We start from the raw sequence: 66,777 nt of genomic DNA, 5'->3' as shown, positions 1-66,777 counted from the left end.
TTACTCTCGAGGGAGAAAGAGATACAGAGAAAGTGCATGAGGCCGACTATCACTATTTGGCTAATCTAAGGGAAAGGTTTCTCACCACTGTCTGTTGCACTGATACTCTGTTAACTTTTCTTATTTTTTCAAAATTTCTTTAAGTTACAAAGTTCTAAAAATTCTTTGTAACCGAAGTACTTTGCTACAAACAACCCAGGTGTGAATGTCAGAAAGTCCTGCTTCTGGGCTCCCTCAGGGTCACCGGGGCCGTTGGTGCAGTTCCTCCACCTTCTTCTGCCCTGAACGCCTGCCGGCAACCCACATGCGCGCGCAGCAGTGCCCTCTGGCACCTTGTCTCCCCGCCACCCCACCCCCCTCCTTGGGTCTCCCACTGTGCTGTTCTCTTTCCCAGGAGACGGAGATCTGTGTAGAGGGAGGGGCTGTAGCCCCGGCTCCAGCATCTCCTCCCCGCCCCCCAGGGCACCTGTCGGAGCCCAAGTGACCTCCTGGCTGGTTGACAGGGACTGGAAGGGTCCAAGTGTAAATGCACTCAGATTCCTGGTGTTTGGGACCCCAAACTGTGGCTTCAGCACTGTGCCGGCACACGGGAGCTAGAGGCCAAGCCCGGCGCACCCTGGCAGGGATCGGGGAGGCGAGGAAGTGCAGGGCAGGGCGCAGCGTCCTGGGAAAGACGCGTACAACCTGGGGGCAGGGAGACCGACCACAGGCAGCTTCCTCTTGAACTCAGACCACATACAGCTGCAGTTACTTACCATCTGCGGGCGTGCTCTGGGCCGCACATCCTGCTGGGGACCGCAGAGAAGCACCTCACACACAAGCCCTGGGCGGAGGGTGCCACCGATGGGCCACTCTGCAGGGAAATCCACTGGGCAGGCTGTAGGGAGGTCACTCGTCCCTCCCTAGGGCCCAGGCAGAGAATCAGAGAGTGAAGGGGAGAGGGAACCAGGCACTCGGGGCTGCAGACCAAGGAGATCCCGGGAGACAAAGGCCCAGGCAGGGGACAAGGGCCAGTGCGGTTCCAGGGGCAGCCCCAGGCCATCCTTCTGTTGTTCCACTGGGCCTCTGAGGAGCGGGAGGCCTGCAGCAGACCCCCAGTGGGGCGAACAGGGGAGCCCCTTCAGATGGCTAAGGAAGGACAGCTTGGTGAGGTCCGTGGCCAGTCCCCTCCCTTGATGCACATGGACGGGCTGGGGCAGGGTGCCTTGCCTTTTGCGGAGCTGATCACGTACGTTGTAGGTAAGGTCTGCTTATCTCCCACTCGGGGCTCGTCGGGGCACGGGGCCTGTGTTTAGGAACCCCCCCCCCAGGGCCCCGCGGGGATTCCGCCTCAGCCACCCACCCCCTTGTTCCAGTCACTCTCTCCCCCGTGCAACAGTACTGAGCTCTTGCTGCGAACCACGGTCCTGTTGAGTAATACATATCGGCTGGTGGGGAGTGCTACAAAGCAGGGTGGGCTGGGGAGCAGGGTAAGGGCTTGATCAAGAGAGATGGGGCAGGAGGTGAGCTGTTAGCAGGAGGTCCAAGGCCTCTGAAAACATCAGCTCGCTGTCCCTGTGAGCGATGGCCAGGGCCCAGACCCTGAGTTCTGTCTGGGGAACTGTCTCTCCCTGGAGGTGGTGATAGGAACTGTACGTGAGGCTAAGGGGCCACCCGTCCCCAGCACACAGGACCCACTGAGAACATGAGCAGAGCAGAGGCCACTGGGTGGCCGCAGGGGCAGGGGACCCCAGGGGCAGATGGGTGGCCACAGGCTCTGGGTGGAGAGGCGATGGTGCAAACCCGGGGTCCCCTCACTACACCACCTGCTCCTCTCCCCTCCCCATGCAGAATCTGGCTCCTCCCCTCTTCTCCTGGGGAGCAGGGCCCCCATCAGCCTTCTGAGACTGCTCTCCCTGAACCCACTGATGGGGGACAAATCCCACGGACATTTCTCAACAGCACGGTTTTCCCCTCCCGTTTGAAGTTCTTCTTTCATTTTCTGGGACATCAGCCCTTCGGTGGCCTCTTCTCTCCCCATTAAGGGTTCCTCTTGCCCCTAAAATGTGGGTGTGACCAGGGTTCCGGACTCTGCCCGCTTCTCTCCCTCCAATTGCATCCATCCCTGGGTGCCCGGCCCTCCCTAATCTCTCTGCCGCCCGGGACCCCACACGCCCCGCTGCTTGTTCTCCTGGACGTGCTTCTCACTCGATGCCAGACTCAGTGCCAACACCTTGAATAACGGATTACTTCCCCAATGCCTGCAACCCTGCTTATGGGCCATAGGCCTTTAATAAACCCAAAACTACTGCCCTCTTGAAGACAGGCCCTGCCATTTGGGGGATTATCTACAGATCCCAGCTCCGGCTGGTCCAAAGCCCATCTCTAGAGAACAGTAAGCAGGAAAGACACTGGCGGAGGCTACGGCCCCGGGCAGGCAGGTGGCTATTCGTGAGGACAAGCAGGCTCAGAGACTGCTCCCAGGTGAGGCCCAGCCAGCCTTTAGCAAGGGCCCCTGAAAATGAAGCATTCATGACTACCTGGCAGCCCAGACCCGGACCGACAGCCAGAGGGCGTTCAGATGCCAGGGAAGCCTGAGCTCCCATTCCTGCCGATGGCTACTGCCCAGTCACCTTCACCATCCTCCACCAAGACCACTGCACATTCCCTGAACCATCTCCCGGGCTCCAGCTCTCCTCCTGCCAAAGCCGACGGAAAACAGAGCTAGTCACTTCTCTCCACGAGGTTCAACGTTAAAGGCTGGAAGAACAGAGCCCAAACTCCTGACACAGCTTCCCGGGGCTCCACGAACCCGAGCCAGCGTCCCCATGCCTCCTCCTTCCGTTCACACCTGCCCCGACTCCAGCCTTGGACCGAAGTCACCTGCAGGAGCCAGGCTCTTCTGCCTCGTCAGCCCCACCCATCTCTGAACCCCCTGTCTGCTAACCACAGCCTCTACCTCTGCCACAGAGGAGCCCAAAGACAACCAGCTCCTGATCCCTATGAACCGCTCTCAGGCAAGCACACAAAAGCCTTCCTGCTTGGCGTCCGGTGAAAATGTAATACACAGCTCGAGACCCAAGCCCCCAGTTGCTTACAGCTGCGCACGCCAGGGAAGGTCTGGGGCAAACATGGGGACACACCCCAGAAAGGACTCGGCGATTCTGTTTCTAGCAGTTGATCCCACACATCAGTACTCGTGTGCACATGTCATCTGTACACATGTACATGCTTGTTTGTTTTGTGACAGCAAAAGCCAGGGAACTGACCTAGAGATTCGGCAGCCAGGATGCTTAAGTAAAGGATGGCACATGCCACTCAAGGCAGAACAAGGAGACTCTGTATGAACCGACGAAGAACCACCTTCAAATTCGTTGACGCGATCCTCAAACATTAACTGGATTTCAACCACTTCTACACCGTCCACCCCCAGAGACTGGCATCCCTGCTCCCAGCCTGATCCTCCTTTACATCCATTTTCCAAGAGTGGTCAGGTGCTGGTCAAACAGAGCTACTGAAAGGGGAACACTCTTACTCTGTTGGTGGGAATGCAAGCTGGTGCCGCCACTCTGGAAAACAGTATGGAGGTTCCTCAAAAAGTTAAAAACAGAGCTACCCTATGACCCAGCAACTGCACTACTGGGTATTTATCTGACGGACACAATAGTGATTCGAAGGGGCACCTGCACCCCAATGTTTATAGCAACAATGTCCACAATAGCCAAACTATGGAAAAGAGCCCAGATGTCCATCGACAGATGAATGGAGAAAGAAGACGTGATGTACGTATACAATGGAATTATTAGCTAGCTATTAAAAAGAATGAAATTTTACCATTTGCAACAACATGGATGGAACTAGAAGGTATTTTGCTAAGTAAATTAAGTCAATCAGAGAAAGATAATTAACATATAATCTCACTCATATGTGGAATTTAGGAAACAAAACAGAGGATCATGGGAGACGGGAGGGAAAAATAAAATCAGACAAAAGCAGAGAGGGAGACAAATCATAAGAGGCTCTTAACTCCAGGCAACAAACAGGGCTGCTGGAGGGGAGGGGGTGGGGGAGGGGGTAACTGGGGGATGGGCAGGAAGGAGGGCATGTGATGTAATGAGCACTGGGTGTTATATGCAACTGATGAACCACTGACCTCTACCCCTGAAACTAGTAATACACTGTACGTTAACTACATTGAATTTAAATTAAAAATCTGAAAAAAGCAAAACAAAACAAGCAAAAAAAACCCCTAGTACAGGTCTGCCCAAAGCCTCCCCGCCCTCCCCACTCACCGCCCCCTCCTGCTCCCAACCTTCCACCTGTCTGACCGCATCCCCTTTCTCCGGCCCACCAGCCTCCCTGCTTTCCTTCCACACCCCAAGAACGGTCCCTATTCAGGACGTCTTTCCTGCTGTGCCGGTGGCGAGGCGACCAGCCCCCCACAGCCCCGCACTGCCCTCCCGTCATCTCCTTCCGGCCCTTTATTCACCATCCCTCTCCGGGAGACCCCCTGGACTGTCCTACCTAAAGCACACGAGGGCACGCATGCACACACGCACGGACGTGGTGAGACCCCCCCCTGACCATCCTGAAACGCACGTACACACCCACAGATGCACGCATGCACGCACACACTCATAAGATGCACGCACACACGCATGGACGTGGCGAGACCCCCTTGACCATCCTAAAACACACATATGCACTCAAGCATACATGCACACACACGCGCACAGGATGCACGCACGCACACATGCACGTACACACGCATAGGATGCACACGCACACGTGCACAGATGCACGCATGCACGTACACATGCATGGACACAGTGAGACGCCCTTTGACCATCTTAAACACGCACACACGCACACACACGTGCACTCGAGCACACATGCACACGCATAGGATGCATGCACGCATGCACGTACACACGCATAGGAGGCATGCATGCACGTATACACGCATAGGATGCACGCACTCACGCAGATGCATGCACGCACGTACACATACATGGACGCGGCGAGACGCCCCTTGACCATCCTAAACTCATGCACACACGCGCACGCACACACAAACGCGCACCCAAGCACGCATGCACACGCGCGCACAGGTGCAATAACACGATGGGCACGTGGGTGCTCTCTGTGGAAATCCTTCCACTTTGTGTCTGAAAATTCTCATCAAATGTTGAAAAAACGCCCCCACACCCCTATTCCCCCGCCGTCCCCGCCGTGCACTCGGCGCCCACTCACACACTGTGCCCGTGTGCTGTCTGCACCCCACGCAGCACCTGGACCCTCAGCCCCACAAGGGGGTGGATTTCTGCGTTCTGTGCACTGCCCTACGTCCAGCTGATGAAACTGCCCTATTGCTATAGTAACATCAAACCCTAGTCTCGACGTTGTGCCCTAACCATGCAGACAACCGCGAGGGGAAATTATGGCCGCCCCCGCACCCTCTGTGCTCTCTCCAGAACCTCCTGTGATCTGGAAGTACTTCCAAAATACGTATTAAGGAGAAAGCAGTGCCTACTACACGACCGGTACTCAGTGTTTGATAAATGAGCAGATCCCGTGACTCGGTGAAATGGCTTTATCCTCAGTGATAACGAAGCACCCTCTGTGGGAATGCTGAAGGGAAGGCCGTACATGTCTGCGTGTGCGCGCATGCACCGGGCCCCGCGCGTGCACCCATCCCCACACGCACACCCGTCCCAGAGCGCTCATACCAGTACCCACCCATGCACCTGTCCCAGAGCGCACACCTGTCCCCGCGTGCACATCCCTGTCGCCTCACATGCACCCATCCCAGAGTGCACACCTGCCTCGTGCTCACACCCAGCCCCACGGGCACACCCCCAGCCCCAGGCTTACACCTGTCCCTGCATGCACATCCCCGTCCCCGCACGCACACATCCGCCCCCACGGGCCGCTCCAGGCTGCATTCTGGGGGACTATGGCGGACAAACAGGGACGAGGTCTTGCAGCCAACCTCTGGTTCCTGCTGAGTGCTGAACCACCTGAACGTATTATCTACGCAAAACACAATTTGATCACAAAATTTCTGTCCCAGCCTCTTCCTCGGGGTCAATGTCAACTTTATCCACGTACACTTTCCAGAATTCAGGTGCTTCCCATTTTTGAAAAATCACTATTGTAGGATTCCTACACTTCTGTCCCTCAGCGGTCCTTAAGCTGCAAGTGGCCCTCTGCCCCTGATACACCTCTTGAACTTGAATCAAAATAAAAAGTAAACAAGACATTTCAAGAAGCAAGGAAATTTGAGTATCAGTCTATATGCACTATTACTGAATTACTTTTCTCAGGTTTGATGGTGGTATCCTGATTACATAAAAAAAGTCCTTAATCTCAGGAGATAATATTGAAGAATTCAGAGAAAAAGGGCAGGTCTGCAACTGACTTTTACACGATCCCACGAAGAAAAGAAACATGTACAGATGTGAATGGGCTGATTATGGGCAGAGATGCACGGGCGCATACAAACGCACACGTCTGTACATGACACAGCCACATGGACATGAACACCAACACGGGAGAACGTTTGCAACCGGTGAGCCTACGTGCAGGTCACACTCCTCTTCCAGCCTTTCTGCAGGGGTGGGGTTTCTCAAGATACCAAGTTGGGGGGAAATTTGTTTAAACCCAAGTAAGTTGCCAAAAATGGGCTCCAATGTCACTGAAGGAGCCCATCAGGATACACGCTCCCCTTTCTGCAGTTCCAAGGCATTCGACTCATGTTCACGCCGCAGCAGGCGCATGTCCTACCCGCTCCCGCGCACACGAGGGGCCCAAGGCCGAGGGTCAGTGTGTTTACGGGGACCAGACGCTGGCTGCGACGCGGCCACGGCTCCACGCGGAGGAGAGCGCCGGCGAGCTTCTCAAACTCCCGCAGGGGGAGGATACGGTCACTGGAAGGCCCAGCCCCGACACTGGGCTCACACTTCACGGGGTCAAGGACCAGACTCCTCCGTACCTTTCCTGTTTCTCTACATCCCATCCCGAGCAGCCTGCGCTTTCGGGCCGAGGGAGACTCGTGTGTGTGTGTGTGGCACGTGTGGTATGTGTCTGGTGTGTCTGGTGTGTGTGTGGCGTGTCTTTGTGTGTCTGGCGTGTGTGGTGTGTGTCTGGCGTGTGTGGTGTGTTTGCTGTGTGTCTGGTGTGTGTCTGGCTTGTGTGGTATGTGTGTCTGCTGTGTCTTGGTGTGTTTGCTGTGTGTGTCTGGTGTGTGGAGTGTGGTGTGTGTCTGGCGTGTGTGGTGTGTGTGTGTCCGTCCGTGTCCGTCCACCTTCACTCGCAGGGACACGCCGTGCTGACCCCCCCACGTTCCCACGGCTGGACCCGGACAAGCAGCGCCGCGCCCTCGCTCGCGGTCGTAACCGCCGGGGAGCCCGGCGCGCGGCACACCGGGAGCGCAGAGGGCGAACAGTGGGAACGCCCGGCCCCGCCGGCTGCCGGGGAGGAACCCGGGGGGCGGCGGGGCAGCACGGACAGCCCGGCCGGGGACGCGGTGCTGCAATAGGCGGGAGCGGCAGGTGATATCCCAGAACGTAAGTTTATTGGAAACCAGGAGGGCGGGCGCGAGCAGGAGCACACTAGGAATCAGGCTCCGGGGCCGGCGGTGGCTTCTCGTCATCAGGGGGACAGTCGATGAAGTCAGCCAGCATGGCGGCCGTGTCGTCCTGCTCCTTCGGGGACAAAGAAAAGTGGAAAATGACACACACACGCACACACGGGCCGGGCTAGGGACGGACACACACGCGCGCACGCACACACACGGGCCGGACACACACACACACACGCACACACGGGCCGGGCTAGGGACGGACACACGCACACGCACACGCACGCACACACGCACACACGGGCCGGGCTAGGGACGGACACACGCACACACACGCACACACACACGCACACACGGGCCGGGCTAGGGACGGACACGGCGGCCAGGGCGCGCCCCCCCCCCCCCACCCGGGGCTGCGCCCCCCGCCCGCCCACCTTCTCCTGGAGGGCTGCCGTCTCGGCCTCCGCCTCGGCCGCCGCCTCCTCTGCGGCGGGTGTCTCGGGGGGGGGCGGCGGCACCCCGTCACCCCCACTGTCAGTCCCCTCCTCCAGCAGCGTCGGGGGAGCCGAGGGCGGCTCCTCCACAAGCTCCGGCGGCGGCGGCCCGGCCGGGGGGCTCCCGGCGGCCTCCGGCCCCTCCCCCTGCGAGGGCAGCGCCTCAGGGGCCAGCGTGGGGGCGGCGCGGGCGCCCGGCCCCTCCCCCCCGTCCTCCTCCTCCTCCTCGTCCTCGTCGTCGTCCTCGTCGTCCTCGTCGTCGTCGTCGTCCTCGTCGGCCGCCGGCTCCTCCACCTCCAACAGCAGCCCGGGCTCGGCCTCCGGCGCCGGCCGCACCCCCGGGGACGAGGCAGGGGGCGGAGCCGGGGCGGGGCTTGGCGGCGCAGGGCCCCCCGCTTCCGCCGGCCCCCCCGCCGGGCCGAAGTCGGCCTCGTCCAGCTCCTCCAGCTCGTCGTCGTCGTCCTCGTCGTCCTCGTCGTCGTCCTCCAGCTCCCCCTCCTCCTCCTCCTCCTCGAACTCCTCCTCGAACTCCTCCTCCTCCTCCTCCTCAAAGTACTCCTCCTCCTCCTCCTCCTCCTCAAAGTCCTCTTCCTCCTCCTCCTCCTCCTCCTCCTCCTCGTCGCTGCTGTTGATGTTAATGACCGTCAGGTCTTCCTCCAGGGAGGGGGGCCCCCCGCCCCCAGGAGTCCCTTCAGGGACCAGCTGGGGGGGCGGCAGCGCCACGGGGCCCGGCGCGGGCGGGGGCGGCGGGGGCGGGAGAGGCCCCGGGGCCGCGGGAAGCTCCTCGGGCTCCTCCTTAGCGGGCACAGGAGGGGAGGCCGCGGGGGGCCCGGCTGGAGCCGCCGGCGGGGGTGTGGCGCCCGAGGGGGGCGCGGGCGGCAGCGGTGGCAGCCCCTCGGGCACGATCACCACGCTGTCGTCTGAGTCGCTTTCCAAGGAGATCTCCACGTCGGACGCCTCCTCCTTATCGTAGTGGACGAAGGCCGGCCTGGGCACTCTGCCCCCAAAAGTCTCATCCGGGGGCAGAGCGGGCGGAGGGCTGCCGCCCGGGGCGAGCACGGGATCCTCATTTGAGCCGGCCCGGTGGTTCTCAGGGCCGGGGAGGAGCCGGGGGGGTACGGACACCAGGCCCGGGACAGACAAGCCTAAGTGGTTGGCTGCGGCTGGAGGTCCGGGCCGCGCCGGGGGCGGAGGGCCCGCCGGGGGATGGAAGGGGGGAGCCCTGAACGGAGACGGGGCCTCAGGAGGGGGGACGGGGGCAGGCGTGGGGCAGGTGGGGCCGGTGGGCTGCAGGGGAGGAACCCGGGGGTGGGTCAGGGCAGCACAGACCACCAGCGCTTCCGAGCAGAAGGACGACACCTGGGGAAGAGGCGAAGGGTGGCCATGAGCCTCAGGCGCCGGGGCGGGGGGGGGGGGGGGCCCGGCTCCCCCCGAGGGGGGGGCGCGGCCCCAGGGGGCAGCTACCTCGAGGCTGTCCTCGCGCTGGCCGAGGGAGAAGGCCTGCAGGGCGCAGGCGAGCGGGGGCGGGCAGCGGGGGGACGGCGCCAGCAGCAGGGCCAGCAGCAGGCGGTACAGCTCCTGGCGGCAACGGGAGCTGGTGTACGGGGAGCTGCCCAGGGTCTCGCCCCGCTGCAGCCCCATGACCAGGGGCACGACCAGGTCGTGCAGTCTCTGCAAAGAACAGGGGGCACACTTGGAGGCAGCGCGAGGACCCCCGCCCCTCCTGCAGGGCCGGCCCCCCCCTCCCCCAGGGCTGAACGCCCCCGCTCTGGGGGCGGCCCCCATGCAGAGCTCCACTGACCCTGTGAGTCTCCTCCTTGATGAGAGGCCCGCACATGAGGACTGTCCGGCTGAGGCCTGCGGGAGGAGGCGGCGTCTCAGGGGCGTGCTGGCGGCAGCAGGGAGCACGCAGCCCACGCGGGGCGTCCGCCGCCACCTCCAGGCTCCTGCAGCCCGGCCGCGTGCGACGAGTGAGGAGACGCGCTGCCCACGTGCGCCCACGGATCCGGGGACGGAAGCACGCGAGCCCCGAGGGGGAGGCCCCGAGCGCCTCGTGGGGAGAGTGGAAGCCCCACGGCGCAGGCCCCCGCGGGAGCCGCAAGGGAACACGGCACGCAGAGCCGCAGGCGGAGCTGAACGGGAGCCTGCAGGGCTAGCGGGAGGGCCCGGAGCCCCATCTGGGGCGGGGCCCCTACCCGTGCCCCCCGCCCCCGGCCGCCCGGGCTGCAGGGTGCGGCCCCTCCCACCTCTCCCACCTCTCCCACCTCTCAGCGCGGCCGCGCACACGTCACTGTTGGCGTTGCTGTCCCCCTTCCGGTGGCTGGGCGGGGCCATGGCCTCCCCCAGATCCAGCTTCAGCTTCTTGGGAGCGCTGGGCTTCCCGGTCTGCAGCCCCCCGTCCGGGCTCCCCCGCGGGCTGCGCAGCTAGGGGAGGGGGGAGACCTGGGTCACCGGGGCCCGGCCGGCACAGAGGCGGACGGCAGCGGGAGACGGCGTCTGGTGAGCAGGCTCGCTCCAGCAGGGGCGCAGACGAGAGTCCCCCGCCAGGGGCAGGCGCCCCACTCACCTTCAGAGCATCCGCCGGCGGGGAGATGTCACTGAGCAGGTGGGAGAGCAGGGCCTCCCCCGAGGCGCCCCCCTGCAGCACTCCTGCCGAGGCCCCACACACCTGCACCCACAGCTCCAGCACTGCGTACACCTTGGTCCGCACGGTGCTGCGGGGGAAGGGGGGCAGAGAGCAGCCCGTGAGGGGGGCGCCGCAGGCGGGGTTCTCCTGGGAGCCCCCACCCACCCTCTCCAGTCTGTGCCCTTCCCTCCACGGTCACCTGTAAGGCCTCTCCTGGCCTGGAGAGAGGGTATCCCGACCCAGGTTCCAGGCATTGAGGACCTGGGGAAGCAGGCGGCTGATCAGGCCCCCAAAGCGCAAGAGGCGGCCTCCACACCTGGGGGTGAAGACAGAACAGTGACCTCCGTTCCCGGCACACCCTCGTCCCTTCACTACACCCTGTCCCCTCCCGCTCACGCGAGGATGAGTGCGGAGAGCAGGTCCAGGGCGTCCAGGTGGATGGAGGGGAGAAGTAGCAGCCGCAGGGGACCGTCTCCAAGCAAGCTCTGCAGGAAGATACGGCAGGAGTAAGGGGGCAGCGGGGGGAGAAAGGGAAATACGGAGAGAGACCCGTGCACACGCAGGAAGGAACCTGCCTCCATGCCCGGCTGGCCCAACCAGACAGACCCCGTCTCTACAACAGACCCGCGAGAGGGTGACGGGGAGCACGGCTGAACCTCTCAACGGTGCTGCCCCAGCGGAGCCCCGCGTTCACCCTCCCCGGGGGAGGCATCTGCTGGACGGGTTCCGAAGACCGCGAGTGCGCCCCGGCGGGCACGTGTGTGGGGACAAGCACAGGGAGTGGCAGCATCCGGACGAGGGACGGGGCTGGCCGAACAGCCTCGGGGAGGACACTGCTGTGGGAGCACCGCCCCCCCCCCACGCTGCTCTCTCTCCGCCCGGGGCCCGAGGACGGGCTGCAAACAGCCCCAGCTCCACTCACGATGTTCTTCGCGCTGATGCTGAGCGTTCGGCAGATGACGTCCAGGATTTCCTGCACAGGGACGGACACGGGAGCCCCAAACTCAGAGCTAAAGAGGGGGAGAGCAGAGAGATCCTCAGCGCGGGCTCCTCAACGTGACTCCACCCCCCCACCCCCTTCCCGATGGGGACGACACCCCGAGCTCAGCCCCCACCCCCCGTGCCCTTCGGCACTCGCTCGCACACCTGAGCATGAGCCCCAGGCAGCGGGCCAGTCCGCAGAAGCGCTGTCGGAGCCGGAGGAGGGCGTGCGCGTCCCCGTCCTCCGAGGGCGTGAGCAGCACCTCCACCCCGGGGCCCTCATACTGCACAGGGGCTGCACGGAAACACAAGGACGTCGCACTCCCAGGCCCTTGGTCCGCCCCCTTCCTCCTCCCTTGTGGAAGGGGACACAGGCTGCTGGGACATCCGCTGCCCGGCCGCCGGGGCCCCCCGCCCCCCCCATGCCGCCCGCCCCTACCGGTCTCTGCGCCCTCGCACAGGGCCCCCAGCAGGCTGTGCAGGGAGGCCAGCACCCTTCCCACCGCACCGCCCGCCCCTACCTCCCACGCTGCCCACCCCTACCTGTCTCTGCGCCCTCATACAAGGCCCCCAGCAGGCTGTGCAGGGAGGCCAGCAGGCTACGCAGCTCCTGCTGCCAGCTCTCCGTGTGCTTCAGGCCCTGGGAGAAGCCAGCGCCCAGCGACGGCAGCCGGGAGTAACACTCACAGGCCAGCTGCGGGAGGAAGGTCAAGAGCAGTCAGACGGGACTCCGGCCCAGCCCCAGAGCACCCCAACCCCCACACGCCAAGAAAGAGCTCAGAAGGGAACAGAAAGGACATCGAGGCAGCAAACCACAGACGGGAGCTGGAGGCAGAAGTCACGCCATGTGGATCGTGTGCAGGGAACGGGAGGGAAGAGGGAATGCAGTCCAACCGCGGGAACAGAGAGAAAAGCCGAAGCCAACAGAAGCTCCAGCTCAGATCCCCAGGCTCACCACCTCCCTCTCTTCCCTTTACCTGCTGGAGCTGAGGGCTCAGGGCATCCACCCGGGACAGGAAAAACGAGGCCAGCTTGCCCTGGGTCAGAGGAAACAGGAAGAGGCTGGTAATTCGGTTCCGAGGGCCAGAGACGCACACCCCCGTCCACTGCCGGGAGCAGAACGCAAGCCCAGGCTTCCTCCCTCCTGCAGACACGGGAGGCACGGCGCCGGACATCAGCCCCCGTCAGCAGCCCACTGCCCCGTTCGGCCCCAAAGACACAGCGGGGGGGGGGGGGGGGGGCGGTGTCTGCAAAGTGACAGCCCCCTCTGTGCAGCTGCAACGAGACAAAGGTCCGAGCCAGGAAGCAAGGCCCCAGGCAGGGGTTCGAGGGCAGGGCCAGGTCAGCACAGGTCAGAGCAGCCTGTCCACGGGCGAACACCCGCCCAGCCGGCCACGGGAGAGCCACAGCTACCTGGGGCTAGAGTCAGAGGGGCCTGCGAACGGGGCCGGGAAGAAAGATTTTTACCGCCTCACCACCCTCAAAGTTAACTACAAACGGGGACAGAGAACCCCGGCAGCACCGGCAGCATCGCTGCCTGCCTCCAGGAGAAACCGCGCATTTTCACTCGTCATGATCAGCAGGCGTCTTGAAACATCAGTCATGGGCGTCACCGACTTGAAAGGTCTACGATCTCGTCATCTGGCATGTTAACAACGAAACCCACGCTGCTCTATCGGTCGTTTAAAATACACGTTTCTATCAGAATCCGCTTCCCTTGCGATTCCGTGAGCTTTGGGAATTTAAAAGCATCTCTGGGAAGGAGTCCGTGGCCCGAACAAGGGCAAGAAGGGCCGAAGCGGACACAGAGAAGGAGTGAGACAGGACCCCAGCTCCAGGGGGGAGTGAGAAGGCGTCAGGAGGCCCCGAGAAGCGAGCAAGGGGCGCAAGAGCGGCCAGCGCCGGCAGACAGGCCCGGCAGGGCTGAGAAGAAGGGCATCCACACAGTCGGATCCGAGGGGAGACCACCGCCAGGAGCACACAGAGGCCGTGGACCCCAGGCTGGGGAGGACGGACCCCGTGGGGACGGGGGTGCCTCGTGCACAAGAGTGAACTTTCGGAGGGGCCGTCGGCTGAGGCATCAAGCACATGGAGCGACTTCTGGGACGGAGGCCAAGCTTCCCAGCCTCCCCCCACCTGCCCCGGGGAGGGAACCGCGTGAGGTTTCCCACATCACACTTCGGGACTCAGTGACCACCGGGCAAGCGCTGTTCTCGCTGATCCCGGGGCAGAAGGCCTAGAACCGCTCCCCGTGGGACCTGGAGGGCACTCTCCCCACCACGCGGGAGGGTCCGGAACACTGCAAACCAAGAACAGCAACCGCCCCTACGTCTCCTGATTCCCCTGCTTCCCCAAGGACGACGTTTCCTAGAGAGCAGCCGGAGGCCCGACTAGAGCGGCCCTGCGCTCTCAGCCCACTCCTGCTCACGGTCCCCCCCCCACCCCCAGACTGCGGCGCAGAGCGGGCTGAGGCCCACGGAAGGCTGTGTGTCCATGAGCACAATAAAGCTCGGCTCGCGGACACGGCCCTGGCGACCCACGAGACGCACCCAAGCAAGGGCTCACGCGGGACATCCCACCTGAAGAGCGAGCACCCGCGCGCACACAGCCCCACGGCATGTCCCACGTGTCCCACCCCACAGAACCACTCGTCACCTTGGCGAGGAGAGCGAGCGCCCCTGCGGGACTGACTGAACAGCCTCGGAACACCGAAGGGGCAGCATCCTGGACCGGGAGACCACCGCTACCCTGGGAGCTTCCAGGGACGAGCCAGAGGACAGACAGATACTCCAACGGCACGTATCCGCTTCCTCAGTCCCGGCTGCAAGGTCCTCCAAGTACAAACCGCCCGGGAGCCTTGCAGATTCCTGCCCGACATGCTGGCAGCCGACAAAACCAAAACCCTCGGTAGAGGGCCGTTCTCCAGATGACACTCTATTCTTAGCAAAATAAAGGCACATACACGCTCTAACAACATATGAAGTCCTGTTAGCTCTGGAAAGGGCCCTCAAATTTCTGGCCCAAACTTCAGAAACTTACGGATGGATGAATTCTCCACACTCAAAGGGACGATGAAGAGGCACCAGCGCAGGAAACACTGGGCATCCCAGAGTCCCCGACTATTCGAATCCTGACCGGGCAGTGACAGTTTCTCCCTGCATCTCACAGGCGGGGGGCCGGGGGGGTGCAGGCAGACACAAATACACCCACTCGGAGCTGAACCAACGGAGCCCTGCAGTAACACCTCCCTCTTCTGACCAGAGCAGGCTCGGGCACAAAGACCCAGCCTGCATCATCTGAGCAGTTCATTTACAGAGCATTTTAGAAGGAAGGCAGAGTTTACGGAACTCAGTAAAACTTTTGTTAAAAAAAACAAAACAGGGGCGCCTGGGTGGCTCAGTTGGTTAAGCGGCTGCCTTTGGCTCAGGTCATGATCCCAGGGTCCTGGGATCGAGCCCCGCATCGGGCTCCCTGCTCAGCAGAGTCTGCTTCTCCCTCTCCCTGCCACTCTGCCTACTTGTGCGCTCTCTCTCTGTCAAATAAATAAATAAAATCTTAAAAAAAAAAAAAAACCCTTGTACGGGTCATGACGGAGAGAGTTTAGCCGGGAATACGCGTCAATACAGGGAAGAAGTCAGTCAGGAAGGCTTTCTGGAGGAAGTGGCCAGAGCTGTAGGCACCAAGTGAAAGAGGCGGGGAGCAAGACAGGCAGGGCGGAAAGGGGAAGCGGTGCCGGCTTCGGCGGCAGACGCGGGCTCCATTCGTGAGCAATCTCAGGCAGGCTGGTTTATCTGTGAGCATGAAGCGCTAGGAGGTGGCGGAGTCAGGTGGCCGTGCGCTCAGCGGACGGGGGCTCAGAATCCTCCACCACGGGCCTGAGCTAAGACAGCAAGCGAGGATTACACAGCTGAAGAGGACTGTGGGGGAGCACTTACTCTGAGAGACCCACAGGCCCGAGGAAAGTAGGTCATGCAGGCCTTCATTCCCTCCAGCGCGGAGAGCTCACACTGTGGGCAAAACAGAAAGTCAGGCCAAGGCGCAGAGCCCAAAGCCCCCAGCCCCCAGGCGCACGCCACCACCCCTCACGCACCGTCCTCGGCCCTCCCTCTCCTCCCTCCCCTCCCCGCTCCCCCCCTGCTCCCTGCACTCTAACCCGCTGGAGGGTGAGCACTGTGCGGGCCGGGGGGGTGGGGGGCGGGGGGCCAGGGGGGATCTCACCTCCGGCCTGAGGCCCAGCAGGGAGGTGAGGAGGCCGGGGAGGTGGTTCATGGAGATGTCCCGGAAGAGCGTGGGCAGCTGGGCCGCGTAGCGGAGCAGGTCCCTCAGGACAGCCACAGCCAGCTCCATTGTGGGGGGCGGGTCCTGGGACTAAAGGAAACGACACCCGTGCTCCTGAGCTCACCTTCGCAGGCGCCAAGAAGCAGCGGCACGGGAGGCAGCACAGCACAGGGCTTCTGAGAAACCCTCCAGTTACGTCACCGTTGCCCACAAATCCACTAGGGACACGGGGAACCCCAACGTGGCGTGTTTGTCTACAGAAAGGATGTGTGTCTGCACTTTAGTATCACGGGTATCTGGGGCCTTGAAATGTGTTCAGAGAGGAAAGAAACAAAGCCAGGCCTTACAGATCTGACTAACAGGAAGATGTCGAGTGTCAGGTTCCCCCGACTGCACTTCCCTGCTGGGAATGGAGGAGAGCACTTCTCACCGTGAGAACAGCCTCAGCCACAACAAAACCGCCCCGTGTCGCCAAGTGGGCTTCAGCCTGGCTCACACCTACCCTGGACTCGTGGAGAAAGAAACGGTTTGGATTTAGGACTTCCCTGGAAAAATAACACGTACTACAGGAAACAGAGTCGGCACCTGTCTCCCACTAGACCCGAGGCCACAGGTACAACATGAGTAGGAACACTTAGCGAGAAAGTAAGAACGGGAGGGGGAGGGGCGGACTGGGTGCCGGGCATGGAGGAGGGCACGTGATGTGATCAGCACTGGCTGTTACGTGCAACTGATGAACTGCTGAACGCTACAACTGGAACTCACGATGTACCATATGTTGACTAACTGAATTTAAATTAGAAAAATAAAAAATAAATTTAAAAAAATAAGCACGGAGGGCCCTCCAACACTGCCCAGTACCCCCTCTGCATTTCGGTCCAGTTAACCGGCCCCTCCACTCACACCTTCTCCCACCACTGCCACCTTCACAGAAGCCCAGGGACGGGCAGGAGTCCCGGCCAAGCCTGACACCGCCCCCTTCGTTACCACCGTCCCTCCATCCTGTCACCCAGCGCCTGCCCCTGAGAGTCCTCCACAGGCAAGCGCCCCCTCCGTAAACACCCTTCCCGAGCCCCGCCCCCTGTGAGACCCAACATCTGGATTGTCTGGCTTCTCCACTTCCCTTCGTTCTCCCGCCCCCAGTGTCCGAGCTCCGCCCATCTCCTAACCCTTGAGCTGCTAAATCTGAAACAGGAGTCCGTCCTCACCTCGCTCCACCTCTGAGCGGCAGAAACAGATGGGTCGTGCCTCTCCCCTCCATGCACCCACCCCACAGCCCTGCTACCCTGTCTGCAGCGCGTCCTCTCTCAGCTCCTTCTCCCCTACCGGCACATCCGGTCCCCGGAAGAACCCGCGCTGCCACCCCTCCCCTCCGGGCCCGGCCGTCCGGGTGCTCTGAAATCCGGGAGTCATCCTGGACATGCCTGTCCCACCATCGGGACCTGTCCACTTTGCCTCTAACCCTCTCCTGAACTCAATCAACTTCTCATCATTTCTGCAGCCTCCTCTCCAGCCCAAGTTACCAGGACATTTCCCTTCTACGTGGTCTTTCTGCTTCCACTCTGGCTTTCTAGTCCTTTCTCCACACAGCTGCCAAGGTAGTACTTCCAAATGAAAATCTGATCACGTCACCACCATCACCACCACCATCTCCTCCTCACCCCTACTCAAAACGTTCCATGAAGGACGCCTGGGTGGCTCAGTCAGCAAAGCGTCTGCCTCCGGCTCAGGTCGTGATCCCAGGGTCCTGGAATCGAGTCCCGAATTGGGCTCCCTGCTCGGCGGGAAGCCTGCTTCTCCCTCTCCGTCTGCCTGCCCCTCCACCTTCTTGTGCTTTCTCTCTCGCTCGCTAATGAAATAAATAAGATCTTTAAAAAAAAAAAAAAAAGACCCACCTCTCATGAATTCCCAGTGTTCTAGGAATAAATACCAAGCTCCCTAACATGCCCAGGCCACCACGCGTGGCTTGGTCCCTACCTCTCTCCCCCCTACTCCAGTCACGTTTCATCAACCCCACCCAGCCACACCAGCTTGCTTATATTTCTCCACATGGGCCAAACTCCTCTTCTCTCGGGGCTTTTGCACACTTACAAAACGTTCTTAGCCCAACTGGCTCGGAAAAGCCCTCCCTGGACCAGGGGCCCACACTGGTCCAGCCTGGGTCAGAGTCTCTGGTACGTGTTCTCGGGGAGCTGTGCTCTTTACCCCCACGGCACGTGCTGCGGTGCATCACTTCAGCCCGCTGCGCCTTCTGTTTGTAAGTAGGCTCCACGCCCCACCTGGGCTGGAAAATCACCGCCTGAGGTTGAGAGTCGCACACGCTACTGACGGAGCCGGCCAGGCGCCCCAGTGTACGCTTATTCTAGTGAAGTCTCTTCTGCTAGAAAAGGGATCGGCAAACAGTAGGTATAGTCTGTGGGTGCCTATTTTTGTATGGCCCACAAACTAGAAATGAGTTTTACATTTTTAAAGGGCTAGAAAAGAAAAAAAGAAACAAAATGCAACTGAAACCAATTGTAGTTTGCAAAGCCTAAAACATTTCCTATCTGTATCCCGGAGCAGAACACAGAGAACCCTCAAGCCCGAAACTAATGTAACATTCTGTCATCAGCTGCATTTTAACAAAAAAAACCTTCCTAAAGAAAAGTATGGCCAAAGATAGGAAGGAAAACTACCTTCAGATTATTCTACTGAGGGGGAAATAAAAGGAGTCTCATGGTCAGCAGCATGATTTAGAGAATTTCTGAATAGAAAGAATTCTGAGTACACTGAGATGTTTAGCACCTACTTTGTATAACTATCCGAGAAAGTTTTCAGGAGTTTAAAAATTCAGAGGCTGATTAAAACTGAATGAGATCTGAACACTGTCACATACAACTATGTAAATAAAGGACAATAAATTGCAAGAACAATATGGCGGATTAAAATGCTCTGATTGCAGGTGAAAATTAAAACAGAAGAACTACAACAGAGTAACTATGGAACAAAAACATCTTTCACTCCAATACGTGGATTTATGGATTTCTATGATGGGCTACCACATAAGTACTACTTATTTTTTTTCAAAGACTTTATCTATTTGACAGAGAGAGACACAGCGAGAGAGGGAACACAAGCAGGGGGGAGTGGGAGAGGGAGAAGCAGGCTTCCTTGCAGAGCAGGGAGCCCGATGCGGGGCCCGATCCCCGAACCTGGGATCATGACCTGAGCCGAAGGCAGACGCTTAGCTGAGCCACCCAGGCGTCCCATAAGTACGATTTATTGATCTGCTCCAAATACATCCTCTAAAATGTGAACACCAGCTAACTGGAATGAACCATTAGGAGATGGTTTACGGGGTGTATTTTCTGAATAAAATCGTTCTTTAATTTACCATCTGCAAACATTTACTTCACGGGAAGTTCTCCAACCCCCCGTGCTGGACTCCGAGCCCATGCCAGTGGGGTCCGGGGTCACCTGACCACTGCCCCCCAGAGCTTAGCACTCAGCCCCCTGTGCTCAGAATGTGCTTGCTGAAGAGCTATGTGGGGAAATCATCAAAGCATGTAAGAGCAGAAAAAACTGAAAATGTTAAGAGAAAGAAGGGAGCAGGAAAAATATAAATAAGTAAACAAAAATAAAATACCTGGAAAAAGGAACTTTCGAGATGTCACATGTTAGAAAAGCTAGCGAGGAAGTGAAATCAGTCAGTGGTTGCAGTGTGTGAAAGGTCAAATGAATTAAAATTACCCCCTGGATAAAAATATCAAAAAGTTTACAGCCGTGTTTGTATCTGAAGCTCATGCTCTGCTCCCTGCTGTCAGGACGCTGCCTTGGTCCTCAGGACTCAGTGTGTGGGCCGGGGACATGTGCAGGCCGGGGATGTCCGGGCCGGGGACATCTGGCCGGGGCCTGAGGCATGGCGGCGGGGGTGGGGGTAAGAACCTTTACCTGCAGGACCTGCTGAATGCTCCGGAGCCAGGACACGCAGTGCTGCTGGAACATCTCCGTGGGGCTCTCCCCCACCAGCAGGGACAGCAGACACAGGCCCTCAAACCTGACAAGGAAGTAGCCAGTGACAATCCGCAGCGGCTGCCACACTCCTGAGAACGCTGGTCACCGCGCTGGGACACTCACGAGACCAGAGCAGACGCCACCTCCAGACCCTCAGTGCTTTCTAACTCCCGAAATGCCTGGAGGGCTCGGGGTGAGGTGTGGGCAGCAAGGAAGCAAGGACCAGAGCTGATCCCAGGTGGGACAAGCCAGGGGCCAGAACAGGCAGGCACCCCAGGGGGGCCCAGGGAAAGAAGGAAACGCTCCACCCTCTCAACGGAGAAGTCTCTGAGTCCACAGGGTGGTGACAATGGAGGGACAGACAGATGGACAGCCCGCTTCTTAAGGAAACACCCCCTGGAGAAAAAAGAGGCTTAAAGACTCACCGGGTTTTGATGGAACCGAGCCGTGCATTACTGAGACCCACCAACGCCCCAACAGCTGACAGGTTCTGGGGGAGCAAACGGGGAAGCGAGTCAGGATTAGGAAGCTGCTGATGACGGGGGAGCGCTTCTCTGGGCCCTTCCGTGCCCTCACCTACGAAGCCTCTCCTGACGTCATACCCCCTCTGAGGCCCGAGGCCCCATTTTCAGCAGCTGACACACAGAAGCCTGTGCCTCAGGCCTTCCTCCAGGCCCGTCCTGCCTGACCCCTTCTCCCACCTCCCACCCAGCAGGTTAGTGCCCCGCAGAGGACAGCCCAACTCATCCCAGCGACGCGCCTCCCTCAGCTCAGTGTCCCTGGACAGCAGCCAGCGCAGAGCAGACCCCACACACACTTGCTGGGTGGACCTCATCTGCTACCCTCTTCCTTCACCCCCCAAACCTCCCTCGTCCCGTCCCCAGCTCCCTGAAAGCCGTTAGCCAACGCCAGCACAGACCCAGTCAGCCAGAGCCTCCTTCCCTCACATTCCGGGGGCCCTGAGACAGGTTTCCTCCTCAGCCCTCCCCCCGAAAGGCCACGCTCCTCTCGTGGACCCTGGGCCTCCCTAACCGTGCTCATCCCTCATGCTCCCGACAAACACCCTATGCACGGGGTCAGACGAAGGAATCCAGAGCTGGACAAAATAAACAAGGTCGCTCATGTCATGAAGGGTCATGTTTATTCACTTATTCAGTCAGTGTTTATCCAACGTCGACTTCATGGGGGACACTGCTGTAGGTGCTGGGGAGCTTGTATTCTAGGTAGAGGAGGCAGAAAATAAACAAACGACCAAACACGAAACACTGTGTTGGATGCACTAAGTGCTGTGGGGCAGAATAAAGCAGACTCGGGAAGGAGCGGAAGGAGCGAGTGCCTGGCGTAGGGGAGGGAAATCGTGTTTCACGTGGAGCAGGCACAGAAACCCTCTCTAAAGACGCCATTTGAGCAAAGTGAAAGCAAGACGCACTCCCGTCCACACACCCTGCTGATGGGATCGTAAGATGGTGTGGCCACTTTGGAACATTCTGGCAGCTACTCTCCGAAGGTCATACAGCACATGACCCAGCACTTCCACGCCCGGGGACATGCCCAAGAGAACGGAGAGTTCTCACGAGAACTCGCACAAGAAGCTCACAGCATCATCCCCAACAGCCAAAAAGTAGAAACAATCCAAGGGCCCACCAAGTGGCGAATTAACGACAGAATGTGGCGCATCCACAACAGAAGAGTATGTGGCCATTAAAAAAAACAACAAAAAAAATAAGTTCTGAGACACAGATAAACATTAAAAACATGACGCTACGTGAAAGACACCAGACCCAAAAGCCACATGTTGTAGAATTTATTTATATGAAACGGTCGAGGTAGCCACATCCAGAGACAAAAAGTAGAGAGTGGCTGCAGGGAAACGGGCAGTGACCCCCACGGGGCACAGGGCTTCCTTCTGGACGGATGACATGTTCTAAACCCGATCAGGGTGGGTGCATGCCCGGCCGGCACAGGCGGGGAGCACTCGACCCTTGATCTCGGGGCTGTGAGTTCAAGCCCCACGTGGGGTCTAGAGATTACTTAAAAAATAAAATCTGTAAAAGTAATAATAATAAAAATGAATAAATGAAATTGATCACGGTGATGGTTGCACTACTCCGCAAGTAAGCTACAGAAGAGCAAGGAGGCGAACTGCAGCAAGGGAAGAGCGAGCAAGAGGCGGATGTCATCAGAGTGGAAAGTCCCGGGGGCAGGGCAGAGGTCTCAGGGTCGTGCAGGCAATGGGGGATCTGTACTCTGAATAAGATAAAGGCCACGGGGGGGGGGGGCGCGCACAATATTATCTAACCTAAATGTATTTTTTTAATATTTTTTATTTTTTAATTTATTTTTTAGTAAGATTTTATTTATTTGACAGAGAGAGACACAGCAAGAGAGGGACCACAGGCAGGGGGAGTGGGAGAGGGAGAAGCAGGCTCCCCGCCGAGCAGGGAGCCCGATGCGGGGCTCGATCCCAGGACCCTGGGATCATGACCTGAGCCGAAGGCAGACGCTTAACCATCTCAGCCACCCAGGCGCCCCCTAAATGTATTTTTTAAAAATAATCCACAACACTTGAGTCGCTTGCTGGGAGGCAGATGCAGACGGGAGGCGGCTGTGGTGAAGATCCAGGGGAAAAGTGACACCTCTTAACCAGCGCAGTGATGCTGGGGACACGGAGAGTCAAACTCTGGATCTCTTCTGAAGGTAGAACCAACAGGATGGGGTAACAAACCGGACACGGGGGAATCCAGAGAAGAGGCAAAAAGGATTTCAAGATTTTTAGCTTGAGCAACCGGGCAGATGGAGCGGTGGGTTCCTAAAAGGGGGACTCTGCAGGAGGCACAGGCTGTGGGGGAGAATCGGAAGTCCGGGCTCAGATACCAGGAATCTGGGACACCCACCTGACATCAGCTTGGATGTGCCAAACAGGCGCACGGCGGGCAGGGCTGGATGAGGAGCGATCTTGGCTGGAGCGTGAATATGGAACTCTGTCGGCCGCGGACGGGGTCAGCTCACCCAGGGAGAGCGTGAAAGAGAGGAAAGCGGTAGGAGCACAGGGTTCTTGGACAAACACTCAGAGGCCGGAGGGAAGGACGGATGAGAACGGTGACCGGAGAATCAGGACAGTGGCGTCCCAGAAGCTGAGAGAAGTTTCAAGAAAGAAGGAGGGGCCAACTGTAGGAAATGCTGCAGACCCTGGTGGTCGCGGGCGGTGTTCGAGAACTGCCACGTGACCAGGTAAAGGGGTGATTCAGCAAAAGGTTAGGCTGGGAGCCTCAACGGCAGGAGTTCTAGGGGACGGCCACTGTGGGAATGATTCGTTCCATCTTTTACGGATAAAACACGAGAGCGGAAGGTTGACAAGACACAAGACATTGCTATACTCTCCCCACAGGACACTTCTTTCAGAAAGAAAAACCATGACTTCACAGTGAAGAAACCTGGCAAATGCCACCTTAGCCCAGTGATCGAAGACGACACCACCAGGAACTGGACAGAGAACACCGTGTGTGCCACACACACCCCCCCTTCCGCACTATGATGCACCAAAAACAACACCCGGCTGCAGTTTCCTGCCAAAAATACAACCTGCGTCAACCCCCAGGAAACTGCCCTGAGCCCACACTCAGGGACAGCCTAAAAAATAATTTCCTCTAACTCTTCAGAAATGTCATGCTCTGGGGCGCCTGGGTGGCTCAGCTGGTTGGACTGCCTTCGGCTCGGGTCATGATCCCGGGGTCCTGGAATCGAGCCCCGCGTCGGGCTCCTGCTCAGCGGGGAGTCTGCTTCTCCCTCTCCCACTCCCTCTGTTCTTTCTCTCTCTCAAATAAATAAACAAAATGCTGACATTTGGAGCACCCCGGGTGGCTCAGTTGGTTAAGTGATTGACTCTGGGTTTCAGCTCAGGTCATGATCTCAGGGCCATGATGTCATCAGGCTCTGCACTCCCTCTGCACTTCCCTCACCCTCTAAAATACATAAATAAATCTTTAAAAAATAAATAAAATAAGATGTTGACATTTGGGGCATCTGGGTGAAGGGTATACGGGAATTCTTTCAATTATTCTTTCAAATTTTCCTCAAACTTTGTCATTTCAAAGCAATGTTATTGAAAGGAAAAAAAGAAGAAGAATGGGAGAATCGGAGACAGCAAGTACAAATAATTCTTTTGAGGAGTCTTGCCATGAAGAGAAATGGGGCAGGAGACAGCGGGGTTGGGGCTGTGGGGAGAGGGGTGTTTAAAGCAGCTCTGAGCGGTACGCTGAGGAAATCAGAGGGAAGATCTGATGAAGTGGGGGGACAGGGGCTAGATCTCACGCACAAACAGAGGGCTGGCCCGAGACAGGGGCATGGAGCAGCTCACCCCTCGCCGTGGGAGGGAAGGCAGAGCATATGGACACAGATGCAGTGAGGCCGGCAGATAACCCATGGGACTGCCCATCCGACTGCCTCTACCTTCTCGGTGAAACGGGAAGCAAGTCATCAACTAAGAGGGAGGGTGCAGAGAAGGAGTGAGAAGTTGTCTAGGAAAGCAGAAATGTGGCAGGATTGCTGGGCAACACCAGGGTCCACTGGAGGTGATGATGGCCGCGCATGCTAAGTGAGACCAGTCCGCAAGGACATCGGTTCTTCTGCCGCCACAGTAAATTCACCACAGCCGTGGTACTGCCAGGCAAGTACAACCAAGGGAGAGGGACAGACCAGGGATTATAATGGAATTTAAACTGGGTAAGAAGGGGAGAGAGAACATGACAGATAATAAACAGGTTAATTTTCAAATGCTGATAAATGCTAGCAAGAAAACAGAATAGGACAGTGTGGCAGAAAATGCCCAGGACGGGACAGACTGGAATGGTCAGGAAAGACTCCTGTGAACAGGAGCACAGAGGCGGAGACTTAAGTTTGAGTTCACCCTCCCATGGGTTTCCCAAGTTTCCCAGCAAAGAGCCAAGGAGCTGGTGAGCAATGGCCTCAGCATACTCTAGAAACGAGGTTAGCCTGGGCGGCTGGAGTACGGTCCAGAAGTTGTACGAGATGAGGTCAGGAGGTTAGCAGAGGACACACGAGGCAGGGCCTCATGCAATGATAAATTACTGTGTGGTTCTGAGCAAGAGAATGTTGTCATCTTATTGATATGAATAAATGTTTTTTAAAGTAGGCTCCGTGCCCAACATGGGGCTTTGAACTAACAACCCGGAGATCAAGAGTTGTGTGCTCTATGGACTGAGCCAGTCAGCGCCCTTTTACTGATATTTTTAAACAGATCACTGGCTACTGACTGGGGAATGGAACAGGACAAAGCCCTGGGGATAAAGGCAGAATAAGACATTCCATCCTTCTAAGAACATGTAGCATAGAGGAAATGAGATGTGAGATTTACTTTAAAATGCTGGGGGAGAGGGGTAGAGTTGGGAGAATGGGCATGAAACCATGTTGGTAAGATGTTCATTGTTAAATCTGGGTGACGGGGAAAGCATAGGGTGGGATGGTTTAAAATACTAATTTTTTAAAAAGATTTTATTTATTTATTTGACAGACAGAGAGAGAGCACAAGCAGGGGGAGCGGCAGGCAGAGGGAGAAGCAAACTTCCTGTGGAGCAGGGAGCCCGATGGGGGACTCGATCCCAGGACCCCGGGATCATGACCTGGGCCGAAGGCAGACACTTCACTGACTGAGTCACCCAGGCGTCCCTCAAAATACTATTTTCTCTACTTTTGTGTAATCTGAATTAAGTTCCATCTTTTTTAATTACACATAAAAATAAAGCAAATCAAAGCCTAGCTGTTTGGTGTGAAGGAAGAAGGTTGTATATACACATGAAACGAATAAACACATCATTTCAATACATTGTAGGAAAGACAGCTAAGGTTTCCCAAAGGCAGTGAAAAGCACAGAACTGAAAAGATTTTTCTGGGGAGCAGGGAAGCAGCACAGGGAGGGACCCCAGGCAGACAACAGTTAAGTGCAAACGCCCGAAGCCAGGAAAGCCCAGCTAGTGAAGGATTTTAAAACATGGCAAATGGGATCAGAATTTTACTTGAGGAAGCTCACTCCAGCTGCTGTGCGAGAAATGGATGAAATGCCACAAGACTGATGCAAGGAGACAAGTCAAGAGACTTGCTATAAGCCACACCAGAAACTGTGAACGGATCCCGTCTCACTGTGCAACTACTGAGTTCACAGTACCTATAGGAAAGCAAGCTGTGATTCAGCCTAAACAGATGGCCCAATCAATGGATCTCTGCCTTTCCAATAAGCTCTGAGCCTATTGAGTTACTTTATTTCTCATCTCAATGAGACTAGAAATTCTCCAAGGGAAAAGACTATGCCTATGTGTCTACCCAGAAACAAGAAGCAATAGTTAACGCTTAACAGGTACTCAGTAGTGTTTGAATGAAAACGTATGGGGAAGCAAAGCAAACCCTCCAGGCGGCAGCACCGCAAACCCTGTGAACCGAGGATCCAATCCGAGAGACATTAGCAAGAAAAAAGGCAGGATATGCCCAAAATTGTGGCACAGGCAATATTAAAGGGGAGTCTAGGTTCCCACATCACCTTCAGCTTTGCTCAATATTCTTTTTTTTTTTTTCAAAGATTTTATTTATTTATTCATGAGAGAGAGAGAGAGAGGCAGAGGGAGAAGCAGGCTCCCAAGGAGCAGGGAGCCCGATGCGGGACTCGATCCCAGGACCCTGGGATCATGACCTGAGCCGAAGGCAGACGCTTAACCATCTGAGCCACCCAGGTGCCCAGCTTTGCTCAATATTCTACTAGGCTTTAGACACTTGCGGGAAACAAGCAAGATGTTGAATTCATGAGCTTGCCTTGAGGGGGGCGGGGAAAGCTTGGGACAAGAAGCCACACGCGTACAAGCAGAAGAGACAGTATTTCAGAAATACTTAAACCCACATGAATTAGAAGACGGAAATTGAGAAAATGTGTACTCAGTTCCCACTTCCCAAAGTGGGCTGAGACAGCAGAGGAATGGACCTGGCACCCTCAACAGTGAGGAGTAATGTCAGTAGCAGCGATAAGACCGTCCCTGACGAGTCTGGGGCTAAGCTCAGAGAACCACCCAAGGCTGTGACAACCCTCTCTCTGGAAGGAAGCATAGCGCTGGGAAGGTCCCCGTAACAAAGACTTGACAAAGAAGACCTTATGTATATGGATCTTGAGGGGTGGGTAAAATTGGGGGGGGGGGCCTAGGAGAGGACGGAGGGCAGGGGCTATTAAAGGAGCACTTACCCTCAGACATCATGTCGGACACACTATGCCTTCTTACAATCAGTGCTCTCACCTGGGCGAGAGGACACGGTTCAAGCTAGGACCAGGGCAATGGGAAGGATATGGAAAGGAGTGGACAGCTCTAAAAGCTACTTAGATAATAAAACGAGGGGCGCCTGGGTGGCTCAGTCGTTAAGCGTCTGCCTTCGGCTCAGGTCGTGATCCCAGGGTCCTGGGATCGAGCCCCGCATTGGGCTCCCTGCTCCGTGGGAGGCCTGCTTCTCCCTCTCCCACTCCCCCTGCTCGTGTTCCCTCTCTCGCTGTGTCTCTCTCTGTCAAATAAATCAGTAAGATCTTAAGGAAAAAAAAAAAGATAATAAAATCAACAGGACTGCATATGAGAGAGATATGGGAGTAAGAACGTGTTTAGGATGACATCTGGGTTTCTGGTTTGCGGAACTGAAGGGATGTTAGTACATAATCCTAAGGACCCCTTCCAAGCCAGTCTACAAAGCTCTGCCTGATCTCTGCGTTGCCCGCCCCCCGTGCCCACTCTCTTCCCCACCACCTCTGAGCCCCACACACGATGCCCTTCTTTTCACTTCCTTCCTCCCACAGGACTTTCCCATTCTCTTTCCCTAGCCAACCCTCTACCCATCCGGGGAGGTGGGGGTCTCAGCCTAAACCCCAGTGCCCCAGGAAATCTCTGCAATCCTCCAGGTCAGGTTAGAGGTCTACTACACGATTCTCAGTGTTTCAAGACACTGTGTTCACCGCCATTGCATCTGAGCGGAGCGCCCGGGGCTCAGCCTCAGTAAGAGCGCGGTCAGTTGTCTCCATCCATTCCCTCAGTCCAAAGCGTCCCAAAACCAGACACGCGAGGGGGACGGGGAGACGGTGCATCCATTGGGTGGCGCGGCCTGGAGTCGGACGCACGCTCCCGAGCGACCACCAACAGCCCAACGGTGGGGCAGTGAGGCCCTTCCTGTCTCCCCGGAGTTTCCGCCGCCGGCGTGAACGTTGCCCAGACTAACACGGGCTCCGGCAGAGGCGCTCCCAGGCCTCCCCGCCCCCCGCGCCCCCGCAGCGGCGCCAGCTCCCCAGCAGGGCCGCGGGCGCGCGGGCCGCACTCACCTGGGCCCCGCCCACCGTCCCATGCAGCCGCAGGAGGCACATGAGCCCGGGCAAGTGCGGGGCCGAGCGCACCGGGGGATGCACAGGCGCCACGGCGCTCCCCGCGCGCGGCTGCAGCAACCCGGACACGCTCTCTAGCAGCAGCAGGCGGAGACGCGGGCCCGAGCCCACCGCCGACAGACCCCCGGTCCCGCCGGGCACCCCGGCCGCGGAGCCCGCGGAGGGCCCGCTCAGAACGGCTGCCGCCATCTTCGCCCGGGCTCCGGTGGTGGCGTGGCGCGATGACGCAAACGCACCGCGACGGGCGCCTGGTGGGGAGGGGGCGTGAGGAGGGGGCCGCGGCCCTGCGCACTGCGCGGCCGGGGGTGGGGCTCTGCGCGCCGCGCGCGAGGGAGCATGCGCGGGCGGGGCGGGCGGGCCACGTGGGCCGGACAAAAGGCGCGGGCGGCCGCGGGGCTGGGGTGAGGCGGGCCGCCCGGGGCTCGGGGCCCACGGCGGTCCGTGCGGCCGCCGTCGGAGGACGTGTGTGCAGTGACGGCTACGGACAGGCCGCCGTCCGCGCGCCCGGCGGAAACAAGTTCCAAGAGCACCCGGCCTCTCCCCGAACCCCCCGCCCAGGGCAGTGCCCGCTTTCTGACACCGCTCCGTGCACGGACACGCAAACGCGAAGTCCGTCTTGCAGGAGCGGCGGCTGCCCTCGGCCTGTCCCACGATGTGTCCCTCGTGGCCGCTTTACGCTGCTTTTCCAAGCTGCAGGCTACAGTGAAATGAGGGCGCCATGATTTAATTCTCTTGCTGCATACTTGCAGCCGCTCCGCTTTCTCCCTCAGACACTGAACACTCGAATACTTCTCTCTTAGCGTGCTTTTCGTGCACGAGGATAATCTAATACTTTGAAAGAAAGTCAAGGCTAAGGGTCACCTTTATTCCTCTCTTCCTGCCCCTCTGTCTAATCCGTCTTCAAGTCCAATTCATTAACCCCGTTCGGCTGGTTTTTTTTCTCTTGTTTCTCCATCTCCGGGGACCCTCTGGTCCCCCCCACCATTCTCATGTGGCCTCTTACAAAGGCCTCTTCATGGCTTCCCTCTTGGCCCTGCGTGGTCCCTTCTCCGCAAAGCAACCAGAAGTGGTCTTTTTCAAGTGTTAAGTCAGATCTTGGCACCCTCTGCTTAAAGCCCTTCAGTGCCTTCCAAATAGGTGAACGGCTCCTAGAATCCATGTGATCTGACGCATACCCACCTCTCCGACCACCACACATACCACAGGTACCCTCAGTCTCCCTGTCTTTTCCTATCCTTGAGCCAAACTGGCCTTTCTACCCTCCAGCCAGCCCCCTCCCACCACATGCTGCTGCTTCTGCGTGGAGAAATTTTTCTTTCAATCTCTGATACCGCCTTGCCATCCTCAAAAAGGGCTTCTTTTTTAAGTAGCCCCCACTCCAAACCCCTTCATCCTTTACCATATCACCCCGCTAATTTTTTTTAAATAACTCATAACATCTCAAGTGTATTTCTTTCTTTCTTTTTTTTAAGATTTTATTCATTTGAGGGGCGCCTAGGTGGCTCAGTCGTGAAGCGTCTGCCTTCGGCTCAGGTCATGGTCCTGGGGTCCTGGGATCGAGCCCCGCGTCCGGCTCTCTGCTCCACGGGAAGCCTGCTTCTCCCTCTCTCTCTCCCTCTGCCCCTCCCCCTGCTCATGCTCCCTCTCTCTGTATCTCTGTGTCTCAGATGAATGAATAAAATCTTTAAAAAATAAAAATAGAAATAAAATACATGAGAGGGGTCTTCTGTACCTCACTATGTTAGTCTTATCACCTAGAATAGTGCCTGGCACATAAAAAGGGCTCAACAAATAATTGTTGAGTGAATAAGTGAGAGTTGGATGAAAGAAAAAGCCTACTTTTAATTTTGACAGGAACTGGCAAAATGCCTTCTAGAAAGGTTGCCTTGACTTAACACCCCTGCCCATCATATGAAATAGTGCTTTAGGCAAAATCCCAATACTAGGTTTATTAGTGGGTCGGAACTCTTCGTAGATGTGGGAGTTATTCTTCATTGTTATGTGTTGCAGGGTTGCAAGAGGCTTCTTCCAATTTGTCATTTCATTTATTTTAATCTCTTAGTCTTCTTGAGGTAAGGTGTTTTGATAAAGGCCACGGACTCTGAACTAGACTGCTGGGTTTGGACACCAGCTTTGCCTCTTATGAGCCTGCAAGTTACTTAACTGTGCCTTCACTTCCTCATTTGTAAAGTGGGGATAATTATAAAACCTTAATGCATAGAGCTGTATTAAATGAATTTACATTTGTAAAGTGCTTGGAACAATGTCTGGCACGTGGTAAATACTATAAAGTGTTAGGTGGTATTATTTATAGCCCTGGGGTTTGATATCTTATGAGGCTTTTCCTAACCTCCAAGGTTATAAAAATATTTTCCTGTTTTTCTCCTATACTTTTATAGTTTTAATTCCATGCATTTAGATCTTTAACCCATCCGGAATTTATTTTAGGGTGTGAGATGAAGAGCTATCGCTTTTTTTCTCCCAAATGAATAGCCAACTGTCTCAACCCAGTTTAGTGACTGTGCCATTCTTTCTCCAGTGACTTGAAATGCTACCATGTGAGTCTGTATCTGGATCCCATATTCTCTTTCATTGCTGTGTTTCGTATTATTGCACCAATAACGCAATTTTAATTATTATAAGTTAATAAATTATCAGGTAAGACACATGCCTGCTTTACTGTTATTTTTCAGAATTTTTTTTAAAGATTTTATTTATTTATTTATTTGATAAATAAGAGAGAGAGAGAATGAGAGACAGAGAGCATGAGAGGGAAGAGGGTCAGAGGGAGAAGCAGAGTCTCCGCCGAGCGGGGAGCCCGATGTGGGACTCGATCCCGGGACTCCAGGATCATGACCTGAGCCGAAAGCAGTCGCTTAACCAACTGAGCCACCCTGGCGCCCTCTTATTTTTCAGAATTATCCTGGCTAAACTTGTGAGTTGGTTCTTCCGATTGTTTGGAATCAAGTTCCCCCCAGAAAAGTCCACTGTCATCCATTTACTTCTAAAGACTAGTCAAGTGCAGTAGTGAGGAGGGGGTAAGGGAAGAGTGGAACAAGGAGTTCGATCTGTAACTGGGAACCATCATTTGAGATAACTCACTACCTTTGGATCAGCCTCCCATTGCTATTTTGATATGGTGTTAAATTTATACACCATTTGCAGAGAAATGACGGCTTTATAATGATGGGTTTTCCCACCCGTAAATGGTGCATCTCTTTCATTCTTTCTAGCCTTCTTTAGCATCCTTCTAAATTTTTCTTTATATCAGTACTTTTTAATAGAGTAGATTTCATGCCATACAGACCACTACCTTTCAGTCCCAAAATCATTTTTAAAAGATTTTATTTATTTATTTGACAGAAAGCGAGAGAACACAAGAAGGGGGAGCAGCAGGAGAGGGAGAAGCTGAGCAGGGAGCCCGATGTGGGGCTCGATCCCAGGACCCTGGGACCACCACCTGAGCCAAAGGCAGATGCTCAACCGACTGAGCCACCCAGGCGTCCCAAAATCACTTTAGATGTGTAGCAATATGGATCTCATTACCTTCTGGTCATGACTCTTCGACTAAAGTGATTCATGAGTCTAGGGCGCCTGGGTGGCTCAGTTGGTTAAGCAACTGCCTTCGGCTCAGGTCATGGTCCCAGGGTCCTGGGGTCGAGCCCCGCGTCGGGCTCCCTGCTCCGCGGGAAGCCTGCTTCTCCCTCTCCCACTCCCCCTCCAGCAACCCTCAGTTTGTTCCCTATAGCTAAGAGTCTCCTATGGTTTGTCTCCCTCCCTGACTTCGTCTTATTTCCTGTGTTTGGACCTTAAAGATGATCTCAGAAACTATCTTGTTGTGCATATTACTTCCTGTTGTGTGGAAGAGCGGAGGGAGAAGTGTGAAGTTAGTTCACTTGGGTGGGAAAGACGGGGGGAGATTGGGAAAAGACATGGAAGAAGGAGAAATACATTAGCTCCTTAAATCCTGAAATGTCAGGCACCCATCGTCCTGCCCCCGGTCCAGTCCATTTTGCCCTAGAATAGCTCTTCTGCCTGGCCCCTCTTCTCCTCTTGACTAGTTTTAGTCCAGACAACCTTGGCCCACTCTCTCCACCCTCCACATTGCCCAGAATTATCCTCCTGAAGGAGAAATCTCATCGTGCCAGTCTTTCGCTTAAAAAAGCCAGTCTTGGATCCGAGCGTCCTCCTCCTCCAGGGAAGCCCTCGGTCCTGTTCTTTCACCCGCTATACAGAATCCTTCACGCTCTGTTCCAGGCCTCCTCCTCCACCTCATCTCTCCTGCGGTGGAACCCCACGAACACTTCTTCAGAAGAGGACGTACCTTGCCTTTATTTGTCTTTGCAACACCCTTTCTCAACATCTGCCCACCCTTCAGAAAGATTGTCCTCAGAGGTCTCCTCCTCTGGACAGCGTCCCCTCCCTCCACCCCTGCCCCAGTCAAGCGCCAGTAGTCGCTTTGTCTTCTGGGTCATACCTCCATTATAGTATTCTTGGGATCATAATACCTGTTTCTGTGTCTCCTGAACTGTGCTAGGAAAGCAGGGGCCATGTGAATCCATTGCCCAGCACAGTGACTGGCACGAAATAGGCATGGATGCATGGATGCGTGCGTGGATGGATGCATGGATGCGTGCGTGGATGGATGCATGGATGCGTGCGTGGATGGATGCATGGATGCGTGCGTGGATGGATGCATGCATGAATGCATGCATGGATGGATGGATGGTTGGGTGCATGGATGGACGGACGGATGCATGGATGAAGGCATGGATGCTTGGATGGATACACGGATGGATGCTGGCTGTGATGAGAGTAGATGGAAGGGATGGGTAGTCCGAGAAACCAGGCACAGAAACCCTGTGGAAGATGAAAGACACCAGAGGGAGCTGACACACCACAATAAAGAGGCGGGAGGGCGGCCCAAAGAAGGCTGCGAGTACTGGGGTGAGCGGCGCGCCCTGAAGCACAGCATCACGCAACTGGAGCCGCTCACCCACGTGTGCATCCCCTCACCCTTCTTCCCAGACTGTGCCGGAGCTCCTTCCTCCGCCCCCACCGCCTCCCTCGCCTCCGCCGCCACTGAGACAGCAAACAAAGGGGAGGGGACCCCCGCGGCGTCCTGGGCGCGGGGAGCCAATCACGGGGCTCTCACCTCCCGGCGGGCGGGCGCCTTCGTTCCGGGGGGCCCAATCGGTTCCTACGGGGGTGCGGAGGGGCGGAGAGAGGGACGGGCAGAGCGGGGACAGGGGACTGCGCGCGCCGGAGGGACCCCCTCGGGAGCGGCGGGGCGGGGCCGCGGTGGGGCGGGCGCGGGGGCGGAGCCAATCACCGCGCGTGTCTGCGCCCAGGGGGCGGGCGGCGCCGCGGCGCGCGCGGTCCGGGCTGACGCATCTGGCCCCGGTTCCCTAGGATCGCAGGGGGGCCGGAGGGGCGGGGGAGAGGAGAAAGAGCGGAGGGCGCGCGTGCGCAGTGGCGCGGGGAGGAGCAGGGACCTGGCAGCAGGCTGGGAGGCTGCGAGCGAGCCGCGAACCGGGCGGGCGGCGGGCGGCGGGCGCGCGCACCATGGGGGAGAAACCGGGGACCAGGTAAGGGAGGTGGGGCCACGCGGCGGGACGTGGGCGGCGGCTCTGGGCGGGTGCCGGGACGGTCCCGGGACAAGGACACCGGGGAGAGGACCCGGGGGCCGGACGCCTGGGTCCCTAGGGGCCAGCCATCTGGGGCCGCACGCCTAGGTCCTCGAGGATAATGAGGGGGACGCATGCCAGGGCCCTTGCAGAGAGCGAGGGCTGAAGGGGATCAGGAAACCGGCGTCTGGGCTCTCGCAGGGATGTGGGGGCCGGACGACTGGTTCTCCGGTGCAGGCTGCGATGCAGGGGCGGAGGAAGGAGGCGCAGGTGGCCGGCCCCGAGGGGTCGGGTATGGGAAGGCTGGATGCCGGGAGGGGATTCTCCCCCCCCCCCGCCCCAGACTCGTGCCGAGCTGCTGGAGAGCCTCCTGTCCAGTACCCCACAGGCAGTCGGGCTGTCCCAAGGGCCAGGTGGCTCTGCTTCCAAACTTCTGCCTTCCCCCAGGTTGCTAGGAGCAACAGCCTCGTCTTGGGGGAGCAGAGTGCGTGACGACCCTCCCCGCTTCTGGGCATTACCCCTCTTCCCGGAGGTGAGGGGAAGCAGTATCTGCCCTGGGCACGCCATCCACTCCCCGGATGTTTTCTGTGCAGTCGAGGCTCTTTCCTTCCACTGATACCCCGAGTTCTCTTTTTTGGTCTCTAGCAAAATCCACTTCCTGTTGTGGGCCAACACCCCCAAGGGGATAGTGGGTGAATGCCCGAGTCCCTGGGGAGCAAGAGGAAAAGATTGGGGCTGTATGCCTCTATCCAGAAGGGATCAGGAATGGGGCCCTGGTCCCGAGACACCACTTGTGCTGCAAAACATTATCATTTCAGCCCCACCGCTCCCCACCCACAGAGGAGGAGAACCCAGGCTTCTGAGCACCAAGTCGAGTCATATCAGAGAGATGATCAGAGGGAGGACTGGTGTCCTGGATTAGGGCTTAAACACCCCCAGAGAAAGGGGAAGTCGCTGACTATAGGGAGGCCCCCAGTTTCCGTTCTGTGGTTCAGGGAGGAGGATGGATGGACCAGAGGGGGGCTGCTGACTTGGCACAATTCCCGCCACCCCCATCTAATTCTGGGCCACAGGAAATGGAGAGAACATGTGCTGTCGCTGGCCCCCTCACTGGGCACCTCCGGGCACCCCCACACTCTGCCTCCTTGGCTAGCCTCAGCGTACAAGCAAGCGTACCTTGCTCCCTAGCGTCGCCTCCCAAGGGCAGGTGGCCCTGCAGGTGCTCCAGGGCCATTACCCCAAAACCACAGTCTGGTGGCTTTCTCCCTAATAGGAGGAAATCCTGGGACAAAGAGGAAAACTAGAAGCAAAGGGGAGGGGAAGCTGGATGATGCCATAGCTGTCCGCCCCCAGGTTGGGTGCTTATTCTAGCTACCACCATACCAGTGTCTGCTCTCCTTTATTGGATGGGGATACCCGGGGGCCACCATACCCTTTGTCTCATGGCCTTTGGACAGTCTGACCTTCTAGGAAGAAGTGGTAAGTGAAGTTGTTAGAGCAAAACTGGGGGGCGGGGGGTGCTGGAGGAAGGATGGGTCAGTCGGCAGGACTTCAGTTTCTACTAGCCGAGGACTTTTCCCAGGGATCGCTGCTGAGGCAGAGTGGATTGGGATGAGGAAGGTCAGACCTGCAAGCGACCAGAGCATAGGAATCACCAGACACCTACTTAATGCTCTCAGCAGTGGGTAGAGTCCAGGCTTAGATGGTCTCAGCTCAGGGGAGCGAATCCCCTGCAATTCAACAAATTTCATGCCAATTGCAGAGACAGGAGAGTCTAACGGTTTAGTGATGTAGAGCCTGGGCTCAGAGCCAGACTGCCTCTGTTCATCTGAGTCCCACCAGTTACACCCTCTGGGGCCTTAGGCTAAATCCTTCAGCCCCCCGTGCCTCGGTTCCCTCACCTGTAAATTAGCAATACTGGGTCGCTAAGAGTATTAAATGAGATAACACACACGAAGCCCTTGAAACAGTGCTGAGCATGGAGCATTCTCCCGACAAATGTCAGCCAGCATGATCGTCTCTCTCGTAGGGCTGGCATTGTGCTGGGGGAGCCTAACTGAATACAGCTCACAGCCTGTGCATGCCATCACAGCACCAGTAGAACATAAGCTAGTGTGACAGGAACGCCCCCCCAAAAAAAGAGTAACCGGGGTCCGGGCTGGATCTGCTTTCTAAAGGTGGTGATATCTGAGCTTGGCCTTCAAAGACAAATGGGCTTTGAGGCTGCTGAGACCAGGGATGGGGACATTTGGAGGTTCATGGAGTCAGGTCACGCTTAAGTAGTGCCTCTAAGTAGAAACCATTTTAGGGGCCAAAGCCAGGGCCATTGCCCTTCTGGGTACTCCAGCTGTCTTTGGAGCTGGAGATGAGAGACGATGGAGAGAGGGTTCCGTCTTAGACAGAGGCTCCTACAACCTGCCCATTCGGACCCCCCCTAGGGCAAGTGCTCTGGAAAGAGCCTGGGTGTTTCCTGTGGCAACCAGGGGCCATTGCCACAGGAGGAGGGGACCTAGTGAGGGTGGAAGGTGGTGGGGGGCACCACCGCTGCGTTGGGAATATCAAGGACCTGTGGTTGCCCTCCTTCTGGAAAGAAATGGGAGGGGTAGAGTTGGCAAAGCCCCAGAGCCTGCAGGCAGAGTCCCGGGTGAGCTCTGTTTCTCGGGCTGGTGTGGGGGGTCCCTGCCGCCGGGTCTGAGGGAGTGGGGTTTCCCTTTCTGTCTCGTTAGGGTCTTCAAGAAGTCGAGCCCTAACTGCAAGGTGAGTCTCCCATGCTGCTTCTCCTCCCAGCCCTCTCTGTGCCCCTGCAAGGCCCAGCCTGCCCCTAGCCGATCCCCAACCCCTAGCTCCCCACTTCCTGTGACAGCTAAGAGCCGACTTCCTTCCCTCCTGAAGCCCCTTGCCGCAAAGGCCGCTCAACCTGAGCCAGACACGAGGGCTGGGTGGGGACAGGTCCAGGTCCCTAGGCAAGACGAAGGGGGAGGAGCCAGAAGCCCTCGGCTATACCTCTCTTGGGAGCCAGCCCAGGGTTCCTGGGCTGGGAACAGTCAGCAGCCCCCAGGATATGGCCTGTGTGTCCCAGAGCCCCTTGAGGGGAGCCAGTGAGACCACACCCTGTTCTCTAACTAGCTGGGGGTGGGGGGGCGCGAGTCTTCCCCAAGCCCACTCCCCATCACCACCACCACCACCCCACCGCACCTCACAGACACTCACACACACGCTTGCCTGACTTGTGGGCAGAGGTGCGAAAAGCTTCAAGGGTGGGTAATCTGGGAAACCCCACCACGCTCCCCTTCTGACCCTGCTGGGAGGAACTCCGGGGCTACCCCAGCCTGGGAAAGACCAGGGGCGGGACGGTCACTCTGAAGGGCTCTGATGCCCCGCACCCGCCTGCCCCATCTTCCATGTGCCCCTTCCGTATCCTCAGCTCACCGTGTACTTGGGCAAGCGGGACTTTGTAGACCACCTGGACAAAGTGGACCCCGTAGGTAAGTGTGCCCAGAAAATACCGCTGGGGCCCCCAAGATGGGGAGAGGTTCCTGGGCCCAGGGATGGAGGCAAGGCCCTGACAGGACGTGAGCTCCTGTGTCCCTTTCCCAGATGGTGTGGTGCTCGTGGACCCTGACTACTTGAAGGACCGCAAAGGTACTGGCCTGAGTGCGGGGGGTGCCCAGGGGAGGTCAGGGTGGCCCAGTGGGGCGGGCTGGCACTGACATGGACCCCAGAGAGACAAGAGGACCGAGATGGGAGCGGGAAGTCGGGTTCAGGCAGGTTGGATGCTCCTGGGGACTGGGGGGCTGGGGCCGGAGGGGCTCCTGACTGCCCCACCTTGCCCTCCCGCGCAGTGTTTGTGACCCTCACCTGCGCCTTCCGCTATGGCCGTGAGGACCTGGACGTGCTGGGCTTGTCCTTCCGCAAAGACCTGTTCATCGCCAACTACCAGGCCTTCCCCCCTGTACCCAACCCACCGCGGCCCCCCACCCGCCTGCAGGACCGGCTGTTGAGGAAGCTGGGCCGGCATGCCCACCCCTTCTTCTTCACAGTGAGGACGCCCCTCACCCTCTGCGGGGCAAGGGGTCTGGGACTGAGCTGGGGGAGGAGCGCTGAGGCACCTGTTCTGGGCAGATCTGGAAGCAACAGTGAGGAGGAAGCCCTAGACCCCCCCACCTGCGGGGTCACCCTTGTCTCTGCCTCCTCCCTGGGGCCCCTTCCTTCTTCCTCTCTTGCCCCCGGGACTTCTCCAGCCTCTTGGTGGGAATTGGGAGGAAGATATGGGGCCTCTCTGGAAGAACTAAAGCCTCTGCTTGCCTCCCCACAGATCCCCCAGAATCTGCCCTGTTCCGTCACCCTGCAGCCAGGCCCTGAGGACACGGGGAAGGTACAACGGGAATGGGTCCAAGGGCTCAGGGGACAGAATGGGCTCCAGCAGGCGCCCGGGACACCCTGAGAGAGGGGGGCTGTCAGGGAGAAGCCAGATGGGACATGCCCCCAGTGGAAATAGGGTTTATCTGTTCACGGGTGACTCTGGGCACTCACGGGTGAGTGTAGGGGCTCACCTTGCAGACAGGACCAGTGCTCTGCCAGGTACTAGGTCTTTGGGAGGCAGAGGATGAAGCCCCAGGCCCTACGCTGCTCAGAGCAGACCGCAATGAGGCAACAGTCCCTGACGAAAAAAAAGGGGAGAGGGAAGGAAGGGCGTGGTGGTGTCAGGGGCCTTGTGTAAGATGTGACCTTTTCTCCTCCTGAGGCCTGTGGAGTAGACTTTGAGATTCGAGCCTTCTGTGCCAAATCACTAGAAGAGAAAAGCCACAAAAGGTGAGGGAAGCAAGCTCCCCTGTGCTGTGACTAGCCCCCCCCCCCACTCCCTGGAGCCCCAGGCCCAGGGAAGGCGGTGGTGGGGGTCCAGGTGTCTGAGGACCGGCCCCTCCCACCCCTCCTCCCCACCCCCAGGAACTCTGTGCGTCTGGTGATCCGAAAGGTGCAATTTGCCCCAGAGAAACCCGGCCCCCAGCCTTCAGCAGAAACCACCCGCCACTTCCTCATGTCCGACCGGTCCTTGCACCTTGAGGCTTCCCTGGACAAGGAGGTGGGGTGCAGGAGGGTGACACAGGTGTCCCCGTGCGGAGGGACCCTGGGGGGAGGGCTGAAGCCACCTGCCAGGACAGCGTTTTTAAAGAAGGCCGCCTCAGCTGGGCGTGGGCGTGGGCTTGGGTTTAGAGGAAGACCTAGCCGCGGTCTGCGTCGGGGGAGGGGGACACTAATAATGGGACCAGTGCAAACAGATCGCGTTAACTTGACCCCCTCCCCTCGAAAGCTCTACTATCACGGGGAGCCCCTCAATGTCAACGTCCATGTCACCAACAACTCCACCAAGACCATCAAGAAGATCAAAGTCTCTGGTAGGAGGTGGGGGACAGAAGGGGGTCTTGGGGGCGGGACTTGCTGCCCTCGTGGCTCCTGGTGTGATCTCAGCCCAGGGACACCCCCCAGTGCGGGAGGCCACCCCAGAATGTGACAAAACCCCCCGGGGGGGTGGGGCAGCCTGCGCTCCCGGCACGGCTGCTTGACCCCACCCCACCGCACCCCACAGTGAGACAGTATGCGGACATCTGCCTCTTCAGCACTGCCCAGTACAAGTGTCCTGTGGCTCAGCTTGAACAAGAGTGAGTAACACAACAGCCCGGGTCCCCACCTTAGGGCAGAGAAGCAGCCCTGGGAGAATGTGAGGCGGGGATGGAAACGTCCTGAACCATCCCCACCTCCAAGGGCATCCCCTGCACAGGCAGGTGGCTCTGAGCTGCTCGTTTTCTTGAGCGGCTTGTTACCTGGGGACCCAAACGGAGCCAGGCTAGCGGTGGGGGAGAAGCCGCTGGGGGTGGGAGCGACCTCCTCACTGGCCCGCACCCCCCAGAGTCTCGTTCTCCTGTCCCCACCCCCCAGTGACCAGGTGTCCCCCAGCTCCACGTTCTGCAAGGTATACACCATCACCCCGCTGCTCAGCGACAACCGGGAGAAGCGAGGTCTTGCCCTGGACGGGAAGCTCAAGCACGAGGACACCAACCTGGCTTCCAGCACCATGTGAGCGCGGGCTGGATGGGGGCGTGGGGGGTCCTGCAGCCCGGGGCTCACGCGCTCCTTCGGGCCAGCTGCGTGTCAGGCTCTGTCCTAGGCGCCAGGGCGCTATCGGGCCCTGAACGGACCAGAGATTCTAGAGAGGGAGGACAGACAGATCCAACACTGAAAGGCACGGCACGCCGAGTGACGAGCGTGGAGAAGAAGCAAGGCAGAGGAGGGAGGGATGAACCGGGGGGCGGACAGTGTGTGTGCACTTTAAAGAGGCCGGCGGGGGGAGGCATCTGAGGAGGGACCCAGAGTAAGTCGGTGACACGGCCACACAAGGAGCGCTCCGGGCGGAGGGACCTGCAGGCGCAGAGGTGGCCCAGGCCCGGTCTCCGCGAGGACGCGTGAGGAAGTGTGGGGCCGTCGCGCCTCTGGGGGGTGGCCACAGCTTCAGGGAGTCAGGGCCGGGGCCCCCACTGGTGCCTGGGTCCGAGGGGCGCGCGGAGCACACAGCAGGCCCTGAGGCCGGCGCAGCCAGAACAAGCCACGAGGTGCCATCAGGGTGGCCGAGAGCAAGACGGTGCTGGGCTGTCGGGTCACAAAGACGACCGCCTCTACCGCGAGAGAGGAGAAGCCACAGGCGGGGTCCGTGCAGAGCGGCGCCGCGGGGTGCTTGGCCGTGAGAACAGCACAGCCCACGCTGCTGGAGACCACTGCCCCGGGATGTGGTCCCCCCAGAACCTCACGGGAGCCCCAGGGGTGGGCCGTGGTCTAGCTCTCGCCTCGTTGCAGCGTGAAGGAGGGCGCCAACAAGGAGGTGCTGGGCATCCTGGTGTCCTACAGGGTCAAGGTGAAGCTGGTGGTGTCTCGTGGCGGGTGAGTGTGCGGGGGCACGCGGGGGCACAGGGGTCTCCTCCTGGTGCGGCGGTGTTGGCCCTTCATGCTGCCCCCCCCACCCCCCGCAGGGACGTCTCTGTGGAGTTGCCTTTTGTTCTTATGCACCCCAAGCCCCACGACCACATCACCCTCCCCAGGCCCCAGACAGGTGAGCGCAGCACCCGCCCCAAGCCCCCCGCGAGACGGCCTGAGGCCAGGCCCGGGGAGACATGGCGGTGCTTCCAGCACCCACCCGCCTACCCCCTCTCCTCGCTTCAGCTGCTCCTGACACAGACGCCCCTGTGGACACCAACCTCATTGAATTTGATACCAAGTAAGAGACTCCTCCCCCACCTCCAACTGTTGACCTCTGTGGGCAGAGACTCCTGCAGCCCCCGAATCTGCCCTCGGCCCCCGGGCAGGGAGGGCTGAAGCGCCGGACGGCGTAGCCTTCCTCCCGAGGCTGCCCATCACCTTCTCGCCTATGCGCCCAGTCCCGATGCCGCTCTTGACACCCCTGTGTCTGGGAGGGGAGTTGGGGGGGGGCCGGGATGAGGGTCTGGAGCCCGCACCTCACCCCCGCTCTCCACCGTCAAGCTACGCCACGGACGATGACATCGTGTTCGAGGACTTCGCCCGGCTTCGGCTGAAGGGGATGAAGGACGAAGATTATGAGGACCAGTTCTGCTAGGGGGAGGGGGTGGGCGCTGCTGGGGGAGGGGGCCCCTGCCTCTCCACTCTGCAGCCCCCGGCCCCCCTCCTCCCCTCCCTCCCTCACCAGTCGCCCCCAGACACGCGCTGGACCCATCTCTTGTGGAATGTGGGCATTACTCTTTGGACTCCAGCTGTGCCTCTCCCCAAACCCCCCCGAGGGTGGCAAGCTGTGTTCAAACCTAAATTTTGTGAGGGGGTTGCTGAAAAGACAGTAGGGAAACTGGGGAGAGGGAACCCCCACGTTCAGCCTCACACCAACAGCTTCAAGGGAAGTCTCTCGAGAAGGAGACCCTCTTCTTGGGGGGTGGGGGGCAAGGCCACTTCTTTGTTTCTGAGCATAAAGAAGAAATTAAACCTTTTAATAGGCAGGAGTGTCTGTGTCTTCTGTGCGGGGCTGAAGGGGCAGACGGGTGGCCATCCGGGACCATCCTCTGGAGGCTGAGCACCTGGCCAGCCAGCTCGCCGGGCCCAAAGGTGGTCAATCAATGTCCAAACCACTGGGCTGTCGTGCGCTCCAAGGTAAACACTGAAACTTGATGTGCTCAGTCCAAGCTCAAGGGTACAGTTTGGGTAAAACCACCGTCAGCTGATGCCTTTACAGGGGAAACAGCCACTCACTTCTCCGTAGGCCGGCCGGCTCTTCCCTCTCGCCGCGGACACACGACTGGGTGGTGACCTGCTGTGGCCAGGCGCTCGGGGGTCGGGCCACCCGTTCCTGGGGCTTGCTGGGAGCCCGGCAGCGGCCCTCCCGGGACAGAAGCCACGCAACATTCCGTGGGGCCACAGGGAGTCACGCCTGTGCAGGCAAGTCCCAGAAGCAAGGTCCCACCGCAGCTTCTCGGACCTTCACCAGGCACTCCCGGACACTGGGCTACGGGGTGGGAGCGACCCGCCACGGACCCGGCTCGTGCCGCGCCCCCCCACCCCCGCACTCCCACTCCTGTCACCCAGATTTCATCTCCCGCGTCTCGTAAGGCTCATTCATTCCCTCCGTGAGCAGCCCGCCCTGGAGTCCCTCTATCATGTTGCCGGGCGTCGTGGAGGGACATCGCAGTGACCAAAGCCACCGTTAAATCGTTCCCTAGTGACCTCATGACGGTACCCGTGCTCCAAAGGAGAAGTCCGGGGTGAGGAGAACACACGTCAGGGAGGGCTGACCTAGGCTGGGGTTTGGGGAAGATGTCCCCGGAGGGAGGGACCTTGGAGCAGAGAACTGGCAGATGAGGAACGAGTTGGAACCTTCTGGGTGATGGCAGCACCGAGTGTGAAGGCAGGAACGGGGCAGAGACAGCAAAAGGCAAAGTAGTTCCGGATGGGGCCAAGGGGGCCTGCAGTCTCTGGCGCCCGACATCTAATTAGACCACTGTTTACCCACATATTTAAGTGCTGCCAAAATGCGAGGGACCTTGCTTGCCCCTACCCCACGCAACCTGGTCTTTGCCACATGGACGAACTGCCGGTATCCTTCTGATTCCCGCGAGCCTGCTCCTTGATGGCTGAGCTCTCAGCCCATGGAGCTCAGCAGGTTTCCAGGTGCATCAGAACCCCCCCCCGCCCGCCCCACCGAGGCGGGGGCATGAGAAACACACTGTCCCAGGCTCTACCTTCCCGGATTCTGATTCAGCAGGTCCCAGGAAGAATCCACGCATCTGGATCCTGAATTAGCACACGATGTGAAAAACGATGTCTTTTTTTTTTTCTTTTTTAGCGTTCATAAAGTTTTTAATGTTTTTAAGAAGGTAAAACATGCACATGGTGGAAAGAAAAAAAAAAAAACAATCCAAACCGTATACAGCAGTGAAAAGAAGGCTCCCTCGTGCCCCTCATTCCCAGAGGCGACCACTAACACCAATCCTGTTATTCTTCTTCCACAGATATTGCTGGGACTCAGTCATATCTGCAGGAGTGTATTTCCCCCTTATTTTGGATAGATACTCGCATGCTGTGACCACTCTTCTATACCATGCTTTTCCCCTTAATGGTGCATTCTTTTCTGTATCGACACATACTGAACTTCCTTATTCTTTCAAGGAGCTGCATGACTTTGCATTCCCTGGATGGCATTTATTTTTACCAGTCTCCTGCCAAGAGACGTGAAGGAGGTCTGCTCTTTTGCTAATGCAAACACGGGTACGATCATTATCCCCGAAGACAGGTCTTTTTTGCATACAGGAACTAGATCTGTAGGACAAATTCTTTTTTTTTTTTTTTAAGGATTTTATTTATTTGAGAGAGAAAGAGTATGAGTGTGAGTAGGGGCAGGGGCAGAGGGAGAAGCCGACTCCCCACTGAGCAGGGAGCCCAACATGGTGCTCCATAGGGCTCGATCCCAGGACCCTGAGATCATGACCTGAGCCGAAGGCAGACACCTAACCAACTGAGCCACCCAGGCGCCCCTGTAGAACAAATTCTTAAAAGCAGACTTGCTGAGTCAAAGACTGTGAGCATCTTTAGGATCCCGCCAATCAAGCAAGTGAAATATGGTATCATTTGAGTTTTAATTTGCATTTGTTTGATTATGGGTAAGGATACAACCTGACTTATTTGGGTACTTTTTTTTTTTTTAACATACTCTAAGGGCTCTTTATATACTAAAAAAATGAGCCCTTTGTCATATATTTTGCAAATATTTTTCCCAGTCTGTCATTGTCTTCTGAATTTGTTCCTAGGTTCGTATTTTTGGGGGCGATTTTTGGGGTTTTTTAATTTTTTGTTTTGGTTTTTTCACAGAGGAAAACTTCACAGAACATAAAATTAACCACTTTAAACTGTTCAGTGGCATTTAATACATCCACAATGCTGTGCAGCCAACACCCCTAGTTGCAAAGCATTTTGCTCCTGATATTTTTAATAATTCACTTTTTAAATGTTAAGGTACACAATCATAATCACCTTTTTAACGGCTTCTTGGTGGTTTTTTTTTTTTTTTTTTTTTTTTTTTTGTCGCCAGGCCCTTGGCCCGTCTGTTCCTTTCTTTCCAGACGGAACTTGGAGCCCACCTTGCCCACTGCAATCCCATCCTCTAGCTCAACTGCCCCTCCTTTCAAACACCTGCTCTCAGACCCCAGCCTGGGCTCCGTCCCACCACCACCCTGCCCGCCCCGCCTGACAGGGTTAGCGAGCACCACCACAGAAAAATCACACAACTGGACATACTTGTTCATTCAACAAGTAATTTTTAACACATCCTAGGTGTCAACACTGGGCACTGGGTACGCATTTGGGGCCGTTGCCCCTATGGTCTCTAACCTCAGCTGGGCCCTCAATTCCTGATGAGCCTTTGTCCCTCGCCACCCTCCTGGCCACCTCCCTCACCACCTTGCAAATCTTCCTGTTTTTCACAGAGATGAGGCTGCGAGGGACGAATGATTTCAACTTCCCACCTCCTACCCACAAACATCAACATGGATCCCAATTCTCTATGCATCCAAGGTCAAGCCGCCTTCTCCCGTTCAAAGCTCATCCCTCCACCTGTGCTCAGATATCTCCCCTCCCACCTCCTCCGAGACCCCGATTCATCCCACCACCCGCCTCTCTTCTACCTCTGCCTCTTTCCACTGGTTCTTCCTCCATGGTGCATAAACCCATGCAAGTCTCTTCCACTCGAGGAAGGAAGGAGACCAAAGAGAAGACACTCCTCCACACCCAGGTTTCTTACACATGAAGTAAATCTCTACTCGTTTCCTCTCTACCACTTCGCTTTTAGTGCGTTGTTATTTTCAAAGTCATATATGCACATGGTGTAAGGGGTCGGACACAATCACAAGGCCCATACCCCAACCCTCTCCAACTCCCTTCTCCCCAGAGGCAGCCACCTTCACCTACTTCAGATGTTCCTTCTGGTATTGACCTCCATGTTCCCAAACAACCTGCTCACTTTGCTACTTTCTGATTTTCTTCTTAAGCATCTCTGGCGTCCTGCCATACGAGGTGAAGACTGAGCTCCCTTCTGCCCCTCTCCCCCACAGCCGAATACTTTCCCTCCTGGCATCCCATACTCCCAAGAGAATGGTATCAGTGGAGGTTAGGTCAATATTCAATATTTATGCTTTCAAGTCTACACGTAAGTTATCCAGAGTCGTCCTGATGACCTTTCTCTTCCAGCACCAGGTGGTCTTCCCTGAATCACTGTCATTTTGAGGGAACTCGGCAGAAAAATTTGCCACCTCTGGACACATCAAAATGTCTTTATTCCATCTTTGTTTTGGCTGTTCTGAGAGTCCACGTCTCCCCTAAAATCTCTTCCTCCGTGCTATGAGGACAGAAGCTGGCCACCTAGGTAAGGACTGGATTTCCCAGAACCCCAGAGTTGGGTGAGACCATACGACTGTTTATTCAGCGGAATGTGAGTAGGAATTATCTGGGCTGCTTCCTAGTCAGACCTCTGAGCCGGGGTCTGCCTCCCCCATGTTTCCTCCTCCCCCTCACTGCCAGCTATGACCCAGGCAGGCAGCCAGCCAGTCTCTACAGGACAGACGGCACTGCCCCAGGGCAGTGTCCCTCAGAGGTTACTGTGCATTCAGATCACCTGAGGAACTTCAAACCCAGATACTGAATCGGAAGATGTGTGCGGGGCCTGCGATTCTGCAGGTCTAGCGAGCTTCTAGGTCATGTCAGTGCTGCCGACCTGCAGACCACACGTTGGAGTACAAGACCCTACAGGGTGGCAGAGCTGAGCAGCTCGTCTTGATCTCCAGCTGATCTGTACGGCTGAATTACCCACGCTGGGCTGTTTTACGGGGGAAAAAAATTAAGTTCTATGTTGTTGAATCGTTGCATTTTTAGCCTTCATCCTAGCACAGCCGGAGTATAAAATTCCAGATTGGAACAACTCAGTAAATAAACTTTCATTTAATCCTTATTTTCTTTTTGTTTTTTAAGTTGTTTTTTTTTTTTAAATTTATGTATCCATTCAAGTAATCTCTACTTCCCAACGTGGGGCTCAAACTCACTACCCTTCCGACTGAGCCAGCCAGGCACCCCTAATCTCTGTTTTCAATACAACTGTGCCCTGGGTGGGCCTTTCACACCAAAGACCCTCTGTTTTCCATCTTCAACAAAGAAACCTCCAGGAATCTGATGGGTTGGGATTGAGTGGTTGCAGAGATGTATGCATTAAAGGAGAAGATCTGGGGGGGGCAGGGGGGTCTAACTACTTTACATAATCCTCCTCATTTTACTATCACCTACACCCCAGTGTACATGATGGCACTAATTTAAGAGAAAATCAAGTTGCTTTTTTTTTTTAAGATTTTATTTATTTGTTTGACAGAGAGAGACACAGCGAGAGAGGGAACACAAGCAGGCGGAGTGGGAGAGGGAGAAGCAGGCTTCCCACAGAGCTGGGAGCCCGATGTGGGACTCGATCCCAGGACCCTGGGATCATGACCTGAGCCGAAGGCAGACGCCTAAGGACTGAGCCACCCAGGCGCCCGAAATCAAGTTGCTTTTAAGCTTTCTCCACTGCTGGCTTCATTACCACTTCACTACTAAATCAGTCATCACTTACTCTTCTGTCTTCCAGCTTCTATCTAAAGTTTTGCTATTAATTCCTCTCTCTCTCTCTCTCTCTGTCTCTCTGACCCCTTAATAAAATCCCCTTGGTGTTCTTTGATTAGGATCTTCAAAAGGAGTGAAGTTAAATGCTAGGTCTCTCAAGATGAACCGAAAATCTCCATTCATTTGCTAACCCTGTGCCAAGTAGCTTCATTCTCCATCTTCCAGGGGCTGTCCAGATTGACCTTTCCAAAAACCTGGCCATAACACACTTCTTGAAGATCCTTCAAGGGCTTTCAGAACAAGGTCCAAATTACTCAGCTTGCAAGCCTTTTCCTGATCCGGCTCCCACTCCAGCCTCACCGCCGCCACGCTGCACTCGCTCGGCTCAAACTTGAATCCCTCGTGGTACTTGGGCGGCGCCAGGCACCCCCTCCCCGGCCCCACGCCCTTGCCTGCGCCGCTCCCCTTTTCCACCGCAGCCTCTCGTCCACCCGGTTAACCCGCAAGACGCGGTTCCAGCAGCGCTGCCCCCCCAGAATCCTCTCTCGGGGCTCCCGCAGGTGCACCCTGCGCACGCCTCGGAGCAAACGTCGACCTCGCTGTCACCTGAGAGCCCATCCCATTCGTGCCGCATCCCCAGACCCGGCCGAGTAACCGGCGGCCGGAAGGGGAAGGGGGGAAGGCCGAAAGGAGCCAGCTCCGGGGAACACGTTGCTAAGCCTGGGGGGTCGGCGGGGCTCCCGCCCGGGAGGAACAATGTAACACTCACCGAGTCAGCCTATCTCCAGGCCCCGACGGACGGCGGAGCGGGGCGGGCAGGCGGAGCACCCCAGGGCTCCCATCATCCTCACCCAGCACCAGCAGCCGCGCGGGCACTTCTCGTAGAAGACATCAAAATCGAGCCCCCAGGAGCGTCGCGAAGGCGCGCAGGGCTCAACGACCTCGAACGCTTCACTCCCGCCTCTTACCACAGGGGGTCGCGAGGGGGCGGCGGCGGCGCAGACCCGGGCAGGCGCTCGATACCCTGGGAGTTGTAGTTCACCAGGCCAGGCGGCGCCGAGCATCCTGGGAATTGTAGTCGCAGCTCCGAGCGCGCCCTGCGCAGGCGCAAGCCGACAGCCGCTTCCGGGCTCCAGCGTCGCGTTTCGCGGACGGAGAAAAACCCCGTGGAGTTGGGGCCGGGGCGGGGGCTCCTCGGGGGGCTCCCCAGGGCGGCGATGGCTACCTACAGCTTGGCGAACGAGAGGCTGCGCGCCCTGGAGGATATCGAACGGGAAATCGGCGCCATTCTCCAGAATGCAGGTTCGGGACACAACGGCCGGCACCTGCGCTCGCGGCGGGGAGGGGAGGGACCCCAGGTGCCCGCGGAGGGCAGCCCCGGCCCTCTCCGGCCAGCCCCGGCCCTCTCTTCGCCCCCGCAGGTACTGTGATCCTGGAACTGTCCAAGGAAAAAACCAACGAGCGGCTCCTGGACCGGCAGGCGGCGGCCTTCACGGCCTCGGTGCAGCACGTGGAGGCGGAGCTGTCGGCTCAGATCCGCTACCTCACCCAGGTGTGTGCGGTGGGAGGTGCTGCGCCCCCACCCCGCTCTCCGCCCTAGCCTTGGCCGGCCGGGATCTTTCGGGGCGGGGCTTTGGCCTTCGGAGCGGGCGGGGACACCTTTGCAGAATCCCTCCCTTCCAGTGTCGGCTTCCCTCTCTGGAGGGAAAATATTAAAGGCGGCCTTGCCGAGTTTGCTGGCCCGCATCCCATGAGCGGCTGGACGGGGAAGTCCTGGGAAAGGACTGGTGATCAGTGCCAAAGCCACGAGACTGTGCACTCAGAACCTTGACCTGACCTCGGGGGCCCGAAGCGGCAACGCCCCGAGAAAAGGGACAGGGTTGAGAGGGTTCTCAAGTCTTTTACAACAGCACTCTTAAGTTTTTACAACGTACCAGACACTGCTTTATCTAATCCTACAACTCTAGGAGGTAGTTAGGCTTACCCACGTTTTACAGATGACGTAGACAAGTTCAGTGACTTACCTTGGGTCACCCAGCCACCTCCCATGTGCCCGAACGGCTTCACATTCAGGGAAGAAACGAGACAAGAGACCTGATGCGCTCTGGGGTGGGGAGCTGGGTAAGGGAAGGGGTGGGTCACTGATCCATCTGAATGTCCTGCAGGTGGCCACGGGGCAGCCCCATGAGGGCTCCAGCTACTCTTCGAGGAAGGACTGTCAGATGGCCCTGAAGCGAGTGGACTACGCTCGCCTCAAGCTCAGCGATGTGGCCCGAACCTGTGAGCAGTTGCTGGAAAACTAGGCCGACCAGGTAGAGGGAGAGCTTGGAGGAAGGCCACCACACGGCACCCGGGACAAAACCCGGAGACCTGTAGCGTGGGAAGTCGGGGCTGCCACATAACGGCCCTGCTGGGCAGAGTATCTGAGGACAAAGGGGCAGGAGGTGGGGACGGAGACACTTGAAGATCAAGCCGGCCCGCGACGATGCCTGGCTCTTCCAGCAGGGTGCGCCCGCAGGTGCACGCCACAAACGTGCTGACAAGCTCAGACAGAGATTCAGACACCCAGCGCACTTCCTCAAACACCCTGTGTCCCTACCACAGGCTTCTGCAGACTGGACCAGTGAAGACACATTCTTCTTCATTGAAAGAGACAAAAGAAGAACTAGGGGTTTTAATGATAAAAACAACAGCAACGAAAGCAAGGAGCTCAGACTTTCACTGGAACATATGTGGGTGATACGGGGATTGAGGAAATAAAAGCAAACTGCATGGTGCCTGCTGAGGAGGGAGGAAGCAGGGGGAGGGCCCAGGCCTGCAGTGGGGAGTCAGGGGAGGAACAGCCGGTGTGTGAAGACAGACTGGGACAAGGGGGCGGTGGGACCCTGAGCGGAGGGGCTGGAGCCAGGAACCATGGTAAGGGAGCAAGGACATGAGGCCAGTGTCTGCAGAAAGAAGAGTCAATAATCATAAAAATAATCTTTGTAATTAAACACATAATTTGTCTAGGGTATTACAGTAAAAGGTAGATTTCACATTATAGCATAGGAAAAAAACCCAGGAAGGGTCTACAAGAGGGCAGTGGCTGGATGTTTGTATATTAAACATCAGATAGCTATGGAGTGCCAATTATGTGCCAGAGATTATTCTGATGTATTAATCAAAGGCATATGGGGCTGAATAAATCACAGCGTCTACCCTTATGGGTTTCCCACTCTCAGCTCAGGCGTTGGAGTCTGATGCCACGGGTGTGTAAGGAAGCTGCAAATCTGGAAAAGATAAGGAAATTAAGATATCAGCTCTAAGATTAAGGAAAGTTGGGAGAATGGCTTGAACTGGGGAATTAGAACCCAAAACATCAACTATACAACCTAGTACAGAGTAGGTGCTCAGTAAAGATTGGTGAATTAAATGAATGGCCCCCACCTTCCTCCACAGGCTCATCTCCCCCTAGCCTGCTCTAGCTGCCATCGTACCATGTTGCTCCAAGCCCCGCCTGGCTCTGAAGGCCAAGCCCAGGTCCCTGGGCCTGTGATGGCTTCCTTCCCTCCCTTCCTATTATGTAAATGTCTCTAGCTGGCTCTTCTCTCATGGCCTATGGTCCGCGGTGCAGACAGCCTGCTTATCTGTCTGTCTGGGGCAGGTTTCCAGCCACCTAGGAGCTAGTGGGGGCAGGATCCCTGCCAAGGAAGCTCCGAGTCCCCAGGAGAGGGGCCCAGAGGGCCAGCTTACCTGGAGACTGCTGCAGTGAATGCTTCATCCTCTTGCAGAGCACATACAGGAGGACGGTGGTAAGAATGAAGACGATGGTCAGGAGGGACAGCACAGGCACCATGGCTGAAGTCCACGCTGAAGGCCCTGGTTTTTCTTCCAGCTGCTTCTGTCTCTCCCCAGCCTCAGGCCCAGCCCCCAGACCTTGGCCCTCAGTGGATGTAGTGATTTCATTGGCGTGGGTGAGCTTTTTGTCTAAGGCCTGTTCCCCAGCTGGAAGCGTGGGCTGCACGGTAGACTGCGAGGTGGATGGCAGGTACGTCTGAGCAGGGGAGCCCATGTCTGAAGGTGCCCTTTGTGTGGGCTCAGGAACCTGGGTGCTGGCAGGAGGTAAATGTCCCCGGGGGGCTGCACTCCCAGAGTTAGCGTATCCACATTCTGGAGAGGCGAGAAATAAGGAATCAGGGCTATGAGATGAGGGGACCAAGTGAAGAAGCAGTCCAAGAAGAGGGCAGACCGCAACAGGGAAGCACTGGGAAGGGCATGCCTCCTGAACGGGGAGGTGGAGAGACCTGGGTTGGAAGCCTGGCTCTGCTACAGGGTCGCCATGTGACCGTGACCTTGTTCCTTGTCTCTTGACTTCCCTGGGATGCCTTTCTTCCAGCTCTAAAGCAGGGAGGATTTTCCTACCAAGGGCCACAGTAGCTAGGAGGATTAAGGGAAAGCCTGCATGTAGGTCTCTAGCCCACAGAGCAGTCTGTGCACCACGGAAGCTACATCAGACAACTTATGCTGCGACAGGTTAGAACGGGTTTTTGTGTATTTATTTTAGAAGAAAAATACAGCCGGGCACATCAGCTTTGTGACTTCCAGATGTTATTGCTTTAGGACAAGCTGCTAGTTAAGTTTTTTAAAAGTGGCATGTGTACACATAACAATTTTATTCGTCTTATTGTATGTAAATTTTACCTCAAAAGAGGAAAAGCACAATAAAGTATTGAGCTCAATAATGCACATGCTGAAATGCTTGGGGATGAAGTGTGGTCATGCCTGCAGCTAACTTGGAAATGCATCAAAAAAATAAGGTGGGGGCACCTGGGTGGCTCTGTCGGGGAAGCTTCTGCCTTCAGCTCAGGTCCTGATCTCAGGGTCCTGAGATAGAGCCCCCTTTCGGGCTCCCTGCTCAGCTGGGAGTCTGCTCCCTCTGCACCCCCCCCCCATGCACTCTCTCTCTCTCAAAATCTTTTAAAAACAATAAGGTGCATTGATGACGGATAGGATAGACAGATGGGCATGCCCTAAAACCAATATAGTTAACATGCTGTAAAACTTGATATTGTAAAATATAAATTACATTTGCTGTATTTTGTACCTACCACAGAAAAGATGTGAAATACAAATATACAAAAGCCAAATAACGTAGAATCTAGGTGGTGGGCCTATAGACGTTCCCTGAACAGTTCTTTCAACTTTTGTGTAAGTCTTTACATTTCCATAGTAAAATACTGGAAAACAAAAGTAGTGCCTTGCTTTCAAGAAAAATATTAAGTAAATAAGAGCACAGGAGGAACTGGCAAAAATCAGAACAGCGATGGTGAGCAACATTGGGTGAACTGGGGTCTAAGGGACTTTGGCTGACACCAGGTACAATAGGAACGCGAGGTGTCATGGGGACGGGACAGAGGCAAGGAAGATTGTAAGGGGCAGACCCCCGGGGAGGAGGGGGAAAGCGGTACCTTTGCGATCAAAGCAGCTCATCAACTGTTGAACCCACGAATCTTTGCTGCCCCCACACACACTCCGGGAGTGTAGCTGGAACCTAGGAAGGAAGAAAGTGGTCTCAGCTCTTTCCTCGTTCCAAAGATGTGAAGTCACTGCCAAGAGCCAATGAGCCCGGTCTGCCCAGACTGGGAAATTCCCAGGTAGGTGGGAAAGGGAAAGCAAGATATGGAGACACACGGGGCGAACGGAATCCTGGGAGGGGGTTAGGTTCCCCCTCCCCCCCCCGGGGGTTCCAGGTGGAGCAGCGAGGGTCCTGGAGGCCCCCAGAGGCGTTGCGCTCCCAGTGCTCGGTGAGACTACCTGACGTAGGAATTACAGCGATCGTAGGCTCTCAGGTGTTTTCGGAGATGTGCCATGAACTCCGCCATCGGAGGGGGGCCGGAAGGAATCGCTTTGTGGCAGTAACAACTCCCGATGGCGCTACCCTCGTTGCCATCGCCTGGGGCGGGGGGGCGGGGAGAAGACACAGGTGGTCAGCGGAGGTTCCCCGCCTAAAGGGCTCCCCGCGCTGGTACTGCGCCTCTTCCCTCGATCCCGGATCTGACCCCCGGGCCCAACCCACACATCACACCCCCAAACACGTCCTGAACACGGCCCGAACCCGGGTGTCCCCCAGCCTGTCTCCCGCCCCGGCTGCATGGGGACCCCGGTTTGCCACTCAACACAACCCCGCGGCCCTCGGCGCCCCCGTCCCCCGCGCCGCCCCCATCCCGTCCGCGGACTCGGGGACCTGGGGGCCAGCCCGGCCCCGGACGAACCTGGCGGAGGCAGCTGCGCCAGCAGGAAGAGGAGCGCGAGGAACCCGGCGCCCCAGCGCGGGCTCATCTCGGGAGCCGGGCGGGACCGGAGCGCGGCGTCCAGCGGCTTCGTCCCGGGCCCGCGGGAATGCCGGGCAGCCGCGGCCGTCGGCGGCGAGTCCCGGCCGGGGTTGTGGGGTGGGGTGGGGGGATGCAGCACGAGCTGGCGGCGCCCTCCTCCCGCGCTCGCACCGTCCGAACCGACAGCGCGGTCGGTACTGCGGGCCCGCGCGCGTCCGCCGCCCGCCGCCGCGGGGAAAGCCCCGGAGGCGGGGCTCTGCGCCCCCGCGCCCCCGCACCCCCGCGCCCCCAGTCGGCCCCGGGCCCGCGCCGACAGGAGACGGCAGGGAAGGTCCCCGCAAAGCGAAACGCGAGCGCGCGCGACTGCTAGGCGGGGCGCACGGCGCGGGCGGCGCACCGACTAACTCAGCCCGGCTCCTGGACGCCCATCCGGCCGCCCCAGGTCAGGCCGCAGGGCCCGAGGACTCGCAGGCACGGCCGCACGGCTCCTTCCACCCCCTCGGCGCTTTCGCTTCCCCGCCGGGCGCCGGCGACTCGGTCACATGCCCGGTGATGTCCCCGGGGAAGTCCGCTAGGGGCCACAGAGCCGGCACGGCCCCCTCCGCGCGAGCCTCGGACGCATGGGGCGGGGCCACCCGGGCCGCGGGCCGCGGGCTCCGGCCGCCCTGACGTCACGCCCGCTCCCCCAGCCCCGAGGTATTTACCTTCGAAAAGTGGTGGCGGCTGCAGGTACCGGAGTGGTGGAGCGGCCGGGAGGGGCTGGGTCCGCGGGGGCTCCCCGCCTAACCGATCCATGCCGAGGGGATGCCCCGGCTCCGGGTCCCTCCTCCCACCCCCTACAGACGGATCCAAAATAATTCCTCCTCACCAAGCCCTTCCCCATAGGATTAGCCCTCCAAATCTAGTCACAAATCAAACCCTACTTTTGAGGGGTTGAGCCTCAGATTTTGAGGCCCAGGTACCATCTCACTCCTGACTACTCATCTTAAACCCTGCTTGCCCGCTTCCAAGGCCAGCCCCGGTTCTCACCCTGAACTCCCACCCTTAGCCCTGAAAACTTGTCTTAGCTGCTAACACTCACCCAGAGGTCCCACTGTAAGTGACCCTCAAACCCACACACCCCCCATTTGGGGACCCAGCCCCAAACCCATCCCTACCCTCTCCCTCACCATACATCCCTTCCTCTGCTCAGTCTGGGCCCAGAACCTGCGGCCCTGAAGACATGGAGTTTGTGTCTGGATACCGAGATGAGTTCCTTGATTTCGCTGCCCTCCTGTTTGGCTGGTTCCGAAAGTTCACGGCAAAACGTGGGGCTGGGGGGGCCAGCCTTGAGGGTCACTGGCGCCAGCTGGAGGCTCAGATCAGAAGGCTGCCCCAGGACCCTGCCCTTTGGGTGCTCCATGTCTTGCCCAACCATAGTGTGGGCATCAGCCTGGGGCAAGGGGCGGAGCCAGGCCCTGGACCAGGCCTGGGGGTTGCCGGGTTCCTGGGAGATGAGCCCCCACTCCAGCTGCGAGATCTAAGCCCCTATGTCAGCTTTGTCAGCCTGGAGGAAGGGGAGGAAGCAGAGGAGGAGGAAGAGAAGGGGGACAAGGAGAGCGCAGGCGTGGTGAAGGCAGATCCGGAGGAGGGTGGGGAGCCGGCCGCCCGCAGCAGGGAGCCCCGCCAGGAAGCGAAGCCTGCAGGGCAGACGGAGGAGGCTGAGCAGGAGGCAGGAGGCGGCGAGGATGATCGCCGGGCGGACAAGGCGGGCGACGAAGCGGGCCCTGAGAGGAGGAAGGGGTGGAGAAGTGGTAAGAACCCTGGGCTGGGCCTTCTGCCCTTTGGAAGACCCCCTCTCCCAGGCAGCCCGGCCAGGAGTCACCAATGCTGGCCTGAAGGCCAGTCTGGCCGGGAAAGATGTTTTCATTGACCCACAATGTTTTTTGTTTTGTTGGTTTTCTTTGAGCCAACATGTATACATTGAAAGAAAAAATTCCAGAAAGTTCCAACAGCAGGTGCACACTTCTGCATGGCCATACACGCCCCGGCACTGTGCAGCAGGTGTCCCCTTCCGATGAGGCATTCCCTCTCTACCCGCTCCGCTCCGTTCACTTAGTTGACCCGCCTAGCCCCTGTAGGCCTGATGTTCATACTCCCGACCCTGACCATCTCTGGGGCTCCCCGCCCTTGACTTGTCCCTTCTTTCCCAGAGGCTGCCCCCCTGCACCTTTCCTGCCTCCTACTGGTGACCGATGAACATGGCACCATCCTGGGCATTGACCTGCTAATGGATGGAACCCAGGGGAGTGCAGGCAAGGGCTCAGGGACCGAGAACCTGGTTCCTCGGGCCTATGCTCTCCTGTGCCACAGCATGGCCTGCCCCATGGGCTCCGGAGACCCTCGGAAGCCCCGACAGCTCACTGTGGGAGATGCCCAGCTGCATCGGTACATAAACCTGGTATCTGAGGTTGGGGAGGCCTAGGGATCTGGACTCCTGAGCCCCCCAGCCTGACAGTCTCCACCCCCATTCAGAGACTTGGAGAGTCTGGTCCCGAGGCTGGGAGTGAAGTTAGCCAAGACGCCGATGCGGACATGGGGTCCCCGGCCAGGCTTCACATTTGCCTCCCTCCGGGCTCGAACCTGCCATGTCTGCCATAGGCACAGCTTCGAGGTGAAGCTGACACCTTGGTGAGCAGCCCGAAAGATGGAGTGAGAGGGAGGGAGTCCCCCAACACTCGGGCAAGCAGAGAAATCTGGCTGGTGGGGGTTGGGGCGCGGCAGACAGAGTGAGGGTCCGGGAAGTCGATGGGGGATCAAAAGCAAGCTGTTAGGAGCAGAGTGCACAGAAAAGCAGACCGGATGATACATGGGCAGCTGTAGGACAAAGAGCAGGCCAAGGACCTACAGAGATGAACGCTGGGTGCCCACCACCCCCTGTGACCCCAGCCCCCAGTGCAGTGCCGTCTTGTACTGTGGAGAGGCTTGTCTCAGGGCCGACTGGCGCCGATGCCCAGATGATGTGAGCCACCGATTTTGGTGCCCGAGGCTTGCAGGCTTCATGGAGCGGGCCGGGGAGCTGGCAAGTCTGCCTTTCAGCTACACCGCAGGTACCACAAGGCGATGGGGCTGGGCGCCTGGGTACAGGGTTCCGGGCCTGCAGGAGAGGTGCTCGGGGCCGGACCGCAGGAGTGAGGCCCGGATGCTGGGGATTTAGGGCTGGGGGTCAGAGCCCTGGGGCTGAAGACAGGGTCTGGAGCTGAGGAGTGTGAGGAGCCTGCGCCCCCGAGAGAGCTCAGGGGATTCGGGAACAGGGGTGCAGGCACTTGCTGCCCAGCTCTGCCAGTAACTGGGGACCGTGAACTAATCACTTGAATTTTTAGACCCTCAGTTTCCTCATCTGTAAAATGAGTATATTAACCAATGCTAAAAGCCAGGGAACTGTTACAAGGATCCTGTGGGTTCGGTGGTACCTGCTGTACTGCAGACACCCGGGAATGTTCGTTCTCTCCAGGCCTAGAACCAGATTCAGACCCAGGGGCCTTGAGAGAAACTGAGAAGAGCTATAGTCTGGGGTCCTAGCCACCAGGCCCTCACCACCCCCCTCCCTCTCCAGAGGTGACCAGCGAAACCTTCAACAAGGAGGCCTTTCTGGCCTCACGGGGCCTCACTCGCGGCTACTGGACCCACCTCAGCATGCTGATTCCAGGCCCTGGCACCCCCAGGCACCCCCGGGGCAGCACGCCAGCCCTGAGCCTTCTTCTTGGTGGTTCGTGGGGTCTCTCTTCAGGCATGGGCCCCTCAGCGAAGAGGGAAGGATGGGGGAGAAAACGGTTGTCCGGGCCCCAGACAACCCCTCCACGTACACACCCAACTCCATTACCACCACCGTGGCCATTTCAGGCCTTTCCCCAATCCTCAAAGTAGTCACCACTGCCCACCCCACTGGGAGGCCCCATCTGCAGGCAATCTCCCATTCCTCTTGCTGCAGCTCCAGGGAATACAGCTCCTTTGGAAGGAAGAAGGGGATGTGCCGGTGGGGGGTCTCCCTGACCCCAGCATCCTCTTCTTCGTTCCATCCTTTCAGGAGATCCCTACCAGCTTCTCCAGGGGGATGGGCCCGCCCTGATGCCTCCTGTGCCCCCAGATCCACCCAGGGGCATCTTTGGTGAGCTGGAGGGGCCCCGAGGGGGCTAGAGGTAGGGACAGGGACTGGAGGGCCAGCAGTCTGAACGGCTGAGAAAAAGGGGGCTCTTAGACTGGAAGGGGCTGCTGGGGTCCAGGCCGGGGCCAGATCCCCCAGTAACCCGCTCCCCCCAGGCTCGTGGCAGGATTACTACACGTGGAGGGGCCTCAGCTTGGACTCCCCCATGGCCGTGCTTCTCACCTACCCGTTGACCGTGTATTACATCATCACCCACCTGGTGCCCCAGTCCTGTAAGGAGAGCAGAGCGGCGGGACCGAGGGGGCAGGGAGCTGGAGGGGGAGAAGAGGAAGGCAGGCCATCTTCTTAAGCGGCTAACTTCTCCCCCAGTCCCTGAGCTCAACATCCAGAACAAGCAATCACTGAAAATTCACGTGGTGGAAGCCGGGAAGGAGTTCGACCTGGTCATGGTGTTTTGGGTGAGTCCCTCCAGGACCCGAGGTTGGGCATTTGGGTGTGGAGTTGGCCGTGGGGTGGGGCCCTGACCTGTCCTCTCTGTCCTTCAGGAGCTCCTGGTCTTGCTCCCCCACGTAGCCCTGGAGCTGCAGTTTGTGGGTGACGGCCTGCCCCCTGACAGTGACCAGCAGCATTTTACCCTGCAGAGGGTGAGGGATGGGGTGGGGGGGGTTCCTCCTTCCTCCTGCTCTCCCCTAGCCCAGCGCCTCCCAGTGCCCTAACTTCCAGCGGTTTCTCCACTGTGCTCCTGGCTCCCCAGGATGGCCCAGAGGTGTCTGTCCGTCCTGGTTCCGGGGTATCCGCGCGGCTCAGCTCCGGCACTAAGGAGAAGGGGGGCCGCAGGGACCTGCAGATCAAGGTGTCTGCACGGCCCTACCACCTGCTCCAGGGGCCCAAACCCGACCTGGTTATCGGTAAGAGCCTGGGGTAGGAGTGTGGGGACCTGGGAGAAGGCCGAGGGCGACAGCTTCTGCCCGCTCTCCGCTCTCCCTCGGTCTGCAGGATTTAACTCCGGCTTCGGTCTCAAGGACACTTGGCTGAGCTCGCTGCCCCGGCTACAGGTGGGGGATGGGCCAAAAGGGACCTGCTCTCCCCTCCTGCCTCCCCCCACCCCCCTTCTCCGATAGCCGCTTCTTCCCACCCTCTGCTCCAGACCCGGGGCGCGCCCAGGGCCCTCCCGACCCTGTCTGTCTGTCTGTCTGCCTGCCTGCCTCGTGCCTCCCTCCCTGTCTGTCTGGGTCCCGGGTTTCCACCCCCGTCTGCGCCCTTGGCGCCTGGGGAGGGGCTGGGCGGAGGCGCCGCTCCCAGAGTCAGAGGCCCGCGCCCACCGCAGTCCCTCCGAGTCCCGGCCTTCTTCACCGAGAGCAGCGAGTACGGCTGTGTGATGGACGACCAGACCATGGCGGTGGCCACGGGAGGGGGCACCAGCCCCCCGCGGCCCAACCCCTTCCGCTCCCCCTTTCGCCTGCGAGCCGCCGACAACTGCATGCCCTGGTAAGGGCCCGCGACCCCCGCGGGGTCCTCCGCCCTCCGGGAACCCCCTCCCTGCGACCCCCGCCCCCCGCGGGCCTCGACCCGGAGAGCACCCGGCGGGCTGGATCCGGCTCCCGGGACCCCGCCCGCTCTCCCCTCCTCAGGGGCGTGCTCAGCCCGCGCCGCCCCGCCTCGCGGAAGCCACGCCCCTGACGGCGCCACGCCCCCTCAGGTACTGCAACGCCTTCATCTTCCACCTGGTCTACAAGCCCCCGCAGGGGAGTGGGGCCCGCCCGGCGCCCGGCCCCGCGCCCCAGGTCCCGACCCCCACCGCGCCCCCCGCCCCCGCCCGCAGGCGCCGAAGGGAGAAGAAACCCGGGCGGGGGGCCCGCCGGCGCAGGTGAGGGCTCAGGTGTGGCCGCCCAGCCCTCCCCCTCGCACGCCAGGGGAGGGAGAACCAAAACGCGCACGGCCCGGGGGAGGCGGGTTGGCGGAGCTCGCAGAGGTAAATAAAAGTATTTGTTTGAAACCACTGAGTCACGGACGCTCTGGTTACACACGCATAACCGGGTCGTTAAACGTAGAGGGAGGAAAAGGATTTGGGGGTGATTCATTTTCCTCCAGCTTCTTTCAGCCCCTCAACGGCTGTCTCCTCTTCCCTGCGGCTCCGATTCCGACCCTCCTTGGTGATCCCAAACTCCCGATGTATGTGTGTAAGTCACTGTAGGCCCCAGTAACCCTCGGGCCTGCCCCAAGTCAAGGCAAGACCCAGGAGCGGGAGAGGGGCTTCTCACTAGCTGGCAGGGGACGCACACGAGCTCCTGGGGGCGCACAGGCCTTGGTTTAGGGGCCGCGAAAGGCCCCCAGCCACCCAACCGTGGGCCATCCTTGCCCTTTTCTCATTACTCATACGCAATGAAGAACCAGCTTGTGCTGAGTCCACTGCGAGCGTTACTCAAACCCAGTTCACGTCCACTCTCACTGCCCACTCGACGTGTCCGGCGGAGAATTCTTTCTACGACATTCCTTCCCTGCTTAGATCCCTCTGGTGACTTTCCTCCACTCTTAAAATCCCCTGAGTGTGGGCTGGGTTTAGTGACTCAGTCGTAAGTACAGAAAGGGAAGAGTAATGGAGAAACTTGGCAGACGCCACTTTGACCAAGTGATGAAGGTTAATGAGCGTAAGTCACGGGGACATCATGTGCTCCCTGACACGTTGCAGTGAGAAAGCCACATCACCTTCCTATTCCTCCCAAAAATCCATGACCTCGGTCTGACCGTGAGAAAACAGCAGACAAATCCACACTGTGGGACAGTCTACACGATGCCTGGCTGCTCTTCTTCCAAGGTGTTCCAAAGTCATCGAAGGCAAGAAAAGACTCAAGAAACTGACAGACTGGAAGGGAGTAGGGAGACGTGGCATCTACCTATGATGTGGTCTCCTGGACTGGATCCTGGGGCAGAAAAATGACATTAGCGGAAAAACTGGAGGAGGAATCCAAATAAAATCTGTAGAGTTTAGCTAATGGTATTGTGTCGATGTTAATTTCTTCGTTTTGATAAACACGTTATATGGCTTATAGGTTCTTCTCTCCCTTTCTGTCATTCTCTTTTAGTATAAATATCTTAGCGTCGAAGTTTCCAAATACACACAAAAGCCCAGAGACTGCATCATGAATCTCTATGTACCGGTCTCTCAGCTTCAACAATTATCAACGTTTTTCTCATTTTATTATTACTTCTTGGGAATCTGTGACATAAGAAGACATGTGTATGTATTTGGTCTTGTCCACGTTCCTGGCACAAGAGCTTCTGAAACCCTTGGAATCTCCTTAGTGAAAGGAGTCTTGAGGTTATTCATCACAAGCCCCTCCAACCATACCTGAGTTTATGCTAATGAGGTGACCCTAGGTGGACCCCTATTGAACTTCACCGTGGAGGCCGCTTGCTAGTAATAGTTTGAGTAGAGTGCTGGAATTTTCACCCCACTTTTCAACCGCCAAAGAGTGGCGAGGGGGCTGGAGACCGAGTTAACCACCAGGATTTCATCAATCATGCTTACATAATAGAACCGCAATAAAAACCCCTAACCAATGGGGTTCAGAGAGTGTCTGTGTTGGTGAGCACCCTGAGGTAGGTTCTGAGGGTGGTGCAGCTGGGGAGGGCGTGGGGGCTCCACCCCACCCCACGGCCTACCCCTTGCCCTGTGCATCTCTTCCATGTGCCTGTCCCTCAGTTGCGTCCTTTGTAGTCAGTCGGTAATAGGAAACTGTGTTCCTGAGTGCGATGAACCATTTTAGTAAATTAGTGGACCAGCGGAGGGGGTCACAGGAACCCTCAATTTATAATCAGTCGGTCAGAAGTACTGGAGGCCTAGGACTTGTGCCTGGCATCTAAAGTGGGGGCGGCCTTCAGGGATTAAGCTCATTCTGGGTACTTAGTGTGAGACTTGACTAAAGAGTACGACATCCTGGGTGCAAAGCTGCACTGGCCAAGCAATTTCTCGCCCCACAGGCCGCTATCTGGGCAGGTGGAGAATCGGTTGGTGTGGGGAAACACACACACACACACACAACTTTGGTGTCAGAGTGCTGGTAGTAAAAACAGCTAATCGTTAGTGTCAGAAGTGGGCTACACTGGCCTTGGTTCACAGAAAGATGTGGTTTGGGAAGAGAAAGGAAGGGTAGGGGATGGGGAGCCTTACCTTCCTGGGTGGCCATGGGGTCACTCCCGCTGCGAACAGCAGAGGTCCTCACTCAGTTACCCAAGGTAAACCGACCAGTGGAATTTAGAATTGGACCCAACTCCCAGGGAGCTAGTTCCCTGGTTGCCTAAGGAAATGGAAACTAGTAAGAAAAATGGGAAACACACCATCCCTTGGTGATTATCTGTAATGGCTAAAATGAGATTTAAAAAGAGTTCTAGTTTGGGCTTTGGTGCTAGATGGAGCTCAGGTTTTGGTCAGCCTAAGCTTTGGCCACTAGCCTCAGAGATGGCCACAGAGCGAACAAGTGTGCTCTAGTCACCAAGAAGGCTGTCAATGTCGGGGGGGGGGTGTGCAAAACCACGGAATTACTGAAACCAGACACCAGCGGGTACAGTGTGAAAGAGTTGCCCCATTTTGTAGATTGGTATCATCAACTTCCTGGAGAACCTTTTTAAAAGTGGATTGTGAGGGCGCCTGGGTGGCTCAGTCGGTGAAGCGTCTGCCTTCGGCTCAGGCCATGATCCCAGGGTCCTGGGATCGAGTCCTACATGGGGCTCCTTGCTCAGTGGGGAGCCTGCTTCTCCCTCTGCCTCTGCCTGCCACTCCCCCTGCTTGTGCTCTCTCTCTCTCTCTCTCTATGTATCAAATAAATAAATAAAATCTTAAAAAAAAAAGTGGATTGTGAAAGAGACTAACTTAAGGGCAATATCCTTGGCTTTAAATGCTGCAGGGTGGAATTGGGTGGACGCAGGACCCACAGCTTCCTCTTAAACCACCACAGGTGGCTGCACGCAATCCAGACACGCAGGACGTTATTCTTGGGGAATAATCCTGAAGCCACCCAGCGGCCACCAGGAGTCCCCTCTTTGGCACACACTCAGGGACGGTGGAAAAGGCCTTAGTGGGAGTAACATAAAACCCTTCTCTCTCCCCTATTACTCGGGAAATTCCAAGGTTTTGAGAAGCACCGTGCCAGGAACTGGGACAAAGACCAAATACATATTAGTCTATTGCAAGATCACACCCCGTGCCCCCCAGCTTCTTTCCGGAGTGTTTGAGAGCACAGTCCAGATGTTCATCATCTCACTTATGTGCATCTATGACTAACAAGGGCTCATCACGGATGTAAGCACCGCGCCATTTTCGCACCCAACAAAATCAGCAAGTACTCTCTAATATCTTACAACACCCAGTTCACATTCAAATGTCTTTGATTATCTCAAAGATGGCTTTTACAGCTGAGTTGTTCCAAGAAATAAACAAGGTCCACGGGTGGCTTTGGATGTTGTTGTCCCTTCGGTCTCTTTAATCTGTAAGGGAATTCCCTCCCTTTTCTTTCTTTTTGGTTTCCAAGCCCCCGGTTCGATGAGAAACAGAATCTTCGTCCTGTAGGATCTTCCTCATTCTGGATCTGGCTGATGGCTTCCTTGGGATGTTTTCTGCTGTGCTTTTTGTTTTTTGTTTTGTCTTGTTTTTTAATTTCCTCATTTATCTTCCTTCGTTCCCGTAAGCTAGTAATTAGATCTAGACGGGAAGACAGTTCTACTGTGGTCTGTGCCAACCTCCGCAGGCTGATCGTATGCCGCTTCCCACCCCCTCTCTGCCCTCCAGCCAGATGCCTCTAAATAGACACTGTGCTCTCTCATCATGGAACTTCCCCATTTTCTTGCTCAACCGATGTCATCTCAGCCTATACATGACTTCCTTAGGAAATGAGAACTTCCCTGACTGACTGGTAAGGGTAGACAACCCCCCCCCCGCCGCCACCCCGCCGCAAAGTTCTCAGAGCGCCCTGTATATCTCCTAAGACCATAAAAGGGAAGCCCAGGTCCCTGGTGAATTGAGGGGAAAGAAAACTTTTTACCACTCCCTTGGCCAGAAAAGAACCTTTCCCTGGATTCTGGCATCTACTGCATAAAAAGTAGGAAAGGATATGGTTATCTCTGAACGGCAGGATTACTGAGGATTTGCTTGCTCTTCTGGTTTATCTGTGTTGGTCATTTTTCTTCCATGAGTACACAGTACTTGTGTAATAAAAATGTTTAATTTACAAATCGCTGCCTTTAATAATTCACTCACTGAACACTGAGTGAATGCAAGCAAGGCTTTGTGTGGTACTTGAGAGATGTGATGGGGGAAAACAGACAGTGTCCCTGCCCCTGTGAAACTTACGGTCAGTGGCAGGTCCGTAAACCGTGGCCTCTAGCCCGACCCAGCCCTCCGCCTGCTTTTGGATGAGCAGCAAGCTGAAAAACCAAAAGAAGAAAAAGATTCTGTGATGTGAAAATTATATGAAATTCAAATTGCAGTGTCCATCAATTTATATCAAAATAGACCCCACAGCTATTTATTTATGTGTTGTCTGGGGCGACTTTCAGGATACAAACAGCAGGGTTTTGAATACTATACTTGCGACAGAAACCATATAGCCCTACAGAGCCTAAAATATCCTCTAACAGGCTCTTCGCAGAAGAAGTACTCTGACCTCTGGCTAGGGCAAGATTTTCTTGAACCTTTTTTACAGATTTTATCTTATTTATTTGAGAGAGAGCATGAGCAGGAGGAGCAGCAGAGGGAGAGGGAGAAGCAGACTCCCCCCTGAGCAGGGAGCCCAGTGGGATGCAGGGCTTGATGCCAGGACCCGGAGATCGTGACCTGACCTGAATGAGCTGAAGGCAGACGCTTAACCCACTGAGCCACCCAGGCGCCCCAGGGCAAGATTTTAAAAAACACAGGGGAGCCTGGCTGGCTCAGTCGGAAGAGCACATGACTCTTGGTCTCAGGGTTGTTAGTTCGAGGCCCCCACATTGGGCATAGAGATTACATAAATAGATAAGTAAACTTAAAAGAGAAAATTTTCAGGGCACCTGGGTGGCTCAGCTGGTTAAGCATCTGCCTTCGGCTCAGGTCATGATCTCAGGGTCCTGGGATCAAGCCCTGCATTGGACCCCTGCTCAGTGGTGAGCCTGCTTCTTCCTCTCCCATTCCCCCTGCTTGTGCTCTCTCTCCTCTCTCCCTCTCTGACAAATAAATAAGTAAAATCTTAAAAAAAAGATATTCAAGGGCGCCTGGGTGGCTCAGATGGTTAAGCGTCTGCCTTCGGCTCAGGTCATGATCCCGGGGTCCTGGGATCGAGTCCCACATCGGGCTCCCTGCTCAGTGCAGAGCCTGCTTCTCCCTCTCCCTCTGCCATTCCCTCTGCTGTGCTCTTCTCTCTAACTCTCTGTCAAATAAATAAATAAAACCTTAAAAAAAAAAAGATATTCAAAATGCAGATTTATGAGATTTTGTGTAGGTTATAAAGTCAATTTGGTGGGCCTCAAACAGCATTTTTTTTTAATGAAATAGAATAGAATAAAACTATTAGGTGTATCACGTGTCGTGAGAGTGCATATTATTTTGCGAGACATTTGCTTCACTTACATCTACCATATATGTTCAATGTGCGTGCGTGTGCTGCATCACGATATGAAATGTGTTCTTTACTGTAGACCATGGTCAAACATCTGAAAGTCACAGGCTTGGAGGGAGGCCTGGAAGACACGGAGAAGTCACTAGGAAGTTCTAGTACAGTGTGACTGGTGTGATAATGAAAAGTTCCAGACTCAGAGACACAGAGGAGGCACTCAAAACAGCCTTGAGGTATCAGGGAAGGCTTCCTGGAAGAAATGACATCTAAGCAGTAACCTGAAGGACAAGTAGGAGTTAGCCAGGTAAAGAAGAGAAAAGTTGGTAATAGCATGTGCAAAGGCCCTGGGGCAAAAGTAAGTAAGGGGTTTGGGAGAAACTACAAGGAGTTCAGTACTATTAGAGTTTAGAATGAGATAAGGCTTTTTTATCCCCATCCCCTCTCTATCATGTCACACCTCCATTTTCCCTGAGTGCCAGTTGCCTTATTATTTATTTACATTATTTATTTATTTACAATTTATCCTTCAACACACTTGAAAAAGTAAATTCCACGAAAGGGAAGACCGGTCTGTCTTCTTTAGAACTATGCCCTCGCACCATGCCCAGGACAGACTAGCCACTCAGCATTTACTAAAGGAATTTTAGGAAGAGATCCCTCCCTGCTGTACTGGGGGGAAAGTGGACCCTGAAGGGTAAGGCTTGTCTAGTTGTTCCACCAATAGCTGGAGGTAGGCCATGAGTCCTGGACTTAGACAGACCTGGTTTTAACCCAGGCAGATTCAGACGAGAACCCTGGAGAATCTCTTCTGAGAGCCATGCTCTGTTGGGCTGGCACAGAAAGCGCAAAGTGCAAATATGCACACAGGGCTTACTTGTGTCTGAGTGTTTTCTGAGCACTTTATTTACACATATGAATAAATGTAATCTTCGTCACAAACCAGTAGGTATTGTTAGTATCCCCCATTTTACAGATGAGGAGACTGAGCCACGGGGAGGTGGTCACTTAACCCCAGTGAAGCAGGGTAACCTGGAAACAAACCAGGGAACCCAGCTCTTGAATATGGGCTTTGAACCACTACCCCAAACTGCTTCTTGGAAAACCATACAACTTCCCAGAACAGACAGGAATGGCTTACGTATGAGAGCTCTTTTCTCCTTCATGATTGGCCACGCAAAGAATCACCAACACTTCTGCCAATTTTTCTTTGAACTACATGGGGGGATTTCTGGGAGGCTCCCGGAGTTGGATGGGTGAGCTCCCCTGGAAAGATCACCACCCCCATTGGGCACTGCCCGCCTCGCTGAGACAGCGGGATGTGGAATGGAATGCAACGAGAGCCAAGCCTTAGGAGGGAGTGCTTATACGGATGGCAAATATAAGCCCCTTATATTGATTACAAATGATAAGATATCGATAACATTTTATATTGATTACATGTTGGATACATTAGGTTAAATAAAATACCTTCTTAGGGGCCCCTGGCTGGCTCCGTCAGAGGACCCTGTGACTCTTGATCTTGGCGTCGTGAGTTCGAGGCACACGGTGGGTGTAGAGCTTACATTAAAAAAATAAATAAGAACAAAATACCCTCTTAAAATTTAAAAAAAAAAAAGGTTT

The 66,777-nt window shown here is 56.9% G+C and overlaps 5 protein-coding genes and 2 long non-coding RNA genes across 9 annotated transcripts; 5 read left to right on the top strand and 2 right to left on the bottom strand.

Annotated features, from left to right (window-relative positions):
* Positions 1-7,533: 7,533 nt before the first annotated feature.
* PELP1 (proline, glutamate and leucine rich protein 1) lies at positions 7,534-28,572 on the bottom strand. Its single transcript, XM_025864109.2, has 17 exons — positions 28,287-28,572; positions 20,359-20,423; positions 19,871-19,976; positions 15,881-16,030; positions 15,598-15,669; positions 12,640-12,699; positions 12,206-12,356; positions 11,828-11,957; positions 11,604-11,691; positions 11,078-11,166; positions 10,881-10,997; positions 10,622-10,769; positions 10,320-10,479; positions 9,857-9,912; positions 9,520-9,726; positions 7,996-9,414; positions 7,534-7,685 (listed from the first exon to the last, which is right to left on the bottom strand). Exons 1-17 carry the CDS (start codon positions 28,533-28,535, stop codon positions 7,593-7,595), a joined length of 3,360 nt encoding a protein of 1,119 aa, XP_025719894.2. The 5' UTR covers positions 28,536-28,572; the 3' UTR covers positions 7,534-7,592.
* Positions 24,552-25,708, top strand: LOC141370716 (uncharacterized). Its single transcript, XR_012374997.1, has 2 exons — positions 24,552-24,655; positions 25,464-25,708. It is a non-coding gene; the product is annotated as an uncharacterized lncRNA (long non-coding RNA).
* A 5,221-nt stretch (positions 28,573-33,793) lies between the features above and the next one.
* ARRB2 (arrestin beta 2) lies at positions 33,794-41,988 on the top strand. Its single transcript, XM_025864300.2, has 15 exons — positions 33,794-33,934; positions 36,700-36,730; positions 37,398-37,458; positions 37,571-37,615; positions 37,816-38,012; positions 38,289-38,348; positions 38,718-38,785; positions 38,921-39,056; positions 39,285-39,369; positions 39,561-39,633; positions 39,911-40,048; positions 40,823-40,906; positions 40,996-41,075; positions 41,186-41,240; positions 41,504-41,988. Exons 1-15 carry the CDS (start codon positions 33,912-33,914, stop codon positions 41,595-41,597), a joined length of 1,230 nt encoding a protein of 409 aa, XP_025720085.1. The 5' UTR covers positions 33,794-33,911; the 3' UTR covers positions 41,598-41,988.
* Positions 41,989-43,448: 1,460 nt separating this feature from the next.
* Positions 43,449-46,481, top strand: LOC112817250 (uncharacterized). The gene is made up of 2 exons (XR_003206340.2): positions 43,449-43,750; positions 44,965-46,481. It is a non-coding gene; the product is annotated as an uncharacterized lncRNA (long non-coding RNA).
* A 1,762-nt stretch (positions 46,482-48,243) lies between these two features.
* MED11 (mediator complex subunit 11) lies at positions 48,244-51,840 on the top strand. The gene is made up of 3 exons (XM_025864303.2): positions 48,244-48,421; positions 48,541-48,671; positions 49,285-51,840. Exons 1-3 carry the CDS (start codon positions 48,337-48,339, stop codon positions 49,420-49,422), a joined length of 354 nt encoding a protein of 117 aa, XP_025720088.1. The 5' UTR covers positions 48,244-48,336; the 3' UTR covers positions 49,423-51,840.
* Positions 50,089-54,023, bottom strand: CXCL16 (C-X-C motif chemokine ligand 16). The gene is made up of 5 exons (XM_073881593.1): positions 53,371-54,023; positions 52,913-53,051; positions 52,567-52,649; positions 50,852-51,268; positions 50,089-50,388 (listed from the first exon to the last, which is right to left on the bottom strand). Exons 1-5 carry the CDS (start codon positions 53,435-53,437, stop codon positions 50,342-50,344), a joined length of 753 nt encoding a protein of 250 aa, XP_073737694.1. The 5' UTR covers positions 53,438-54,023; the 3' UTR covers positions 50,089-50,341.
* Positions 54,023-60,553, top strand: ZMYND15 (zinc finger MYND-type containing 15). Of its 3 annotated transcripts, XM_073881591.1 has the most exons (14): positions 54,144-54,159; positions 54,623-55,223; positions 55,623-55,857; positions 55,945-56,100; positions 56,359-56,519; positions 57,026-57,178; positions 57,497-57,577; positions 57,730-57,846; positions 57,944-58,032; positions 58,120-58,218; positions 58,329-58,482; positions 58,571-58,629; positions 58,902-59,062; positions 59,274-60,553. In XM_073881591.1, the coding sequence occupies exons 2-14, from the start codon at positions 54,653-54,655 to the stop codon at positions 59,443-59,445; spliced, it is 2,208 nt and encodes a 735-aa protein (XP_073737692.1). In that variant the 5' UTR covers positions 54,144-54,159; positions 54,623-54,652; the 3' UTR covers positions 59,446-60,553. The 3 variants fall into 3 exon arrangements, with proteins under 3 accessions (XP_025720084.2, XP_073737693.1, XP_073737692.1); XM_025864299.2 differs by having other exon boundaries at positions 54,023-55,223; positions 58,329-58,495; positions 58,536-58,629; XM_073881592.1 differs by lacking the exon at positions 57,026-57,178 and having other exon boundaries at positions 54,023-55,223.
* Positions 60,554-66,777: the final 6,224 nt, after the last annotated feature.

The sequence above is a fragment of the Callorhinus ursinus genome, unplaced genomic scaffold (assembly GCF_003265705.2).
Source record: "Callorhinus ursinus isolate GAN/ISIS: 27379988/994484 unplaced genomic scaffold, GSC_fseal_2.0 scaffold43, whole genome shotgun sequence".
Taxonomy (NCBI): domain Eukaryota; kingdom Metazoa; phylum Chordata; class Mammalia; order Carnivora; family Otariidae; genus Callorhinus; species Callorhinus ursinus.
The sequence above is the reverse complement of the archived record's forward strand: the minus strand, read 5'-3'. Positions and strand labels throughout refer to the sequence as shown.

What these genes read in the sequence shown, in the direction of transcription:
- MED11 (XM_025864303.2), top strand. Translation starts at nt 48,337, where the DNA reads ATGGCTACCTACAGCTTGGCGAACGAGAGGCTGCGCGCCCTGGAGGAT. An exon ending in CGCCATTCTCCAGAATGCAG is followed by an intron (nt 48,422 to 48,540) that starts GTTCGGGACACA and finishes TCGCCCCCGCAG; the next exon opens with GTACTGTGATCCTGGAACTG. An exon ending in AGATCCGCTACCTCACCCAG is followed by an intron (nt 48,672 to 49,284) that starts GTGTGTGCGGTG and finishes AATGTCCTGCAG; the next exon opens with GTGGCCACGGGGCAGCCCCA.
- ZMYND15 (XM_025864299.2), top strand. Translation starts at nt 54,653, where the DNA reads ATGGAGTTTGTGTCTGGATACCGAGATGAGTTCCTTGATTTCGCTGCC. An exon ending in CCACCTGGTGCCCCAGTCCT is followed by an intron (nt 57,847 to 57,943) that starts GTAAGGAGAGCA and finishes CTTCTCCCCCAG; the next exon opens with TCCCTGAGCTCAACATCCAG. An exon ending in GTTATCGGTAAGAGCCTGGG is followed by an intron (nt 58,496 to 58,535) that starts GTAGGAGTGTGG and finishes CGAGGGCGACAG; the next exon opens with CTTCTGCCCGCTCTCCGCTC.
- ARRB2 (XM_025864300.2), top strand. Translation starts at nt 33,912, where the DNA reads ATGGGGGAGAAACCGGGGACCAG. An exon ending in GGACAAAGTGGACCCCGTAG is followed by an intron (nt 37,459 to 37,570) that starts GTAAGTGTGCCC and finishes TCCCTTTCCCAG; the next exon opens with ATGGTGTGGTGCTCGTGGAC. An exon ending in CTACTTGAAGGACCGCAAAG is followed by an intron (nt 37,616 to 37,815) that starts GTACTGGCCTGA and finishes CCTCCCGCGCAG; the next exon opens with TGTTTGTGACCCTCACCTGC.
- PELP1 (XM_025864109.2), bottom strand. Translation starts at nt 28,535, where the DNA reads ATGGCGGCAGCCGTTCTGAGCGGGCCCTCCGCGGGCTCCGCGGCCGGG. An exon ending in CTCGGTTCCATCAAAACCCG is followed by an intron (nt 19,977 to 20,358) that starts GTGAGTCTTTAA and finishes CTTCCTTGTCAG; the next exon opens with GTTTGAGGGCCTGTGTCTGC. An exon ending in TGAGCCCTCAGCTCCAGCAG is followed by an intron (nt 12,357 to 12,639) that starts GTAAAGGGAAGA and finishes TTCCTCCCGCAG; the next exon opens with CTGGCCTGTGAGTGTTACTC.
- CXCL16 (XM_073881593.1), bottom strand. Translation starts at nt 53,437, where the DNA reads ATGAGCCCGCGCTGGGGCGCCGGGTTCCTCGCGCTCCTCTTCCTGCTG. An exon ending in GGCGCAGCTGCCTCCGCCAG is followed by an intron (nt 53,052 to 53,370) that starts GTTCGTCCGGGG and finishes CCCCCGCCCCAG; the next exon opens with GCGATGGCAACGAGGGTAGC. An exon ending in TTCACTGCAGCAGTCTCCAG is followed by an intron (nt 50,389 to 50,851) that starts GTAAGCTGGCCC and finishes TATCTTTTCCAG; the next exon opens with ATTTGCAGCTTCCTTACACA.